We start from the raw sequence: 68578 nt of genomic DNA, 5'->3' as shown, positions 1-68578 counted from the left end.
TTTTACAGATGAGGGAACTGAGGCACAGAGAAGTGAAGTGACTTGCCCACAGTCACACAGCTGACAAGTGGCAGAGCCGAGATTCAAACCCATGACCTCTGACTCCCAAGGCCGTGCTCTTTCCATTTAAGCCAAGCTGCCTCTCTAATGAATGGAGAGAGGAAGCTTAGTCCATGAGAAATGAGAGAAGTTATACAGACAGATGTAGATACAGAGTGAATGCCACTTGCTGCTGCACTATCTGTGTGCTTCTCTGACCCCATTAGAGATTGTAGCCTTGTTCTTGAAATGATCCCAAAAAAGGCCGATGGGGATCAGAGTGGAAGTTCTCCTACTTCCGCCTGCTGGTTCCCTGATCTATTTGTTTTACACTAAGTTCTCCTGCTTTGTCACCTTTTCCAATGTTTGTTTGCAAAGCTCACTCATCCAGAGAAATTGATATAAAATCTGAGTCAGGAAAATATTTTGAATCCCAAATGTCCGGCTCAGAATGACACTGTGGACCAACGCAGAGCCTATTACTTAGATTATGCTGGTTTAGAGGCTGGAAAGGTCTAACGTGGCTGGTAAAAAGGCATAATTGAGTTACTGTATATTAGAAGTGTGGGAGTGATAACTGGGTCTGAGTATGTTAAAAGACAGCTAATGGCCTCATTGAGATAAGGGTCCTGAGTGAGATTTAGGGACAAGGAAGGGGAAGGGGGAGAGATATGCTAAATTAGTTAGACTGGATGGTGAAGCATAGAATGGATAGCACCCTTGTATCCATATCACAAAGCACCCCAATATGCTGGGGTACATTTGCTTGAACCTCCAGGGGACATATAGAACTGTTTAAATTGCTCATCTTTGCACAGCTCATCCATTCTTCATGGAGAATCTGTTTCATCACTGTCGTCCCATTGAATATAAGGGATTAGGCAATGAAACAACTTGGTTTTCTAATGGGTCTGAATAAAGCAATCACAAAACATCACCCAATCACTGAGGCTGAGATTCAGATTTCCTAAGAATCCTCTTTGATCTTTAATACAAAGGTCATACTACCAAAGGGAAACTCAAGGCCCCCTAAACTGTAAGCTTGTTTAAGGTTGTAGGCAGGGATTGTGTCTACCAATTTTATTACACTGTTATATTGTACTCGCCCAAGTAGTTAGTACAATAAATGCAATTGAATGAATGAATACAGTGTTCTGCTTACACTAAATGCTCAATTAATAGGATTGATTGAATTCATCCTGAAGTTCAGTTCTGGGGTCTATCGGGTGAGAAGTTTTCAACTGCTTGCTAGATGAGATTGCTAGATTATTAAATAGACAGACTTGTAGATAGATAATTCCCAGCCCCACAACACTTATGTATATATCTTTAAATTAGATATTATAAATTACTTATTTATTCATATTAATGCCTGTCTCCCCCTCTAGACTATAAGCTCATTATGGGTAGGGAATGTGTCTGCTAATTCTGTTGTATTGTGCTCTCCCAAGCACTTAGTAGTGTTCTGAACACAGACAGATAGAATCAACTATGGTCTCGGGCTGGAGTTTTTGTAAGGGGAAGATCCAGAAAGATAACAAAAGTAATAGCATGGCCTAGTGGAAAGAGCCCAGGTCTGGGAATCGGGGGACCTGGGTCCTATCTGGACCCCACAACTTGTCAGCTGTGTGACCTGGGTCAAGTCACTTCAATTCTCTGGGCCTCAGTTTCCTCTTTTGTAAAATGGCAATTCAATGTCTGTTCTCTCTTCTACTTGCACTGTGAGGCCCTTGACAGGGAAGGGACTGTCTCTCACCTGATTAGTTTGTATTTACCTCAGTGCTTGGCACCAAGTAGAGCTTAAGAAATACCACAGTCTTTATTGTCAGTTCAGAGCCATCCATGAGGCAGCCATGCACATCTCCTTTATACGATCTGTGAAGAAGGAGAGAAGCAAATCCAAACCAATCCCCAGGGCTGGCAACTGTTCCGCTAATCACTCGCTGTCCATTAAATTGGTTTGGGTCCCGAGCAGCCTGGTGGCAGGGGGCTTGGCAGACCAGATGACGGATGTTTCTCAGGCTGTGCCAAAGTGACTTGCTTAAAAACAGTTCAAACCCCGCCCGTCACCTAAAATGAAAGCAGGAGTTTCAGATGGGCAAAGTTTTTGGGGTTTTCCTTTCTTCAAATCACGTTTTCCCCTGAATTGACATTTCTTAAGGCTCAGCAATGGTGATAGATTCCACATCGGTCTACAGAGAGCTCTGGGTCCCTCGCAGCCCCGGGGGAGACGAGGCTCTTGTAGAAAGCTTGGCCTCCACTCGGGAAGCCTGAGGAAATGGAAATAGCCACCAAAGCGGCTCAGCCCAAACCTAGGACATGACCCCAGGATGGCGACCAGATGATTTAGAGGCAGTGGCCACTCCTCGGGGGAGCAAAGATCTAGAAAGCTAGAAGTTCAGCCATTGTGAAAGCAATTTGGAAAGAAGGGCAGGCTAATGTCTGAGAGAGAGAGGCAAGAGAGAGAAAAGAGATACCGACCCATCAACTCTCACAATTTGGCTTGGAACCAGCATTGGAGATGGATCAAATGTTGATCAAAGGATGAGAGGGGGCTCAAAGATTCCTAGCCAACACGTCTGCACTAACGAGCCATTTCATTAGGAGATTTGGTAGCGGGCAATGTGGACAGCAGCTGGCATTTCAGCCCCACTGAAAGATCCTTCGTGTTATTGTAAAACTTGAACCCGTTCCAATACTTCCACCCATGAATTTTCACTAGCCGTGACATAGCCTCGAACAAATCATGCCAGAGCAACTCGATCTCTGAGTTGGGGTTGTTTTTTGGTTTCTTTGTTTTTTTCAAGTAATTACAAAATCAGAAGAAGAAGAATGGATGGTGGTGGTAATGAGACTGGGCTGCAGTGAAACATCTGATACAGTCTCTTCTGAAATCTAAATAGAAATATGGATTCAAACTGATTTGGACATGAGTACTGTGTCATATGGATTGAAAACTGGCAGGAGGACAGAAATAATAACAATAATAATAATAAAATAATGGTATTTGTTTAGTGCTTGCAATGTGCCAAGCATTGCACTAAACTTTGAGGTAGGTTCAAGCTAAATCAAGTCAGATAGTCTCTATTCCACATCCGGCTCACAGTCTAGCACAGACTCTTTTCCAAATCAGGCTCACAGACCAGCAGGAAGGGAGGATAGGTAACAAAACCTCATTTTGCAGATGAGAAAGCTGAGGCTCAAAGCAGTTAAGGGAAGTAGCACAGCCCCATGGAAAGAGCAGGGTCTGGGAGTCAGAGGACCTGGGTTCTAATCACAGCTCTGCTAGGTTCCTGCTGCATAACCTTGAGCAAGTCATTAAACTTGTCTGCGCCTTAGTTTCCTCAGCTGCAAAATGAGAATTCAATACCTAGTTTCCCTCTTTCTTAGACTGTGAGCCCCATGTGGGACCTGATTATCTTGTACCTAAACCAATGCTTAGCACAGTGCTTGGCACATAGTAATTGCTTAACAAATACCATTATTTTTATCATTATTATGATTACTATTAAGTGACTTGCCGGAGATTACATAACAGGCAAGTGGCTGAGCGAGGATTTGAACCCAGGCCCCCGACTCTCAGACTCACACTCTTTTCACTAGGCCATGTTGCTTCTCCTGAGTGAAGAGGCTATTTTAAATTTAAGTGTGAGATAGCGGGACTAACACCAGAGGTGATGACAGTACAGCATAGCAACCAAGAGAGGATGGGGATATAACAGGATAAAAGCAAACAGTAATAATAATAATTGTGATATTTGTTAACCTCCTACTATGTGCCAGGCACTGTTCTAAGCACTGGGGTAGATACAAGATAATCGGGTTGGACACAATCCCCGTCCCACATGGGCCTCACTGTCTTAATCTCAATTTTACAGATGAGGGAACCGGGGCCTACAGAAGTGAAGCGACTTGCCCAGGATCATGCAGCAGACAAATGGTGGAGTGGGGATTAGAACCCAGTCCTTCTGACTCCCAGGCCCGGACTCTAGCCACTAGGCCATGCTACGTGGTAACAGAGGGAATCTCCTGCCGGGAGCCACAGATGAACTCAGAGATTTGAGAAACAAGAGTGTGCACAGAGGAGTGGATTCTAGCGCTAGGGGGTCTTGGGCAGTGCCACATGTCCTCTCTCTCTCTGGTCCCTGCCCATCATCTTCCTGCGGGTGCGGTGCGGTGCGTGGGACGAGAGAGAAGAGGCAGGAAGGGGTGCAGCACATGGTAGAGAACCTGCAGACCCTGGCTCCTTTCTGGACAAGTGCTCATTTTGCGTTTAATAATAATAAAAATAATGTTGGTATTTGTTAAGCGCTTACTATGTGCAGAGCACTGTTCTAAGCACTGGGGTAGATACAGGGTAATCAGGTTGTCCCAAGTGAGGCTCACAGTCTTAATCCCCATTTTACAGATGAGGTAACTGAGGCACAGAGAAGTTAAATAACTTGCCCACAGTCACACAGCTGACAAGTGGCAGATCTGGGATTTGAACCCATGACCTCTGACTCCCAAGCCCAGGCTTGTTCCACTGAGCCATGCTGCTTCTCAAAATGGAACCGTTGCATTGGCTGGGAATCGAACCCAGGCCTCCCGCGTGGCAGGCGAGAATTCTACCACTGAACCACCAATCCCCGCCCCACAGCACTTGTGTATATATGTACATAGTTATAATTATAATTCTATTTATTTTTATTAATGATGAGTATATATGTATAATTCTATTTACTCATAATGATGCTACTGATGCCCGTTCACTTGTCTTGATGTCTGTCCCCCCACTTCTAGACTGTGAGCCCGTTGTGGGCAGGGATTGTCTCTACTTGTTGCTGAACTGTACTTCCCAAGTGCTTAGTTCAGTGCTCTGCATACAGTAAGCGCTCAGTAAATACGAATGAATGAATGAATCCATTTTGGTAGCAAGCAGGGGTGTCCGGAAGCCTGGCTTTACAATCGAAATAACTGAGGGGCAAAGAATCACCATCAATCATCTCCTCAACGCCACCCTTAGCATTTACGTATTTCATTCCTATCTTCAGCACTTATGGACCAGTGTCTATATTTGTGTATCGATGGGTATATTTAATTAGTTACCCAACTACTTCTCCTCACACATCTGTTACTACTTCTCCTCCCATCTGCTCACCATTCCTCAAGGAACTTCAGTGGTTGCCCATCCACCTCCGCAACAACCAGAAAATCCTCGCCATCGGCCTTAAAGCACGGGCCTGGGAGTCGGAGGACCTGGGTTCTAATCCCCATTCTGCCGCTTGTCTGCTGTGTGACCCTGGGCAAGTCATTTCACTTCCCTGTCTCTCGGTTACCTCATCTGTAAAATGGGGATTAAATCTGTGAGCCCCAAGCAGGACACTGTCCAGGGTCCAACGTGATTACCTTGTATCTACCCCAGTGCCTGGCATGTAGTAAGCACTTAACAAATGTTATTTTTAAAAAACAACAAAAAACAGCCTTAGATGGGTGAGAGGAAGAGTTAACGTCCCATGGAGCCAGGTCTCTCCAGGTCCAGGAAGTCACTGAATCAACTCTTGATGCAGCGTCCCCTGGTCAAGCATCAGGGATGAGTTCTGGGTTCCCTCACCTGTGACATGGCTGATGTAGATGCCAGAGACCTCCCACGGCTGCTGGATCAGAATGCCTGCCTCCCTGCGGGAATAACCTCTTCAGAGGTTCAAAGCTTTTCAGTAATATCTCTTCCTTAAAGCATCCCCAAAAGAATCTATCCATCTTGAAAATCAAACAATATCTGGGCAAAGCCCCAGCTTCCTACCTGGATTTTACTGGTGCCGAAGAATCGGTGAATCCCCGCACCAAAAAAGCATCTGAAAGAGGCTCTGAGGAGATAGTTGTAAGCTCACTGTGGGCAGGAAATGTGATTACCAATTCTGTCATGTTGAACTTTCCCAATCGCTTAGTTCAATGCTGTGCACACAGCAAAAACTCAATAAATACCATTAATTGACTGATAGCTCTTTTACGGAATTGAGGAGGATTTTCATGGTTAAAGCCCTATTCAAGAGGCTAGGTTGAGGAGGGGGATTGCGTGTGTGGTGAGTGTGTGCGTGCGTGCATGTGTGTGTGTGTGTGTGTGCCCAGCCCTGCTAAGGTTGTGGTTAGTTTGGGACTGGCCACTGGTTCTGCTCTCTCACTGGACCCAAGCCTAACACTGCAAGCTTCAGGGAGACGGCACTCTTCCCTGTTCCCATCAGTAGGGCCTCTCCACAGCCGCTGGGGCAGAACCAAGAGGCAGGGCCTAGACTTGGAGGCAAGAATGAGAGATAATGTGGGGACACCATGCTGGGGGTGGGAGGGAGGAGACGGCACCCCTCAGGCCATCTGGGCCAGGTGCCATCCCGGGAATGGCAGCAGAGGGGATTCTCGTCAGCTCCTCCATTTCTAGCTTGGATTCTGTAAAGCCCGGTCTCTAATGGAACAGACAGCTCCTCTCCACTAACAGAACTTCCACTGGGCACCAGATTACATTTCACAAACATAACTGAACTGTCAAAAAGCTCTCTTCTTGTCCTGCCTCCACATGGGTGTCCCCACGCTTCTGGAGGCTGGGATGAGCCTCCCTTTCCTGGATCGATAATGAGTCAGGCAACTGGGCTTCTTTTGAAGACAACCTTCTTATGAAGACTCAGGCAGCATAGCAGCAGCAGGCCAAGGGCACCACTATGCCCAGTCCAGAACCCCGACAGCCCACCCCTCTCCTAGCTGACACAATAGCAGCAACAACAGCGGTGAAGAGGAGCACAGGAAGGGAACCACGCTTGGCCCCTCTAAAAGCCACCTGGGTTCCCAGAGGAGGCCGATGCCATGCTTCTGGATGCAGCCCAAGGCTGGGAGAGAGGAAATCTGGGTTCCGGTGCCTCAGCTAGCCCCACCATCATCAGCAGCAGCATCCACAGCCCAATGCCTGTGGGGTAACCTGGGGTAAATCAAGTAATCTCTCTGGGCCTCAGTTTCCTCCGTAAAATGTGGAATGTAATCCCGGCCCCTTCAGGACACAAAGGGATGTTCTGAGGAGACATGAGCTCGCTGAGGTCAAAGCGCCTCAGATCATGAACTCCTTGAAGGCGGAGGACACGTCAGGTACATCCGTATATTCCTTAAGCATCCAATAAGGAGCTCTGCACATGGTAGGTAGTCAGTAAGTCCTGATAACGATGACGATGAAGAAAAAGAGTACTACATCTCCTATTTTAGCCTAAGAATCTTCTCTCCCTTCGTAACTCTGGAGTTGCCTAATCCACATTTCGACCACTACAGAATGTAAGCTCCTCGTGGACAGGGAATATGTCTCAGGGTACTGTTGGGTTTCCCAAGAGCTCATTTGGGTGCCTCATACTCAGAGGCCGCTGCAAAACTACATCGCCACCACCTTCCCCTCAAAGCAATGCATTTTCTGGGGTCTCCTCTTACCATCCTCCCTCTGCTTCACACTGGAGTCAGGTTCCGTGCGTTCCAGCCAGACACAGTTTCAGCCCGGCATCTTAATGAGATTCCAATAAGGGAGCAGCCCTCCCAGACTACAACGATTGGAGCCTCTCCAGGTCGGATAGACGGATTAATCTATTTTAGAGTACAGCAGTGAAAACATAAAGAAAATAAAAAATGTCTGTAACATACACTTGCCAGACATTCAGAATCTTCTCTTATGTCATTGCCTCGTCCCGTTTTCCCGGAAAGGTCCGTCGAGGGCACCGCATGATTGCCAACCAAATGCTGGGCAACCTCCGGCAGGGGCTGGAAAACAAATGAAAGATAACTGCCGCTACGCTACTCCACCTGGGCCCCAAATTGGGTGAGCAGTTCTGGTTGTTGCAATTTAGGGATTTAGGATATTCATTAAGAGTTTTCTATGTGCCAAGCACTGTGCTAGGGACTAGGGCAGAGACAAGACTGTGTCACGTCGGACACAATCCTGCCCCGTCCAGAATCATGACAAGAGAGGTTCGTCAGAGCTCGTTCTCTAGACCCGAGATCCCTTCCTTGATGTGTTCTTCATGACCCTCTTCCAACCATTTCAGGATCACCCGGGAGGATTCTGAACAAGGGAGGCTGCTCTAACTTCCTTCCCTGGGGGCACTGCCAGCCTCCTCTCCACTGCCCTTTGACCCCACTCTGGCGGCATTGGTCTGCCCTTTTTTTTAATGGTATTTGTTAAGCACTTATCATATGCCAGGCACTGTTCTAAGCACTGAGGTATCTACTAGTGAATCAGGTTGGACTCAGTTCCTGTCACACGTGGGGTTCACAGTCTTAATTCCCATTTTACAGATGAGGTAAGTGAGGCATAGAGAATAATAATGATGGTATTATTATGATGGAATAATAATCATGGTACTGTTAAGCGCTTACTAGGTGCCAAGCATTGTTCTAAATGCTGGGATAGATACAAGGTAATCAAGTTAACTCATGTGGGGCTCACAGTCTTAATCCCCATTTTATAGATGAGATAACTGAGGCTCAGAGAAGTGAAGTGACTTGCCCAAAGTCACACAGCTGACAAGTGTTGGAGTCGGGATTAGAACCCACAACCTCTGACTCCCAAGCCTGTGCTCTTTCCACTAAGCAACGCTGACTTGCCCAAGGCCACACAGCCAAGTGGATCTTACAACCCCTCCAAAATTAAAACATCACTTTTCTCAATAGATTTGGACTGACTCCTTCGATTAAGCCCCCCAGGTTCTTCCTTCAGAATGTGTCAGGAAAGCCTTGAACGGCAACGGCATTCCCAAAATGAATTTGCAGATTTCTCATCTCTTCCTTTTCTTTTTTTAAGCCCCAGGAGTTCGGAGAGTCAGGATCCATCCCAAAGCCTCAAGGGACTCCAGTCCTTCTGACCTAGGAAAATCCAGAGTACGGAAAATGCCCTGCTGGGGAGACAGTGTGGCCTAGTAGAAAGAGCCTTGAGCTGGGAGTCAGGCAGGAAACCTGAGTTCCAACCCCAGCTCTGTCGCTGGCTTGCTGTGTGCCCCGAGGCAAGAGAAGCAGCGTGGCTTAGTGGATAGAGTATGGCCCTGGGAGTCAGAAGGATTTGGATTCTAATCCCGACTCCACCCCATGTCTGCTGCGTGACCTTAGACAAGTCACTCAACTTCTCTGGGCCTCAGTTACCTCATCTGTAAAATGGGGATGAAGAGTGTGAGCCCCAAGTTGGGCAGGGACTGTGTCCAACCTGATTAACTGGTACCTACCCCAGCACCTACCTTGGCACATAGTAGGCAACTTAGCAAGCATCAATTATTATTATTCTCCTGTTACCTCATCTGCAAAATGGAGAGAAGGTCAATTGTGTGGTCCAGATGCAGGCACCGGGTCTGATCTCCTAGCCTTGTAAATGGAGTAAATGCAGAAGAGAGGCCATCTTTCTAAAATCACTGTTAATCTGTTCTAACACCAACTAGAAAAGAGTGGGCTAATCAGGCCTTTCATCACCTTGTCTCCAAGACACACGGTCTCTCTTCCTTATTGCAGCAGAGGAGAAATATCTGAGTGGCAAAGATGGACAAGTTTAGGATACAGAAGCGGTTCTGAAAATAACTTGGGCTTGGGCTCTTTCGAAGGGAAGAGATAGAGAAGGCCGACATTTACATTATCTGTCAAGGACGCACGCTGGATGCTGCATGTGACAGTTTATCCAGGACCCAGCCTGCCCTCAGCTTTTAAAAATGTATGCTCTCTCTTGGGCGATTGGTATGTGATTTTGAATAGTTTTCGGCGTATGGGACTGAAATCCTACCAAATCAGTGAGAAGTGGACAACTCCAACAGACTCCCGGTTGGAAAAAGACTCTGTTTGGCAATTCCGCGTTCTATGTAATTAGTAATTTATGGTCTCCATAATTTTCTGAAAGTACTTCTCAGAGGCCAGAGCTGCAAATCATGTTATGTAAAACTCAGACCTCTTAACACAGTATCTGTAGCCTTTTCAAAGACTAAAATTATATATATTTAAGAGGTTTCTTCCTCTAGCGGGTGTTTATTAAGGAAGACTTTCTTGTAAGTAAAGTACCAACATAAATTAGGACACGGTGGATTTAATTATTTATGAAGTTATTTTATTATATCCATTAGATAATCATTATACTATATTTCACCAATTGATATACAGAGTTTTATGCAAGTCATAGCTCTCTTTCTGATTAGGGAGGTATTCAAAATGAGGGCTCTCTCCCCCCAGGGTTAGTAGTCTCCTTGCCACCTAGGGAAATAAGCAAGCCAGAAGAATCTGGCTCAGGATTGACGAAGACTAATGCACTGATATTTATTTATGAAACCATCATATCTTCTGTTCTTCCAGGAACTATCCCAGAAAGTCACACTGCAGCATACATTAGGCTAAATTGAAAAGCCTGGTTGGGCATTTTACTACATGAAAATCTGGTTTCCAAATACTGAGGAAAAGGTACCTGGGATTCAGCTTTCTCTATAGGGAGAAGAGCTTGGAGATGCACTGATCTAGAAAGTCTCCAATTAAAGAGAGGCGATGCTCGTCCTAGAATCAGGGTCCCGGATTGTTAGAGCGTGGAGACTGCTTTTTTTATTTCCCTCCAGAAGAACTGGCTGCGGGTTTATTAGTTTAATCGTGGCTGGGTTGAGCCTGTGCTTAGCACATTCCCCGCGGTTAGAAAGGAAACTTCACCACACTTCACTCTGCTGCTCAAAACATTTTCTTAAAATGTAACTCTGCTCACCTCTCCTGACTACTCAACCACCTCCAAGGTTACGTGCCCCCGGAGTCCTAAATGCCACGACTTATTATTACTACTATGACTTTACCCATTCATCTCGACATCAAAAAACTTCTGACCACTAAGACCACTTAAGGCTCTCAAGTAGCCATCTCCCCCTGATTTATTCACTCCCTTCTCCCATCCCCACAGTTCACAGTTTTCCTTCTTCTCCAGCTCTCTTACCCACAGTGCTGTCGTCTCTTCCACCTCTGACCCCTCGCTCATGAACTTATTCATGTCTGGAACTCTCTCCCTATCCGTGGCTATCAGGCTACAGCTCTCCCCATCTCCAAAGCCTCTCAGAAATCTTACCTCCTCCAAGAAGCCTTCCCTGATTAATATCTCCTCTCTTCCAGTTTCGGCCCCTCCACTACCACAGCAGGCCTTGACAACAGCCACACACTTATATATTCATTTCTACTCATAACCCTTTTGGACATATCCTATTATTTAGGCACTCACTCTCTTTAATTTTCTCAAAAATACTTTTCAGAGGCCAGGGTTGCAAATCATATTAGGTAAAACTCAAGGCGGGATCACGTCTATCTATGGGACTCTCCCAAATGCTTAGTGCAATGCTCTGCAAAACAAGAGGTCCTCAATGAATACTCTTGATTGATGGATTGTTCGAACACTACTAGCAGGGGCCACAGAGGGCAAGTGGCTCCACCCGAGCCCCAAAAGCCCTAGAACAATTCCTCGGCCCGGCCTCCCCAGGACCGGGGGATCCTCCGCCGTTCCTGACAGGAGGCACCATCATCTACCTGTGAAAACAAAAGTACACTCCAATTAATGAGTGTACTCAGCTCCGCCACTTGTCTGCTGTGTGACCTTGGCCAAGTCACTTCAGTTCTCTGAGCCTCAGTTACCTCCTCTGAAGAATGGGGATTAAGACTATGAGCCCCATGTGGGACAGGGGCTGTGTCCAACCTGATTAACTCATATCTACTCCAGTGCTTCCAGAACAGTGCCTGGCAGATTGTAGTACTTAACAAATGCCATAAACAACTTTTCTTGGAGCGAGGTGTATTGGATATTGGTGCAATTTGGGGATCTGACTTACTTTAGTTGTCCAATCGTGCAGCCTTTGGCTCAGTGGGAATCCATTTAGCCGTTGTCCTCAGGTCTGGGCAGCCTAGATCCGGTGATGGGTGGCTCCCGCGTCAGACCCAGCGGACGCTCCCTGGGGCCATCTCACTGCAGACACGCTGTCCGCTGCTCAGGAAGGTCGGCGGTGGAGTGCTCTAGCCAGGCCGAGTGGTACCGAGGGAACTCAAAGGGGCAACTGGCAAGCCTCCAGCTTCTGCCACCCGCAAGCAATCATGTTAATCAGTAGCTTTCGTAGATCCTGACTTCCCTCATGGGTTTTCTAGAGGAGGAGGAGAAGCTGGGCCCACTTCTAGCGGAGGGACCAAAACCGGAAGAGAAGAGATATGAATCAGAGAAGGCTTCTTGGAGGAGGTAAGATTTCTGAAGGGCTTTAGAGATGAGGAGAGCTGTAGCCTAGTAGTTATGGACGGGGAGGGAGTTCCAGACATGAATAAGCATGTGGGTAGTACAAAACAAAGAAGTTGCATGCTGCCTGTCCAGTAGAAGTTTCCAGTCTAGCTTGAGGGATAAACACATTATCAGAACATGTCCACTGCCTTGCCCGCTAAGCAGAAGAGGGGCATCAAAAGAGAGCTCGGGGAAGGCTCAGAAATGGTGGCAGAGGCCAAGCAGAGTCCCTGCCCAAGCCCAGCCTACCAGGAAGTAGAGCTGGTGAGTTAGAACATTATAAGGTAATATGCCCTTAACTCAGCCGTCACGCCACTTTGAGACCTGCAGTAGTCCTTAAAATCATTTCAGCCAAACTCTTCAAGTATGCTAACTGGGGATTCTCTCCATCTCTTGGAAGCTGAAGGACCAAAAAAAAGACAAATGACAAAGGCAGTTGGACCGGTAACTTGATGGTGTCCCGAGCTTAAGGAAGTCATCCGACTGAAAAGTAATCTGGCAAGGCGATGAAGATGTAGGCCCGGAGTGATGACTGACAACTCTGTCCCACCGCGGCAAGAAAATGTGGGTGGCTGCCCAGCCTCACCCCTCTCGGGATCGTACCTGGAGAGTTTCCAGTACTCTACCAGTCTCAGCTATAGGAGGGAGAGTCAAGCAGAAGCATATCCATTCCACTAATAGTGTGGGCAGTGGCTAGTGAGTGAGAGGCAAACTTCCACATGTCAAAACTCACCTGTGCTGGGCAGCAGCAGCATGGAAGATAGTTGAGGGTGGAGACTCGAGTTTACTGTGCTGAAGAAGGCAATTGTAAACCACTTCCTTATTTTTACCAAGAAAATTTTAAGGATACACTAACAGAACAATTGCAGATGGAGGTGGGGCGTTCTGGGAGAGATGTGTCCATTGAGTCGCTATGGGATGGAAACAACTCAACAGCATAAGACAAGTCCAGCCTCAGCTTCGCCTTTTAAGATTTCCCCATTCATTTTTCCAACTTTTTTCTTTTTTCTCCCTTCGGGTGTGTCGTTCCAGTTTCTCTCGTGACCTTTCTGGGACAATCATAGAGACTTTCCGTCTATTGAATCAGCCTCCTATTTTAACAAGTGACTCTATTTTTCCCCCCGAAGTTTTTCAACTCATTTCTATCTTTATTCACCTTGTACATTTGATTATTTAGTGGGCCCACTCTATTAGTAGATAATCGTGTCTGTCTCCTCTGTTAGAATGTAGACTCCTTGAGTGGAGGGAACATGACAATTGCCTCTTATGTACTTGTACCCAATAAATACCATAACTATTACTAATAATAATCATAGTAATACTATTAATAATAATTGTGGTATTTGTTAGGACATACTATCTGTCAAGCACTAAGCATTAGGGTAGATATAATGCAGTGAAATCAGAGTCCCTGTCCCTCACAGTTGAAGGTGGAGGGAGACAAGTAATGAATCTCCATTTTGCAGATGAGGGAACTGAGGCACGGAGTGACTTGCCCAGGATCACTCAGCAGGGAAACATTGGAGCCGAAATTAGAATCCCGGTCTCTGAACTTGCAGACCTGAGCTCTATGCACCAGGCCACGCTGCTACTATACGCAGAACAGGAAGGTGGGGGACTGATTTCCACCCTATCATGTCAGAATCGTAGCAGGAGTCTAACACACCCCAAATCAGATGTTAAAAAGCCAGAATCTATCCTGTTCTTCCCCAGGAGGGGTCCCTGAGATACCCCCTCTCTAAGCTGTGCTTTAAAGTGGGCCTGACAGCTATGAGTTAAGGAAATAATTATACTGAAGGGTGCAGAGGAATATAAACCAAGAAAGAAGCGACATGTAATACCTGTGAATTACAACTTCCTATGGTCAGCAGTTTTTATTTGTGGAAAAAGTCTGACTGTGTATTATCTGGGCATAAATAAATATGGACATAGTACATGTAAAATATTTATAAGGTCTCTGTCTGTGCAAATATTTATTTATATTGCTAATATATATTGCACCTCATTGGAGAACCAGAGAACTTCTTACAGAAATTAAAAACACAAGTTAGAACTGTGTGTATCGAGATCAAATGCAATTTCATAAGAAATACTACGCTAGCATTTTGAACTGAATTTTGGCACATTAGGAAGATTTTTTTTCTCTTCTGTAATGAATTAAAATGACAATACCTAGCCAGTGACAGATTATTCCCATTTATTTTGTACATTCTATTTCCATAGATAAATGAACATTTGGAAAACTAAAGATGAATTTACAGGAAACATAATAAATTTCCAATAAAGGAGCGGTAGGACTTCATGTCAGCTACGTGAAATATGTGAAATATCATATCAGAAGGAACTGTAAGATTAGTCACCTGCAGCAGAGAAACCATTATTCCCTGACCTTGCCTTCGTGAAGTACTGTAAGGAAATTCATAATTGGGGTTTAGTCCCATATCAGCCCAGGCAGTTAAGTAGAATCCATAATGTTGCTCTGCCTTAAAGAATGCTTCTGGATTCCTAGGGATACTGAACGTGCAACCTGTCCTCTTTCTCCTCTCTTTCTCTCACTCCTTCCATGACTCCTTCTTCCTCTCTCCCCTTTTTCTTCCCCTCTTTCTCTATCCACCCACCACTTCACTATATCCAGGGCAGATGAATCCGGGTAAGTAAAACCAAGGGACTAGATAGGGCTTTTCAGCTGTACGACTTGATTGGAAATTAGATTTTTTTTTAATTCCACCCCACCAGGGTACCCCATTGCTCAGGTCTGAGGGGGTCAATCGAGAGGAAGGGCGAGTCGCCGATGCCCGTTCCCCAAACATGCCTACGGCCTCAGATCCGAGGTGCTGGGAGCGGACACTGAGAGGTCCTGGGTGCCCGGTCCTGCGATACCCACAGCCCCACCCTCCAAGGCTAAAGGAACGGACCCTGGCAAGCGGGGCAGTGGCAATCTTGAAGATGACAACACTACAAACCACCCTCTAGACTTCATGCCCTGTGCACCTGATTTTTTCCCTTCCTGCGGTTGGAGTTTGTCTTGTATGGTACCAAATTCTGTTCCAGAACACTCTGCTAATTGAATCGTCCCCTTAAGAAGGCAAAATTCAGAATCTTCCCAGGGGGAGGGGGAAATGAGATCTGGCCAAGGGAGAAATGATACCGTATGTTTTCCTGAGAGATCTGAAAATAGACGGGTGAGTCGACGAGGGAGCCGGATTCAGGCAGGCAGGCCGCTGCGGTGGCAGAAGCTGTGGGAGAAAATGTTCTTGAATTAACAGGAGCAGGACCTGCAGAGGAGAGAGGAAACTGGGCCTGGGTGATGAAGGGCAAGTGGGAGAGAAGCAGAGAGGTGTCCTTCCGTGGCAGCGTGAAGCCCTGTGGATAGAGCACAGGCCGGGGGGTCAAAAGGACCTGGTTTCTAATCTTGGCTCTGCCTCCTGTCCGTTGTGTGACCTCGGGCAAGTACTTAACTTCCCTGTGCCTCAGTTACCTCATCTGTAAGATGAGGATTAAGATTGTGAGCTCAATTTGGGACAGGGACTGTGTCCAACTTGATTACCTTGTATCTACCCCAGGGCTTAGTACACTGTCTGGCGCATAGTAAGTGCTTCACAAAAATAAGGGAACCATTCGACATGTTTGAAATGCGAGTTTTCCTAGGATGGCAGAGATGTCTTCGATGTGGTCTTCAGAAATAGCAAGGATCAGTAACTAGCTTCAGAGCTCCAAGTTATCTACTTCAGCATTTCCCCATCTGCACCCCGTCGGTTCTAATTCCCCATTCGGAGCTGGGGTCCCATGGTTTCTCACAGATCCCAGCCCTGTAGCTGCTACCGATTTTCCCGGAGCACCGGGCAGTGAGAGCGGCTGTTTTTTCCCACTTGCAACCAGCCCTCTCCAGATGACCTGACCTGGGTACCCAAAGGAAAGAGAAAAGGTTTTCAACTCTATTTTCGTCCCCTTTCCCGCCCTCTCCCCCGCCCCCTTTCACTGCCACCTCATTGTTTTACACTTATAATGATGAATGCGATAATGAGAAATGACATCTCTTCACGGAAAATGTGAAAGGAGGATTGAAGTGACAGAGTTTTGCACCAGGAAACTGTTTCTCCAGCCAAGTCAGGTGCGTTGACTTCATCGTCCAAACTCTGAATATTATTTTTTTTTGAAAAATCAGTGCTACTCTTTCTTTTTTTTTTCTTTTCCCCCTGGGTTCCAAATTCACCGGCTACAAGCCTGGATGGTGAAAGTCCATTTTTCAACTCTTATTTTTATCCATTAGAATGCAAATGAAATCCATCCTTCTGATTGCTGAATGTCCCGACTCCATGAAGTTTAAGATGTGCAGGTCTGAGAAAATATATTTTCAAAGGTAAGTAGCTCTGGGGCTCTCTCCAACTTCTCTTTGGTCCTCCCAGAACTGTAAGACATATCAGTCTTCATATGGTATATAGAGAGAAGCAGCATGGCCTAGTGGAAAGAGCCCAGGCCAAGGAGTCAGAAGACCTGGGTTCTACTCCTGGTTCGGCCACTTGTCTGCTCTGTGACCTTGGGCAAGTCACTTAACTTCTTTGGGCCTCAGTTACCTCATCTGTAAAATGGGGATAAAGACATATGGGATATGGACTGAGACCAACCTGATTATTTTGTATCTACTCCAGAGCTAAGTACTGTGCCTGAAACATAGTAAGAGCTTAAAAAATACCATTTTTTCAAAAATGGTCTAGGAGATGGCCAGCAGGCCAGGTGAACAGGGATATTTAGTCAGCTTTCTTCTTTGAACTTCCTTTGGGACCAGCTCACTAATGCTCAGGTGCTTTCCACACAAGCGCTTGGCTCAGAGCTTGGCTCCAACTGAAGACTCGGTAAATACCACTAGTATTGTTGACAACTAACCCAGAACTGCCGCATGACCTCTAGGGGAAGACAAGAACCTGGTGGAAAGAGCACCAGCCTGGAAGTCAGCAGACCTGGGTTCTGGTCCTAGCTCTGCTACTTGTCTGCTGTGTGACCTTGGGCAAGTCGCTTCTCCAGACCTCAGTTTCTTCATCCGCAAAATGGGGATTCAACACCTGTTCTCTCTCCTCCTTAGGCCATGAGCCCCGTGTGGGACAGGGACTGCGTCCAATCGGCACATACTGTATCTGCCCCGGTGCTTGGGACAAAGTGAGTACTGAAAACATACAATTATGATGATGCTCAAGGCCTAAAACGCCTATGTCACTTCTAAAACTTCCCACCCCAAAAGCAATAGTTCCATTAATCTGAACCTTTTCCCTCACTGTCCCTTAACTTGCGATTGATATAAAATTATAGATAAACCTGGGGACATGACTCCACATACGTTTTCACTCCCCCCTCAACTCTGGCAGAGGTGACCAGTTTATCTCTTCTCTCTAAACCTGGAGTCCTAACTGTTCCCATCCCACAGGGAGGGACTCTGTCATTCCCAGGTTTTTTAAGCGGTTTAAAGTAGTTTCAGTGAGTGTCTGAACATCATAATCTTCTTTATGCTTCCTGCAGTGATTCTGATTAACAATACTGCATTGACTTTGCACTTAAATGAACCTTAGCTGTTTTCCCTGTAATCCACCTAAGAGTGTTAGAGTCACTGCTTGCTTACTGACCATCATACTACCATCATGTGATTTGGGGGTGGTTTGTTGTTTTTTTAAGGCATCTCCCCATTAAGAGCATGTAGAGATGCATTTGTGTCTTGCCTGAGACGAATGAAGACAGTGATAAATAAAGATCAGAGCCCAGGTTGTCCAAATTCGAAATTTGAAAGTGCCTCTGAATAAAAAAAAAATAACCTGCTTTTTCAAAACAAAAAAGAGGCCTCTCTCATTGGCGGGTTTGTTCTTCTCTCAAAGAGACTCAGAGGTTAGGTCAGAGCATTCTATTAAGCAGTCCTCCCTTTTAAACTTTGGCAAAGATATGATTTAAGAGAGCGCCCATCTGGATGAGGAGTCTTGGGTGCTGTGGTCTATTCAAATATGAATATATGGCTAATTCTTTGCAGTGGCTCCTCTCTAAATCAAAGGTGCAACACAGGAATGGCCCTTCCCTGGGCCAACTTCTTTTCCGTTTCTGCCTGGAAGGCTGCAGGGGTGCAGGGAGGGTGGAGTTGAGTAGGGAGGTGGCCTCGCCCCTCATTCCGTGGAGAACATTCTCATCTCTTTCCTGTTGGTCTCTTCTCAGACTACTACGTTGAGCCGGTCAGTGCCACAGATTACGGGCCTAGCCAGGGTCTGGGGAGGGTGGAAGGACCTTGGACCGGGCCCTCCCATGCTCCACAGATCCATACCTCCCCAGCCTCCACTGACAAATCTCTCTCTGGCCTCCACAGGCCCACCCTCCCCACAGACGCACTCCTCCGCGGCCTCCAAAGACCCTCCAAGGCCTCCACAGACACACGTTTCCCTGGACTCCACACAGGCCCACACTCCCTGACTTCCATAGGTACGCCTTTGGCCGGCCTCCACAGGCACACACTTCCCTGGCCTTCACAGACACACCTTCTCCGGCCTCCACAAACCCACTTCTCCCGGGCCTCCAGAATACCGTCAACTAGCCCCATTGGTGCTATTTTCTCCCCAACTGCCACAAGAAGCAGCATGGCCTAGTGGAAAGAGCACAGGCTTGGGAGTCAGAGGACCTGAGTTCCAAACCTGGCTCTGTCACTTGCCTGCTGTGTGACTTTAGAGAAGTCACTTCACTTCCCTCTGCCTCAGTTTCCTCAACTGTAAAATGGGGATTCAACATCTGTTCTCCCTCCTACTTGGGCTGTGAGCCTAATGTAGGACAGGGACTGTTGGCCAACCTGATCAACTTGTATCCACCCCAGCACTTAGAACCGTGCTTACACATAGTAAGTGCCTTAAAATATAATACTAATAATAACAGCAATAACAATAGAGGTAAGGTCCAGGGAAGGCGCTATACCGGGATGGCTACAGTGGCCACGTGGGCAGTCCAAGGAGCCCTTACTAGCCCAGAGCAACAAGCGGCATGGGAGACGGACAATCCGAGAGGCGGACTGACTACCTGTTGATCATTCTCAGCTCGTGCAGTGCCCCAGGAACAAAGATGGAATCACCACTATCAGAGAAGCCCAAAGTCGGGCTCTGCAAGCTCTTAAAATATCCATTTGTGGTCCATGGATGGAAATGCAATGAACCAAAATCCGGGTGTCCACACACCCCTCTCACCTGACCCCAGCAAGGATTTTCCTAGTTCCAATGTGTGGTACTGTGAATCGGCCAACAGCCACTTGATCCCTTTGTCGGAAGCAGAGCTAAAGGACTGAGGGAAGGGGACTAGGACTGATCTAGGGGGTCTTCCCTTAAAAGACTACATCTCCCAGAAGGCAGAACACAGTTTCCTAACTCTCAACAAGAACTAGAAATGGAAAAATCTCCTTCGGAGACTATACTTCCGAGGAAGCGAGGGCATTTCCCACTCCTACACAGGAAGGGAAAACCCCAAGCCCTCTCAGAAGGCTTTTCCCTGCACTTTTTGGGGTGAGAACTTTAAAGGTGGCCTCGTTGGCTACTGCCTTCATCTCTGACTTTGACTGGCCCATTCTGCTGCCTTTCTGCCCGGCCTCTCGGCCCTTCCCTTTGTACCTGGCTTATGCCAGCTATAGATCAAGTTCATTTGCGTCTAAGATAGCAGCGTGGCTCAGTGGAAAGAGCCCGGGTTTGGGAGTCAGAGGTCGTGGGTTCTAATCCCGGCTCTGCTACTGATCAGCTGGGTGACTTTGGGCAAGTCACTTCACTTCTCTGTGCCTCAGTTCCCTCATCTGTAAGATGGGGATTGAGACTGAGGCATAATGGGTAGACACAGATATTTACTGAGCACTTGTTGTGTGCAAAGCACTGTACTAAGTGTTTGGGGGAGTACAATATCACAACAGAGAGACACACAGTCTAGCTCACAGTCTAGAGGGGGAGAGAGAAATTAATAGAAATAAGTTAATAATAAATATTGCTTATTTGTACTGTTGTACTCTCCCAGGCACTTAGTACAGTGATCTGTACATAGTAAGTGCTCAATAAATAGAATCGACTGATTGATTTAATATTCGCCCCATTCTAGCCCCATGGCACGTAGGTACATATCTATATATTATATCATTATAATTATATTATTTATTATATTATTATAATAATAATATATCGTATATGTATAATATGTATAGATTATAAAATATTTATTCATATTAATGTCTGTCTCCCCCTCTAGACTTTAAGCTCATTAGGAGCAGGGAATATGTCTGCTAATTCTGTCGTTCAGAACTGTCCCCGGCAGTGCTCTGCACCGAGTAAGCACTCAATAAACACCATTAATTTACGTTAAAGACCCCACTAGAGAAGCTACCAACAGGCGTTCTCGGCCTGTCCATAAAGGCCTTACTTTCCCGACAACGTTCCAGACCGGACAGAGTTTTAGGGGATCGAGTCCGGGAGAGGAGGGTCCACCCTCTAAAGTCTGAGCTCTGTTGAGTTTGGGGTCTTTCTGCCCGCCTGGAGCACTTGCCAGCTTTATAGAAAGGAAACCATTTTTGGTAGGAAAAAGGAGAGAGGGAGAAAAAGAGAGGGAGGGAGGGATGGAGAGAGGGAAAAGGAAAGAGAGAGGGAGAGAGGGCGCCCCACAGTGGACCGCGTCAGCCTCTCACTCACCTACTGACAGGGAAAACCCACTTTTTGCTCTTGAGTCTCTTAGATCCATGAGAGCTGATGAGAGGGGAGGAGAGAGAGGGAGAGAGGTGAGCGGAGACCCAAGGAGGCACGCCTCAATGACCCTCCTGCAATATCCTCCTCCACTGCCTTGGAAGCGGCAATGGGGGAATTTTATGCTCCTCCAGGGACTTGTTAGATCCGTGCCCCTGATTCATCAGGATACTTCCGATTTTCATGTATGATTTAGCATCCTCGGCCCACTCCTGCTAATTCAGCTTTTCTCTCCTCATCTGAAACTCTTTTGGGGTTGCAAATTCCTCTCATATACCTGCCAGCTCTGGGCTAGCCCCTCCTGCTGACAGATTGAGTGTGAATTTCTGCTGCACCACCAGCTATTTTTACTTGGAGGCAGACAGAAAAGTCAAAGTTATTCATGAGGACAAAAGGAGTGTGACATTCCTGAGTGACCGGGAGAAGTCGGTCGGACCCTTCTTCTTTTTGTTTCTATCACATAATGATTCTGATATTTGGGAAGCGCTCACTGCATCAGCTGTGTGACTTTGGGCAAGTCACTTAACTTCTCTATGCCTCAGTGACCTCATCCATAAAATGGCGATGAAGACTGTGAGCGCCACGTGGGACAACCTCATTACCTTGCATCTACCCCAGTGCTTAGAACAGTGCTTGGCACATAGTAAGCACTTGACAAATGCCATCATGATTATTATTATTATTATCATTATTATTATTCCAAGCAGTGTCTTAAATGCTGGGGTAAATACAAGTTCATCACATTGGACACAAACCCTGGCCTACTGTGGAGCTCACAGTCTAAGTGACAGAGAGAACAGGTACTTTATCCCCATTTTACAGATGAGGAAACTGAGGCCCAGATCAGTGAAGTGCCTTGCCCAAGGTCACATAGCAGGCAAGTGGCAGAGCTGGGATTAGAACCCAGGTCTTCTTTTCCTCACCAACCAGAAGGAGAACCAGGCCGGTGTGATAAAGACAACTGTTAGTCTCCCTTCCTGGGGGCAGGGGTGTGGGAGTGGTGTCAGGATAGGACATTTAGCTCACATTTCCCCCTTCACCAAGTCCTTTTTTTTTTAATGTCATTTGTTAAGTGCTTACTCCATGTCAGGCACTAATACAAAGACCTGGAGTAGATACAAGGGAATCGGCTTGGAAATAACAATAACAATAATAACGATGATACTCGTTAAGCGCTTACTATGTGCCAAGCACTGATCTCAGGACTGGGGTAGATACAAGGTAATCAGGTTGTCCCACGTGGGGCTCACTGTCTCAATTCCCATTTTACAGATAAGGTAACTGAGGCACAGAGAAGTTAAGTGATTTGCCCGGGATCACAGAGCGGACAAGTGGCAGAGCCGGAATTAGAACCCACATCCTCTGACTGCCAAGCCCGTGCTCTTGCCACTAGGCCACTCTGCTTCTCTGCTTCAAAACGGGGATTCCAAACATGTATCCCCCTCCCTGGTCAAAAGCCGGAACCGGGTGTAACCGGGTGAGCTAAGTGGCCAGAAAGCCACCTTTTGGGATCTTCTTGGGTGTGAGAGGACACACTCAGGCCCAGTCAGAGTCCTGGGAATAAGCCGAGCCGAGAGGCAGGCTCAGAGAGCTGTGGGGGTTTATCTCGTCCCCTCGTCCCGGGGCAGAGGGCACCTCTGTGTCCTCGTAGTTAGGAAGAAACTCTCACAACCGCTCATTTTACCTAAAACTGGGTCTCCCATCGCCCGGCCCCAACTTTTCCCATCAGACTACAACCCCTCCCTATTTTTAACCCAAGTGCTGATCGCTGCCCTAACTCTCCCTCTAGACCAGAAACTCCTTAAGGGCAAGGAGAGCAACTACTTACTCTCCAGTAGTCTCTGAGTACAGTGTTCTGCAGATAGTAAGCGCACAATAAATACTACCATTGATTGAATGATCGATTACCTGCCAGAGCCCACATCCCCGTTTGAAGCCAGGCTCAGGAGGAATGTGGGAGTGAGCATGGCAATTCTGCAAAATGATAAGCAGATTTTTTCTGCCATTTTGTTTCCACCGCATTCAGAAAACCACCTCTTTCCTCCCCGAGTCCCGTCCTTTTCCACCTTCTCAAACCAAATAAGCCAAGGAAATCTTAAACCAAGAGAAAAGAATCCAAGGAACATCTGCCCCACGGCCCTAGAACAGAAACCTGTAGCGGGAGGAATGGAGTGTCTCTCGCCCACTCACTCGGGCTCCACTGCAGGGGGCTCGGGTCACAGATGTGAACGTGACTTCTACTTCCGCACGAAACCTCCCGATCGACAAGAAAGCTCCCTAACCGAGGCTTCCCGAGATTATTCACGACATCGACAGTCTCGAGCCTAAACTAAGCCCTAACGTCATTACGAAAACTTTCCAAATCATCCATTTCTGAAAAGCAAATGAAATTATGAGAGCAGAGAAGCGTATTAATGTCATCAGTATTCATCTCGCTCTGGTCATTACCTGACACATTTAAAATTGGCCACCCTCTGCTCCGCGGCCGGGTAACCAAAGCCTCGGAAAGGCCCGGGTTTCATTAAATTAAACCAAACGGAGTTGATTAGCTCTCCGGCTGTAATAAATTGGGATGACAGGCAGTGCTGACCGGGGTGCATTTTCTGGTGGCCACTATGCTGGGGGCACCACGGCTTCCCATTACATTAATGAGATGCTGCCACGACCTCTCTGGCCAAAGGTTGTCGGACGTCACCCCTGGGATCCAAGAGGATGCTGGTAGAACTTCCTCTCTGGCTTGATATGCCCCCCTGCCCTGCTCTGCAGGCAGAAAATCCTATTCCCTCCTACTTAGACTTGGAGACCCATGCGGGACAGGGACCATCTGACCTGATTAACCTGTGTCCACTCCGACGCTTAGAACAGTGCTTGGCACATTATAAGCACTTATTATTCTGCTGGAGACAACCCGGCATGGGGTCAGGGCCCTTCGGGAGCCGGTCCCTCGTGTTTCCAACGGAACTCCGGCCAACCCTGTTGGAGTCTGCCGAATGCTAAGTCCCGGGAAATTGTGCAGAATTCTGAGGGCAGAATACCCGCAGCGGGTCCCCACCAGGCTTCTCACATACCAGGCATCCTGGTCCCTCCCCTGTGCCTGGGATGAACTTGGATCTTCACAGGAACAAAAAACAGTGCCTGACAATTAGTTCCCGCTTAATAAATTCTAAAACAAATACAAATCAAAGGGGATTCAGCAGCCCCCAGGGTCTCACCATAGTCTGCTCCTCGGGAGGATGCAGCAGAAGCCAAAAGTCACAACACAGGTTGGGGTCGGCCCCCCCATCTCCATTTGTCCCGGCGGCTGTTAGGACTAAGGGGCTTCTTTTCTTTCGGCTTGCCAGTGGGTGGATAAAGGTTGTGGGTAAAATGTAGCGTAGCAAAACCAACCGGGCTTGCAACCAACCCTCTTTTACAGAAACCCGTAGCATCTCGGCTGCACCCACCTGAAGGTGACCAAAGGGGGCCTGCGGTTTGCTCTCTTTGTTGTCACTTCCCCCGGCCAGCTGGAGTCCATCTGTGTGAGATTAGAAGTCAGCTTTCTGTCTGCTCTGAGATTGTCACCTCGGCACAGTGCCCGATTGGCCAGGGAATCTGCTGCCTCGGAGTCTCCTCGTGCATGTCCCGCCGGCACCTCCAACTTGACATATCCAAAGCTGAATGCCTCATCTCCCCCTAATAACAATAATAATGAAAATAATAATGAGGATGATCACAACTGTGGCATTTGTTAGGCACTTACTAGATGCCAAGCACGGCATTAAGCACTGGAGTAGATATAAGATAATTAGTTCGGGTGCAGTCCCTGTCCCGCAGAGGCCTTGCAGTCTAAGGGGGAGGGGAGAAGTACTGAATCCCCATTTCACTGGTGAGGAAACTGAGTCATAGAGAAGTGAAGTGACTTGTCCAGGATCCTATAGCAGGCAAGTGGCAGAGCTGAGATTCGAAGCCAGATTCCCCAACCCCCCCCTCCTCTCAACCTCTCCTCCTCCACTGCTGAAGCCATCACACTCTCTGAGACTAAAGCCCACAACCTCTATACTTCCCTTGACTCCTCACTCTGACTGTACTCTCAACTTTTCTGCCAAACCCTGCTAATTTCTCCTCAAAAAAATTTCCCAAATCCACCCCTTCCTCTTCCCCCTTCACAGATGCTTCTGCAGCTCAAGCACTCGTCATATCGCCACTGGGCTCTGATATTGGCCTCCTCACCGGTCTCCCTGCCCCCAGCCTCTCCCCCACGTCGGTCCATATTCCACAACCGCTGTCCGGATCACACTCCCGCAATGTCTCCCGGCACCCATCTCCCCTCTCCTCAAGACATTCTGTTGTAGCTCCCGAGGGTTCAGGAAGTACTGTGACTACTACGACGGCCCCAATAATCGATCCATCGATCGATTGACTGATTGATCGGAAAGGGCCTAGCAGTGGAGAGGGCAGCTTTCCCTAGCATCCCCTTTCCCTGGGAATGACTCCTTCCTGAGATCGCCAGGAGAGCCTGCTGCTGGCTGGGGATGGGATCAATTCAATTCAAGAGATAAAATGTTCCAGGACCTGCCCCTCATTCCAGGAACCGCTGCCCTTTCTGCTGCTCTTCATCCTTCTCTTCCTCCTCCTCCTTCTCTTTCAAGGTGTGAGCATTTCCAAAGTGCGCTGCCAGACACTGACACCAAGTGGTCAGCTGTAGTGGGGAGCCAGTAGCCACCACTCTGCCAGCTACGAGCCCGGCCCAAGGAGGTAATGTTCAGATAGAAACCACCGGGCATGAAGAGAAGCGACCCTCCCAGAGTTTAAAATGTAAGCTCATAGTGGTTAGGGAGCATGTCTACCATCTCAGTTGCACTGTACTTTCCCACGCATTTTATATAGTGCTCTACGCATAGCAAGCGTTCAATAAATACCATCGATGACGACGGGGCTTACCATTCCCTTCCATGACTATTTGCAATCATTATCATATTTATTAAGCCCTTATTACTTGAAAGAGCACCGTGGTAAGCGCTAGAGTAATCAGATTGGTCACAGGTCCTGTCCCCCACCAGACTCACAGTCAAGGGGAAGGGAGAGTGGGTATTTTATCCCCATTTTATAGATGATGAAACTGAGTCCTGTAGAAGTGAAGTGACTTGACCAAGGTCACCCAGTACGCCTAAGAAGGAGCTGGGATTTGAACCTGGGGAGGGCCTGACCCCTGGCCCTGTGCTCTTGCTACTAGACTATTCTGCCCAGAGTGACACCCTGTTCTCTGGCTCTGAGGAATTTGTGAGCTTTTCTGTTAGGTATCCGTTCACAGCAATCAAATAATCAATGGTATTTCCTGGCACTTTCTGTGCATGGGGCACTCTACTAAGCGACTGGGAGGATCGAATACAGCTGGTACCACACAGCTTGGGAGAGCACAAGACAGCTCAAGTAGCTCGACCGTCTCCAACTTTTCCAGAGAACTCAGTGCCATTTGAAAGTGAGGCCTGTTAAGACCCTGACGCTGGCTGCCCGAGATGAGGAAATCTCTCCTCAAATGGGCTGGACATCCGCCATTTGGGTGGATTTGCTCATCGCACCGAAGGAGGAAGACGAGGAGGAAGGCGGGGGAAGGGGGTTGCTGGACTAATGACCCCTTGCGGTGTGAGAGTCTGCCTCACTTGGGAGTTGAGAGAATGAATCAGGCTCAAACTAACAGGTTTTGGGGTCAAGGCTGAGTCTCACGCAGCTGTGTGGGGACCACTTAAAAACTCACAGCTGCCCTCACACCCCTCCCACAGCTGATGGGAGGATGAAGATACCGTCTCTACCCCCAGTGCACCCCTGCAGGCTCCCAACAGGGCAAGACACAGTGCCCAGGAGCCCAGAGCGCACACAGACACGGTGCCCAGTTTCAGCCCAATTAGCTTAAATCCATGAGGTGGCTGCAACAGGGCCCCCAGAGCAGGGTCCGGCAGAAATAGCAAGAGGATGGATGACAGATTAGACTGGCACAAATTTACTGACTGGCTGAAATACAGACCCACTTGTCCAATCTTGTTCCTTCCCTGGGCAAGCAAGGAAATCTTCTTCTTCCCCTTCGTGGTACAAATCTGTAAAACGCATCAGAGCAAGGAGATGCTCGTGAGGAAGAGGAAGAACAGTGCTCTGAAAAATTGTTGAGAAACTTAACGGGACGTCTCCAAACCCTGAAGGTTTACAGGAGAGCAAAAATTTATCTCGGGAGGATGACCAAATTGGGGACCTTTTCCTGCCCAGTAGCAGTCATAAATCTCCCTCCGACCTGATGAGTTACAAAGCCAGCCAGAGGTGGCCTTGTCTGCCTCATTAAGTCCATCGGGCACCCTGGGCTGGGCTGGGCCAGAGAAAGGTTGGGTGATTTTCAGCCCAAACGAAACGCCGTTGACATGTGGCTGTTCAGCCCCATGGCCACGAAGGACTGACCACTCGTCTGAGAGGCGGCACAAGAAATAGGGGTCCGGCTGCGTCCCCAACACCACCAGCATTCTGAGAGCAACACCTAGGTGCCCAAACCGTGCTTGTGAGGATATTTTCCTCTCTTCCTAATTGTGCAGTGTCCTGGGTGGGACAGGGAGTGTGTGCAACCAGCTTATCTTCTCTCAATGCTTGGTGACTGTGATATTTACTAAGCTTGGACTTCGGGGTAGAGGAAGGACAAGCAGACCAAGGCAGAGCTCCCATCACACCTGGGCCCTGCAGTCACGGGGAGGGAAGAAGGGAAGGGCAGGTATCAATTCCATTTTACAGATCAGTTCACCGAGGCCCAACCAAGTGAAATGACTTGCCCTAGGTCCCCCAACAGGCCGGTGACAAAGCTGGGACCGGAACAAGGGATTCCTGTCTCCCATGTCTATGCTCCTGGCTCTCCATAGGGCTTGGCAGAGAGGAAGCGCTGAATAAATACCGTAACCAACCGCCTCCTCCTGTTTTCCAGCCGACTCTCTTGTACCCCAGAAGGCTGGTGGCATGGCCTCAGCTGCTCCCGGAGGCCCTGAGGGAATGTGAAACGGTCTACCAGGTGAGCGGCGGGAGGAAAGTTCATTTAGCACATTCCAGGGAATTAGGGCCTTGTTTTTTCCGATTTCTGTTCACCTCTGAACCGGCCGCCCACTTTAGACTCTACCCCTCTTGCACGAGGGCCCTCTTCATCTAGATTACCCGACACGGGATCCAACACCAGCTTCTCAGCCATGGTTTTCAGGCACTCTTCAGCAGGAACGGTCTCCAGTAGGTACGTCACCGTTGACTGAGGACCTACTACGGGTGGAGCACTGTACCGAGCGCTTGGACGAGTGAGATTTAAGTGGGAGACAGTCCCTGCTCAAAGAGCGGGGCAGGAGCGTGACCTTAGGGTACAGGGACAGACTGGAGGCAGAGGAAGGCAGAGTCAGGGTTAGGGCAGGATGGGGGGCTGGGACTGGGCCACTGGGCGGAGGAGGAGACATCCATCTGCATTCCCCCGCCGCCACCGTGAGTCACCCCCTCCTCTCCACCCCTGAGGAGCTGTGCCCAGGAAATGACCGGAGCCGGTAAAATACTGCACTTCACTTTATTTACAAAAATGACCCTTCAGCTTTCTACATACTGTACAACCCTCCCGCCTCCCAGGCCGAGCCCTGCCGGCCCCCGCCCCGCGGGCCCTCCGGCACGTGGGCATCACCAGAGCCCTGGGCGCCTCTGCGTGGGTGGTAAAGGGGAAAGGTAAAAGGGACGGGGGCAGACGGGAAAGGGCAGACCAGCCAAGCGGCTCCAGTCCTCCCTCCCTCCCCCAGGGTAAGGATGTATGGACGGACAGACGGCCAGCTGCCCATCATTCAGGGAGACTTCATCCGGGTCTGGTTGGAGGGATGACTGCTGAAGGCCACGGTGGGAACAGCAAACTCCCCATCCACACACGGGTAAAGGCCTGCTGGGCTCCTGGGAAGCAACCAGTGGAGCCCCCCAACCCTCAGAGCCTGCACCGTTTGGACATAGCAGCTGCGGCTCGGTAGTCAGTCATCTCAGGAGCCCCGTTCCTATCCGGACCACCCCTCCGCCCATCGACCAGTCAGGGACCCGAGTCCGGGTCGCAGCTGGGGAGGGGGACGGGATGGTGAGGGGTATAGGGCCGGGCCCGGACATCCCCTCAGAGCAGGCCGGTCCAGAGGTTGAAACAGGCCGTGTTGATGACGGACTCCAGGTGGTGGTAGGTGGAGACGAGCTGGGGCGGGGGGCTCTCGCTGTTCTGGGGCTGCACGGGGAAGGGCTCCCGGAATACCACCGTCAGGCTCTGGAAGGGAAGGGGTGCATCATGGCCCGCCCTGCCCGGTCACCAATGAGGACCTCAGCTCCATTCGCCTGGCGAACCAAGCCAGCGAGCGTGTGTGGGAGAGTTGCAGGGGGCCCCCCCTCCGCCTTCCCCACCGGCTCGGCCCTCCTCCGGCCCCTCCGCCCCCCCTCGCCTCTCACCGTCTTCCCGGACTGCGAGTCCAGAAACACCAGCACAAAGCAGTCGGTGAACTTCTGATTCAGCACCACCTGTGGGAGACGTACAGTGGAGACTGGGGGACGGTGACCACGGGACCCAGGGAAGAGGACAAGGGGGCCGTGGTGGGGAGAGGATGGTGGGGTTCACTAGTGGGCAGAGGCCTCAGGAAACAAGGCGGTGGGGTCACACCGGGGACAGGACGGTGGTGAGAGGGGAGGGGGCTCCTGTCGGGGAACAGTGATGTGGGTCTCGGCAGATGGGAGCATTTCCTATAGGTGCATACACGACGACACAAACCACCCACCATTTCCCATCCCGGATGTCCTCCCCATCCTCTGCCAGTAAATCACGCCCCTCCCGTCCTTCCAAATTCTACCGAACCAGCCCACCTCATCCAGGAAGTCTTCCCAAACTTGTTGCTGGCCCAGCTCACTCTACACACTGAGTCAAAGCTGGAGGGGTCAATCCACCCTATCTGCTTGGGCTTGAGCCCTCCTTTTTCTCAGGTAGAGAGACATACGTTTATGTTTGGTCAGTGAAGCTTTAGGTCTGCTTTTCTGCATTCACCTAGTCCCCCAACACGCACCCCTCCTCAATGATGAGACGTGTCTTCCAGTTCCTCTGCCGCCCCCGGTACTCTGGACCCCTTGGGCTAGCTAGGGCCTTGGTTTGGATGGCCCGCAGGTGCAGAGTGTCCAGGGAGAGGTCGGGGGACAGCGGGGCCTCTGGGAGGGGGCCTCTCACCAGGTATTGAGTCCCGGAATCGACGCTCTGGAAATGCCGGCAGCTCTGAGGGAAGCGGCTGAGCAGAACTTTGATGAGGCTCTGGTACCAGGAGACGGTCATGGACAGGAAGCAGTCCTGGGGCGGGGCGGGGAGGAGCCGGGATCAGGGGGCTGCAGTCCGGCCCCCCACCGCCCCCACCGCTCCCAGTTGGCCCCCAACCCCTCACCAACTGGGGGTCGATTTCGGCAATGGATTTGGCGTGCACGGCGCTCAACAGCTCCTCCAGCTCCGCCAGGGCCAGCCTCCCACCCAGCCGCAGCCGGTCGGGCCCGGCCGGCTCCAGCAGGAACAGGCGCTTCCAGAGCGTGTCCCGACGACAGTGACCCCCGGCCCGCTGCACCAGACGTCCCAGCAGCTCCCGGGCGGCCGCCACCTCTGCCGCCAGGGGCGGGAACAGCGGGGCCGTGGGCACGGGCCCGGGGCGCGGGGATGGACCAGGCCCCGCTGCCTCCCCGGAGCCGCCCGCCCGTCCCGTGCCCCCGGGCGGCTCCGGTTCCAGGGGAGGGCGTGGCGGCCGGCGGAAACGGCGCATGTCCGCCGTCAGGCGGGGGAACAGCTCCCGCTGACTGGTTAGTACCACAAAGAACCGCAGCCTGCCAGGGGAGAAACGGAGCTGCAGGGGCGGCCACCTTCCCTCCCGCTGCCCATCTTCAGGGTCCCTCCCACTCCCCTGCCCATTGAGCCCAGCCCTCTCAGCCCCTCACCGAAGCACGTGTCTCTCCGCCTCGCCCTGCTCCTCAAACGGGGCGGCACTGTGACACACCAGGAGGGACACATCAAAGTCATCGTGCAGGCGCAGCCCGTCCGAGTCCTGGTATGAGCCCGAGCTAGGGGGTCGGAGGCCACGGTCAGCAGGGAGAGGGAGGCAGGTAGCGGGCAGGAGAGGACGGGCGGCAGCCTGGGGTCCCCGGGACCTCCCACGCCCTCTCCCGGGCCCACCCACCTGTTCCAGACGGACACCAGGGCATATTCGTTCTGCTCAGGGCCCGGCCCCCCTTTCTTGCCGTCTCCCCCGCTGGAAGCCGCGGCCACAGGCCGGGCCATACGCAGGGGCTTCATGGAGTAGGTGCTGGCGTGGTCGGCGATGTAGTTGTAGAGCTGGTGGGCAGCGATCAGCTGGGTGGGCAGCTCCATGGTCCCTGCAGGAGAAGCGGGGTCACAACACGTCCGGGGAGAGGCCCCCCAACCTGGCCCCTAGCCCTCCCCACTAGGGGAGCGGGCCCAGGGGCCCATCACAGAGACACGGGGCCACTCTGGACGCCGATCTGTGGACTAATAGTCCGAAGAGGTCGGGACACGAGGACGAAGGGTCAGAGGAAAGAGCCCGGAGGGACTGTGGGCTGGTCTGGACCCCGCTGCAAAGCCTGGTGGTGCCCTTCGGCGGAGACGGAGTCCTGGGCCGGGAGGGCCGAGGGGGAGAGCAGGCTAGCCGGCAGTGAGAGAGGACTAACTGCTGGGGAGGCCAGCCCCTGATCCCTGGCGAGACCCCAGCCGCAGCCTTAGGACAGGGAGAAAGCAGGCCGGCGGGGGCCAGAGAAGAGGGCAGGCGAGGGATCTCTGTGTCCATCTCCAGGTTAGGCTGTGACCTCACGATGGCACGGATCTTGTCTACTAGATCTACAGACTTCTCCCAAGCGCTCAGTACAGAGTTTGGCCCACAGGAGGTGCTCGAAAAATGAGACGGGCCGATTGCTCGAAAGGACAGAATCCCAGCTGAGACCACAGTAGGGTCACTCACCCCCCCCCGATTTGTTCTCCAGCTCCACCGAGCAAAGAATAAGGTGGAAAGAACGGACAAATTCCAGTTAGGCGGGAGGAAGAACTCTGTGACTTGAGGGCCAAGGGACAGGACGGGATGCCGCCCAGTCTAGAGATCAGGGGAATGGATGGGGTGACCTCTAGAAGACAGATGCCAGTGAAGCAAAAGCCTAGGGTGCGTGGGTTTCTGCTCATCCTCCCGCCCACCAGCCCTCGCCCCGCTCCACCCCCGCTCACCCTGGTAGACGTGGTTGCGGCCGAACTTGGGCCCGTCGGGGTGGTGGGCCAGGAAGTGGCGCAGGAAGCTGGTGAGGTGGTAGCCCTGGCGCAGCGCCATGTGGGAGCCCAGCACGTGCTGGTGGACCAGGCGCAGGTGGAAGTCGTAGCTGAAGGAGTGCACGTGCATGAGGTCGCGAACCTTGTCACACTCCTCCGTGAACAGCATGGACAGCTGGGGGCGGGGCCCGCAGCGGATGGGAGAGGAAAGGTCGGGGGGCCGCTCAGAATTGACTTCCAGCGCGGGTTAGCAATCCCAGCCCGGCCCGAGCTACGCCTCAAGGTTTTAGACCCAAGCCTAGCCCACCGCCCCGCCCAATACCCTCCCCAGCTTCAGAGCCTCGTTGAAGGAGCATCTCCTCCAGGAGGCCTTCCCAGATCGAGCCCCACTTTTCCCATCTCCATTCTCGTCTGTGTCATCCTGACTTGCTCCCTTTGCCCTGCCGCCCGACCCATCTCCACAGCAGTTCTCTGCAATTTTATTTATATTGATGTCTGTTTCCCCATCTCTAGACTATGAGCTCGCTGGGGGAAGGGAATGTATTTTCCCAAGAGCTTAGCACAGCGTTCTGCATGCGGTAAGCGCTTAATAAATACAATTGAATGAATGAATGAATGCCCCATCCAACACCCCAGCCAACACCACACCAGCCCCAAGCTCAGTGCAGATACCACAATGCCCAACTCTTGCCCTCTGCCTCCTTCCCCGCCAGAGAGTGCAACCTCACCGCCCCGGCCCCGCCCAGCTCGCCCCGCCCGGTACCTGGGAGTTGACCGACTGCCCCATGGGGATGCGGGAACACTCCAGCGCGTACTGCTTCACGCACAAGTAACAGCCCTGAGGGGAAGTGTGCCAGTCAGGGGCGCGTGGAGCTGTGCTCCTAGAAGGCAGGGAGGGAGAGGGAGGAAGAGGAGGAGGATGGGGCGAGGGTAAGGTCTGGGTGCCCTTGGGACAGCGGGCTCCAACCTGGAAGGTCAGCTCCATGAGGACGATCCCTCCCGGCAGGGCCCGCTGCAGATGGTACGTGGTCACCTGTGAGCTGGAACCCTGCAAAGGGAAAGCCACGTGGGGTCAAGGAGAAGGACTCAGAGAGGTATGAGGAGGGGGAAACGAAGGCTGGGAGGGGAGAAAGGCAGGTGCAGGGGGGAGGTGGAGAGCACGCGAGACGAGGGCCAGCCACGCGACCGCCCCCCGGCCCCTCGCTCGGCATCGGCTGCCCCTCGGCCTCACCCGCACCCCGGCCCCCGGCCATCCAGCATCCACACTCACCTTGGGGCTGCCGTCAGCCTTGAGCTTGGGGCAGGAGAAGGAGCCCCGGCCCTCGGTGCCCAGCACGGCCAGCGCCCGGAGCCGGCTGCCTCCGCCGCCGCTGCTACATCAACACACGGGCCGGGCTGAGGGCTGGCGGGGGAGGTCACGGGGAGGACGGGGCCCGGGCTGGGGGGCGGGGGGCGGGGGACGACTCCCGAGGGAACCAAGACCGCCCCAGCCCACCCGCTTCCGCCCAGCCGGGACGTTGGGCGGGGGGCTCTGACCTGCGGGGAGGCGAGGGGGGTCGAAGCTGAACGAGGATGAAGCCCATGCTCTGCAGGTACTGCACGTACTGCAGCAGGAAGGCCGAGCTCAGCTCCCGCAGCCAGGGCTCCGTCCCCGCAGCGCGGGCCCCGGGACAGGGGGGCGGGTCCCCCGACTCGCAGCTCTGGCTCCGCTCACGACCGCTCCCTCCACTGCCCGAGTCGTTGGATCGATGACGGCGCTGTGAGAGTTGGGGGGGGCGGGTGGTCGTCGGCCGGTCACGGGTCACACCCCCTCCTCCGTCCTCCCCCTCTCCGGCAGGTTAGGGGTCCCCAGGGCGATGGGGCGGAGGGGAGGACCAGCCCAGGTCTGGCGTCCACGCTTCCCCCACAGCCTCCCCGACACCCCACCCCCACCCCCCGGCGCCACCCCTGCCCACCTTTCCCTCGGGGGGGCCGTGCTGCCGGGCGGCGGAGGGGTCGAAGAGCAGGGCGGTGGCACAGTAGTGCACCAGGCGGGACGACTGCTTCAGCGTCTCCAGCTCCCCGGCCTGTGGCGGACGTCAGAACAGGGAGATGGGTCGTCCCGAGGTGGCCTGCCCACCCCCGCCACCCCCATCCAGCTGAGGTCTGAGGAGAAGCCCGGGCCCCCGGCACCCCCCCGCCCCCGCTCACACTGATGGGCATGTTGGACTGGGCGGAACGCTGCTGCCACGTGACGAACAGGTTCTCCATCTTCATCTGCCGCTCGAGCTCTGCGGGGGCAAGGATGGGGAATCGCATCCCCGCTCAGAGACAAATCCCTGACTCCCAGAGGGCCCCCCCCCCAACATCAGCACCTTCCCTCGACTTCCCTCCCCTCACTACTCCGGGCACCCCCACCAGACCCTCACCTCTGCGCTCGGAGCTCTTGATCTCCAGGAACTGGTTGCCGTGGTGCGTGACGGGGTCGGGGGGCCGGGCCTCGGGGCCGGGGAGAGGGAGACTGGGCCGGGCGGCCGCGATGTCCCTCAGGGCCTCATCGAAGGGTAGCGCGTCCTGGGGGAGCGAGGCAGGCGGGGGCCCCCCGCGGGCGGAGCCGCCGGGCCGACCGGACTCTCGGCTCGGGGGTGGCCCGGCGCTGCGGATCAACGCCTCCGCCTCCAGGGACGGGGTCAGGAACGGGTTCGGCTCCTGGAACGAAGCGAGCCCCCATCTCAGGCCCAGGGTCTGACCCTTGAGGCCGGGGGTGGCGGGCGGCTCAGGCGAGCCGCGTCAGCCTGGGGAAGGCGGAGGGCCCGCTACCTTGTCCTCGTGGCCGGCCGAGTCCAGGTGGCCGTAGTGATGGAAGAGGCCGAGCTTCTGGCTCAGCAGGCAGTGGACGAGGTGGCCACGAGCGTTCTGCCACTGGACCAAGCGGCCCAGGTCCCGGGTCAGCGCCGCGCCCAGGTCCGCTGACCAGTTGTAGGTCAGCAGCTGCAGCTGGCAGGGGCACAGGGAGAAGGGGTCACCCCACCCTGCAGCCAGATGGACAGTCCCCACCGGGCCCCCGCCCGCACTCCTGGGCCAGCCTCGCCCCCGGTACCTTCCTGTCGGTGACCCGCAACAGCAGTAATCTCTGGCGGGGGGTGTCCTGCCCTGGGCCCGCTCCCCACGGCTCGAACCGCTGCATCGCCTTGGGGGCTGTAGGGAGGAGGGTGTCACCAGCCCCGGCGCGCCCCCTCAGCCCTCGGCCGAAAGCGGGTTGCGGGGGAAGCCTCTGGACCCGATTCTGGTGTCCCTCTGGAGCTGCGGGCCAAGGGGTACCCCGCCAGGTGGGGACGAGAAGGCGGAGGACGAGGGACCGACGGCACCCCAGAAACCTCCTCCCGCTGCTTCAGGGGGGCGGGGACAGAGGGCACCCCTCTCCCTACCCGATCCTCCCTCACCCTGCTGCTGCGTCGGGTTGCGCCACTGGGGAAAACTGCGCCCCAGAACGAGGAGTTGCTGCTCTGCCGCGGGCCGGGGCGGTGGGCGCAGCTGCCCCAGGGAGCAGGGGGCAAAGGTCACAGGCTCCTGACTGCTGATGGCGGGGAGGAAGAGGACCAAGGTCAGTGGAGGCCGGAGCAGCAGATTTCAGCCTCCCACCCTGGGCCCCGAGCTCCCCCCACCCCCACAGCCTCCCAGGAAAAGTCTTCTCCAGGCTGGTAGTCAACACACCGCCCCCAACTCACACACACCCAAACTCCCCCAGACCCGAGCCAGCCCCCCCCGGCCGCCCCTCACGGAAGGCACTGGAAAATGCGGACGCTGGTGTCGGGGGCCAGGGAGGTGATCAAGCTGCTGAGCTCCGACAGGACGGATGGGAGAAGGAACCGGGACACCACCTCGGCTGCGCTGCCGAGGACGGAAGGGCAACCTGGGGGGAGGGAGCCGAGTTCAGGGGTCAGGAGGCGGAGGTGGCAGCAGGACTGAGGGACTTAGGGTGCTCAGGGCAGTGGGCCCGAGGAGCAGGGGGGCAGGGGACGGGGCAGGGGCACGGAAGGGCCACCATCACTAAGATTATTTCGCAGTGATACTGCTGTGGCGTGGCTAGCGGACAGAGCCCGGGCCTGAGGGTCAGGAAACCCCGGTTCTAATCCCGGCTCCGCCACTCGTCAGCCGTGTGACCGTGGTCACGTCGCTTGGCTCCTCTACGCCTCAGTTACTTCATCTACAAAATGGGGACTCGATACCTCTTCTCCTGCCATCTTGGACCATGAGCACCATGAGGGACAGAGACAGTGCCTGACCTAATTGTCTCGTGTCTACCACAACGCGTAGCACAGTGCTGGGCCCCTAGAAAATGCTGAACAAATAGCACCACTCTTATCTGTGCACTTATTTTGTGCACCGAGGATGTCCCGGGAGAAGTTCCTGCTCTCTGGGGGGCTTCCAGTACAAGAATCGCAGAAGTTAAAGGTCAGGGATTAAGGGTCCTCACCCAAGCGAGCCTTGAACTCCATCCAGCGCTGGACCGTCTGGGCATATAGGGGATGCAGGGTCCCCACCTCTCCCTCTTCCAGCTGCACAGCCCGGCGCCTGAGGGAACAGGTGGGCAGAAGAGTCGGGCTAGAGGATGCATCTGGGGGCGACAGGTCGGTCATGGGAGAGGGTCTGGTTGCGAGGGCAGGGCACATTCAAGCCAGGCAGGAGGGCAGAGGGCCCGGGAGAGGCCTAGGGGGCCCACTGAAGCACACCTCTGTCCCTGAGCACCCAGGTCCGGGGGGGCTGCCCGCTCCTGTCCCACGGCGGGACGGACATTCTCCGTCTTGTGGCGTCTCCGGCTGCGGCTCTCCTCCGGGCGCTCCAGGATGATGTCGTCGGTCGTCTTGGGGGAGCCGGGGTCCCCAGACTCGGCCTTGCTCTGCGGCAGGGAGCCGGGAGCGAGGGGTGGGGCTGGAGTCGGGGCCGGTGGGAGCCAAAATTGGGGGAGGGGGCAGAGGGCCAAGGACAGGGGACGGGATGAGGGAACCGGGTGCCCTCGCCGCCATCCACCAGCCCGCCGAGCACCCGCCAGGCCTGGGGTCTCCCATCCAGTTTCCGGTAGCCTCCCCACCCCTTACCAGCATGTCCCAGAAGCTCCTCCGTCCCATTCGGCTGGTGGGGGTGACGGGCTCCCCGGGGGGTGGGGCAGGGGGCGGAGTTGCCGGAAAGGGCAGGGGGCCGGGACTGGCTGGGCCAGACCCCTTCGGACCCAGTCCCTGCGTCTCGGGTGCCGCTGGCTTCCTCTGGCTCCCTGCGGGTTTGGTCGACCTGAGCACACTGGCCCCTGCCTCTTCCCACCACCCGCTTCACCTGCCGGACCCAGGGGCCCCTTGCCTTCTCTTCCTTCTCCATCCTCCACGGGGACGAGGATGAGAGGATGACGGGATGGGGGGATCCCGAGCTCAGGTACGATTCCCGGCTGGACCCACAGTGGACTGGGGCCCCCTGGGGGCCGGGGGTTGGCAGGGGCAGAGGGCGGGGAGGAGGGGAGACTGGTACCGTCGATGGCCAGAGGGGTGGGCAGCACCCTGAGCTCAGTCACGGCATCAGCCAGGCCGTGCCTCACGGCACCCCGCAGTCTCTCTGCCAGCTGCAGGGGGCTGATGTGCCCCTTCTCCCAGATGTCCAGCCGCAGCCGTGGGCCGGGGCCTGGGGTGGAGGTGGGAGGAAGGAGAGGGAGGAGGGTCAGTAGGGAAGAGAGGGCGTGAGACAGCTCACCCCCCGACCGCTCCCCAAGCTTCCCCTGGACCAGCCCCTCCCTGGCCTGGGCCCCCGCTGGGTGGATGGGCACTGGACACAGCCAAAGCCCATGCACAGCCAAGTCCCAGGGAGCCAGGACCAGCCAGGAACCCCACCTGCCCTCCATGTCCGCACCCTCTCCCCGAGGTCCATCCCCTACCCTCCAGGCACGTGCTGGGCAGGGCCGGGCTTAGGTCAAGCCGGGCAGGGTCAGGTTGAGCCGGACAGGGCCGGGCTTGGGTGTTGGGGGGGGTGTTTGGTAGAGGCAGGGCGGGGGTGGCCCGGGCAGGGCAGAGCCCCTCAGGCGGCCTCCCCACCCCAGGGCAGTGCCTACCCGCGGCTGGGTCCGAGGGGACAGAGCAGCGGGTGACACTGGTCAGGCTCTCAAACTCGTCCTCCCGCAGCAGGTCCGGAGGGCCGCCCGGAGGAGTCGGGGGGACCCAGAGTGTCAGCGAGATGGGGGCCCCTCCCTCATCCACGAAGGAAAGGGCGATGCAGGCGACTCCTGTGCCCAGGCAGAGAGCCCGGAGTGGCATTGTTAGGCCAGAGTGGCAGCGTGATGCCAGCCTCTTGCCCCAGACACGCTCACCGTTGCCCCCCAGCCTTGGTCTCTTCCTCACCTGTGCCTCATCAGCCTTCCCTCCTGCCATCCCTCGAGACTCCCCGCCCCCTCTTGCTCCCCTGTGAGCCTCATCCATCCACCAGCGCACCCACACGATGAGGTCGTACCTTTCCCCCCGGTGCCCTGGCCCCCCGGCTTGTTGTACAGGTAGATGTCCAGGTCCGGGTGGCTGCTGTGCGTGTGGAAGGGATGCTGGTGGTGCAGGAAGGGAAGGCAGAGAGGGTTGGAGGGAAGAGTCAAAGGGGGTTAGCGGTGGGGGGGGGCAGGGGGTGAGTGAAGAGTGCAGCTGGGGGCATCCCCCAGAGGCCTCTCTCATGTGGCTGGGAGTGCCGAGGGACCCGGTGAGCGAGCCCGGGAAGGCGAGACTGAGCCACCCAGAGAAAGAGGAGCCCGCGGCAAGGAAGGGCTGGGATGAGGAGAGAGGGAGGATGGAGATCAGGGCAATTACGGGGCCCCTACAGGAGAAACCGAGGCACCACCCCTGCCTCAGTCGGCGGGCAGGTCCGGTGAGGGGCTCACCTGGAAGTGGTGCTGGCCGTCGCTGTCCGTGTACTTGGGCGTGTGCAGGAAGCTGAGCAGGTTCTGACGCAGGTAGCAGGCGACGGCGGGGAGCCCGGCCCAGCAGGGGGCCGGCAGCGCCAGGTACAGCACCTCCGAGGGTGGGCTCCCGGGGGGCTGGATGAACTGCCGGGGGCAGGGGGGCGGTCAATCTGGGGAGGGGGCCGGCCCTTCCTGGCTATCCCTCATCCCGTGGACACACCCTCCCCAGCTCGGGCTCCCGGTCCCCGGCCCCGCTCCGAGGGAAGGAGGGAGGGAGGCTGGCTGAGGGGGTCCTTTCCGGCCGGTCTGGGAGGCGGAAGGGGAGAGGCCGGGACCCGCGGGGCCGGCGGCGAGAGGATCCAGGCCCCACCTCGACGTCGGCCGGAGTGAGCTTGCAGTTGCGCACGAGCATGACCGTGATGATGTCCAGGGTGGCCTCATCCAGCCGCCGCCGCAGAGCCCGCACCAGCTCCTCCGTGATCTCGGGACCTGGGCACGGACGGACGACGGGCGGCGTGACGGGGGGCACAGATAGACAAATGTTAGCGGGGCAGAAGGATGGCCGGCACGCCGGGGGTCGCGGGGGCCGTACGGATGGAGGACCGCAAGGAAGGATGGGTGGACGGATGGATGGCGGGGTTGGGGGTGAATGGAGAGGGGAAGAAACACCCGGCAGGGAGGTCCGGGACCCTCCCCTCAGCCCCGCACAACTGCTTTACACGTGAAAGTCCCGGCCGAGGGGAGGCGAGACCCCCGTCCCACACGCTGCTCCCATCCTCCGCTGCTCCCAAGAGTGCCGGCCCTCAAACTCGGGTAGCGAGAGCCCCGGCGTCCAAGGTCTCAGGCTGCCCCATGTCTCCCTACCCAACTCTGCTCGGCAATGTTTAAGTTTCCCAAGCGATGGCTAGCCGGTCCCTCCTCCCTCCCCCCGTCCGTCCCTCCATCCATCCGTGCTCACCGGCCTGCCCCACTCCGTGCACCAGCAGCTGGATGTGTCTGTCCACCTGGCCCACGGGGCGCGTGGCATCGGAACTGCGGGGCGAGGGCCCGTCCGTCACAGAGCGAAAGTCCTGGGAGAGACAGGGGTGGCGGGGGCCGCCGGGAGGGCACCGTCAAGACCCGGGCCTGGAGACACAGGGGGAAGCCTTCTGGGACCCTCGCGCCACTCACTGAGGACACGGGAGGGAGGAAGGGGAAGGAGGGAGGGAAAGAGGGAGAGAGGTTGGGGGGAAAGGAGGGGAGGAACCTCCCCGTCAACCCAGTCTGCTCAGGGCAGGTTTGGGCAGGCATGGCGGGGATGCCCCCGGAAGATGCCCACAGGGCCCAGGGCCCACCCAGATCTGAGCCCTACTGGAAGATGCAGAGGGGTCACACTTGCCAGGGACTCCTCAGGGCAGATGGGCTCCTGGCTACGTGCCAGGGCTAGAGATGGGGCGGGGGCGTCCGGGTCCCAGGGCTTGCCGCTGCACGACGTCTCAGAGAGGCTGGGGGTGGACAGGAGGATCAGAGACGGCCTGGGCTACGGGGTTAGAGGCCACAGAGGGAGTTCCCAACCAGGCCTCAGCCGGTGTGGGACCTGAATTTCCAGAAGCGGCCTCCAGACGGCCATGCCAAGCTTCGGGTTAACTTCCTCCCTGGGCCCTCGGCCCCCCAGCCCCCGACTTTATCCCGAGGCGGGCGGTCTGCCTCGCCACCCTCCCCGCCCCCGCCTTACCCACCGCAGGTAGTAGACGGCCTGGGTGGCCCGCTCCTGATAGACGAACATGTTCTTCCTGTTGACCACCGAGAAGGCGTTGAGCACTGAGCGCAGGGCCTGAATGGCTGCGGGACACGAGGGTCCACGTCACCCGGGGAGGGGGTCACGGGGAAGGAGGGGGGAGACCGTCAGGCCAAGGGTGGGAGGGGAAGGTTCCGGGTCTGTCCCACCACCCCACCAGCCCACATACCCCGTGACACTCCCATGTTGGGTCCCATCTTGAGCCGGGAGTGGACGCGGATCACGGTTGCCCAGACGACAGCGCAGGAGAAGTGGCCCGGGACGAACTGCATGGTGGCGGCCAGGTAGGCCCGGGGTTGGCAGCTCTCGTCCGCTGCGTAGTCTGTGGGCGGGTGGGCGGATGGTCGGGCGCTGGCTTGGACCCCGCCTGGGCCAGAGACCGCCCTCTCCCTCCCTCCCTCCAACCGTCCCTGGGCATGGGACCCACCCCTTTTGGTCTCGGCTCAGGGAGGGGCGGTACTGGGGGGATCCAGTGAGGGGCCGGTGGGGACGGAGAAGGCCGGGCACGGGCCCGCCGGTGAAACAGGAAGTCGGGAAGTGGGGCGGGAGGGGGTTCGGCGGGTGCCCGCACCGTCGCTGGCCAGCAGTGCCCTCTGGCGTGAGTGGAAGGGGGCCTCGCTGCGCCACAGATCCTCTTCGCTCTCAGCTACGAGGAGTGAATTGCACACGTGGCTATCATGCAGGTCCTGCAGAAGCAGGCGCTGTCCGGGTGGAGATGAGATGTGAGGCTGGGGTGGAGGGCCACCTCTCCCTCTCCTGGCCCACCCCCATCAAACCAGCCCCAGCCCAACGCTCCCTCGCCCGCCCTCCCCGACATCCGGGCTCACGCCCCGAGGGGCCGCGGCTCACCTGGTTCACCTCCCGGCAGATCTCCCCGACCTTCCTCACCAGGAGCTGCTGGAGCCGCCGACACTCAGCCCCCGGACCCTCTTCCTCCCGGCTCAGGCTCCTGGCCGGGGGACACGTGGCACTCAGGCAGGGTACGGGTGGGGTATGCGTGGGTTACGGGTGGGTAATGCGCAGGGCATGGGTGGGTTACGGGTGAGGCACAGGCAGATCAGAGAGGCCGGGGGTCCGGGTGGCTTATGGGCAGGGTATGGCCAAGTCTCAGGGAGGGGTCCCACGGAGGGGAATTGGAGAGTTTCAGGAAAGTGTAAGACTCCCCCGCACCTCCCACATAACCCCTAATCTTTCCCAGGTGCCCTCACTAACCCCGTCCTGTGACTCCTCACCGTGCGTGGGCATACAGCTCCACCCGGTCCTGCAGAACCTGGATAATGAGCCAGAACTCGGGCAGGAGCTGCGGCGGGGGATGCTCTTTCAACCTCGGGGGGGTCCTGGGGCTGGGGGTGCCATGAATGGGGGAGCTTGCTCCCGGCTGCGGTCCCGGGGACTCCGGTGCCCTCGACCCCGGGGGGGCCCCCAGGTCCTCCAGGGCTAGTGGTGGCCCTTCGCTTTCTGCGTCACTGCTGCTACCGCCGTCGTATCCTGGCAGAAACCCGGCAGTCAGCTCCCGGCTTCGCCCGCACGCCGGGGCCCGGCCCCTAGCCCCCAGTACCGAATCCCCAGCCTGCCCTGGTCCCCTGCCCCAAATCCCAGCCCCGGCCCCCGACTCCAGCCCCCAGCACCAAACCCCAGTCCCTGGCCCCGAATAATGATAATAATAATAGTAATTATGGCACTTAAGTGCCAATTACGTGCCAACCACTGTTCTAAACGCTAGGGTAGATACAAGGTAATCAGTTCTCATCCCTGATGGGGCTCATAGTCTTTAGCCCTATCTTACAGACGAGGTAACTGAGGCACAGAGGAGTAAAGTGACTTGCCCAAGGTCGCGCAGCAGATATGGGGAGAATCCCAGGCCCGGCCCTGACCCCCAGCCTCCGGCTCACCCAGCTGGTCAGAGTCCACGCTCCCCTGGCTGGACACCAGGCTCGGCCCTCGGCTCAGGCCACGGCTCGGCTGCTGACTTCCTGCAGAGGAGGGGGCGTTAGGGGAAAGCGGCAGACGGGGTCTGGATCCGGGGCAGCCGGGCAGGGCAAGGGCACAGCCAGGAGAGGCCAAGGCAGGGGTAGAGGGAAAGAGGATTCGGGGCAAGGAGGAGGGGCTGGCGAAGGGGCACGGGAGCAGGAAGGGAGGCAGAGCCCAAGGCCCATTCCTCACTGCTCCTCGCTGTCGGGTCCCCCGATGGTCCAACTCCACCCCCGCACTCTGCCTCACCTGCTGCCCTCGGTGCCCCCAGCTTTGGCAGGCTTGGGGGGCTACCAGGGAAGAGGACACGTGCCCCCCTCTGCAGAGGCTCGCTGGTGGGGGCGGTGTCCTCCGGGAAGTCTCGGCGGAGAGGGCCACCTGGCAACAACCCAGGGCTCGGGACTTCAACCACCATCGCTCCCGCTGGTCCTGCTGCCGCCGCCTGCCATCATAACGAGACCTCAGAACCCAGAGGAAGGATGCCGGATGCCTTCCCCTCTGGCCCCCGGGCCCACAAGAAAGGTCCCACTTTGTCCCTTCTACAGCTCCAGAATCCCCTCTGCCCCCAGGAAAGACCCCCAGACTCACCTCGGCAGGGGGCCGCGGGCTGTCCGGGACGGACGGTAACTCCTCTGACTCCACCCCCCCAGGCCCATCCTCCCTGGTGAGCCAGGCCCAGGGCCCGGAGAGCGCCCCTCTGGCGCCGGGAGCGGGGAGGGGCCCGTGCGGTGCCAGCTGCTGGTCGACGACGGTGACAAAAAAGAAGTTACTGCCCACATCTTCCTGCAGCCTATGACCGGGGAGGTGGAGACGCCGGAACTCCTGGGGAGTCGGGGAGGGAGGTAGGGAGGAAAGGAAGGAGGAAGAGAGGGAGGGCAGGCTGATCCTCGGGTGGTGCCACTTCGGCTGGGGGGAATGAAACTAGGGGCTGGTGGGAGGAAGGGCGTGCCTGGTGAAAGCTCAGGGAAATGGCGGGCAGAAAAGGGGGGAGGCCAAGGGGACCATCAGAAGACCGGGGGCAGCGGGGTGCCGCGGCCCGTGACGGGGCGGGGGCACACCTCTTTGAAGCGGGCGAGGGAGCGCTCCGGGCCAAAGACGAAGCTGAGAGGCAGGGCCTGGCGGAGGCAGCTGGGCCGCCCGGGCGAGTTGTAGACATGGACGGCCACGCGCTGCAGGGAGGTGCTGTCCACCCCTCCGGCCGCCCGCCGCAGGGCCCCGACCATCTCATCCTCCAGCAGCCAGCCAATCTGGGGAGATGTGAGAAAAGCCGGGTCACGGGGTGGGGGGGCGTTCCCACAGGGTTGGGATGATGCCGGGAGGTGGGGGTGAGGGGGGAATCTCAGGATGTTAGGAGGAGGGGAGGAGGAGGCCTCACTTCGCTCATTGTCGTCTCGATTGCTTGTCTGTGCGGCCCCGGCAGATCACACAGTCCTGGGTGCCTGGCAGGGAAAAGGAGGGAAAAGGGGAGGAAGGTAGAGAAGGAGAAGGAGGAGGAGTGTCAATACCCATTTTGAGCACTTGGTATTCACCCACAGCACTTACATTCAGGCACGACCATGATATATTCATTTATAATAACCTGGGTCTCCCTTGCTAAACTGTAAGTTTCTTATGGGTGGGGAACAGGTCTAGCAATTCTGTTGTACTGTGCTCCCTCGAGGGCTTAGTAGAGTACTCTGCACACAGTAAGCGCTCAATAAATAACATCAACTGAAGGACGAGGAGGAGGGAGACAAGAAGAGAAGCCATGTGGGAGACCGAGATTGGTTGTGGGAAGGAGCGTAATAACCCGGAAAACAAAGGGTGAGGGCAGAGGAGCCACCCTTGATTTGGGAGGGTCGGGGGAGAGTTCGGGGTCGCACGGAAGTCCTCACCTCTCTTCTCCGGGGGGCGGCAGTGGGGGACCCAGGTCATCATCCGAGCGCAGGGAGGATGGCTGCCCGGGGGAGCGGGGGAAGGAGGCGCTGCTCTCCGAGGCGGATCTGTGGTGGGGTCGGCCAGGCCCCAGTGGGGAGAGGAGATGCCGGGAGTGTTCCTGACTGGGAGGGCCCTGGCGAGACCCCATGACCCCAATACCTGTGCCTTCAGTTTGGGGGTTCAGGCTCAGGAAAGCTGGATCTGGATCCCACAGGCACCGGAGGGCTGGACAAGGGGCCCACTGGGATCAAAGCCTCCAGCCAGGAAATGTGGGGAGTGTGACTACTGGGGGAAAAGCAGGGGGGAGTACGCGTGTGTACGCACACATAAACGGGTGCTGGTGGTAGGGGAGGTGGATGACACACTTGGACCCTGGCAAATTCCAAACTCCTGAAGCTCTTGGTCCCAGGGTGAACTTCAGGCTCCCCTCCTGACCGACCTCACCACCCAGGTCCCCTCCCACCCACCCCCAACACTTTCTCTCCTCCCACCACAGCCTTACCTTCCCCACCTTTCCCAGGGCCGACCCTCCCTCTCTTCCCACTTCTCTCCCGGGCAGAGGCCTCTGGGCCATAACCTGAGCCAATCAGGCCCAGGCCGAGTCCTGGGAGTCTGGTTGTGGACGGACGGATGAACTCCGCACCTGTGGTGTTGCGGGTCAGCTGGGGGGGCGACCTCCACCTCCAAGGGCAGTGTGAGGATGAAGAAGTCCAGGGTGACGCTGAGATCCTGCAGGGGAACGCGGTCGCCGAGCGGGGGGCTCTCCAGACACGACAGGACCTGGCCTGGGAGCGGGTCAATGAGGGCAGGGGTGGTAGAGGAGCAGATGGGTACAGAGCTGTGCTGTCCCTGGAAGCGTCCCCCTGCCCCCTCCCCGCAGAGAGACCACACGGGCTTGCTTGCCCGCATTCTCTCTCTCTCTCTCTCTCTCACTCACTCACCAAGGCAGGTGGGCAGGGAGCAGACGGGAACCGAGCTGTGCTGGCCCTGGAGCCGCACGGAGCAAGTGAGGTGCAGGAAGAGGGGAGGCAGGTCAGGGGCCGGGGCCTCGGGTCCCGTGGGCGAGTCGCCCCCCAGGATGCTGAAAGAGTCCTCCTCGTCGGGGTTCACCGTTTCCCCGTCCGACAGGGACTCCGAGTCAGGTCGCTCCGGCCCCGCGTCCGGCTGCTCCTGGCATTCCCGGTACTCCCGGCATTCGCGGTACTCCACCTCGAGCTCGGGGTCGCTCTCCGTAGCGATGCAGCAGCCGGACACGTTCCCTGCACGGGTGGCAGATGGGCCCCTGCTGCTTGGAGGATCAGCCAGCCCCTTCCTTCTCCTCGGCCCCCGCCTCTCCTCAGCCCGCCCCCAGCCCCATCCCTGCCCAACTTCCAGGCCAAGTCCCGCTTCCCTTTATTCCCCGCCTCCCAGCCTCTACCACCCACCGAGCCTGGTCACCCACCTTCCTCGCCCGCCAGCTCTGCCTCCGACAGCTCCAGGTCATCGCTGACCTTCCTGCCCGACGGCTCTTGGGAGCCCTCGTCCTGGGGCAGGGGAAGGGGTGAACGGGTCAAGAGGGAGGGAGGACGGAGACTGGGGCGCACATTTGGGGGACAGGGAAGGGTAGAGGCGGGGCCGGGGCCGGGGAGGGAGGCCTCACCTCCCGCTTGATGGACGGAGGGCAGTAGAAGAAGTAGTGCGGATTGGACGGCACCGTTCGGAAGTGCAGGTGGCTGATTTCCAGGAACTTCTCCTGGAGATGGCCAGAGCGTTTCCGCCGGTACGCCCCCGCCCACAGTGCTCACGCAGTCCCCGGACCCCACAGCTTCCTCCTCGGACACAACCCCCACTCCTCTCCAACCGCCGCCCCCAATTCTGGTCGTCCCCAACAACCCCCGGACTCTGCCCTTCCTCCACACCGCCGCCCCCAGCCACGGCCCCCCGCCTACCCACCTGGATGACCCGGTGCAGGTCCACGTGGCCCCGCTGAGAGGGCCGGCCAGCATCCGACGGCGGAACCTCGGGACCGGAGGGCCGGGGGAACCTTGGGGATTTGGGTTCTCTGCCAGGCGCTGCCTCCACACTGACCGATGAGAGGGTAAACAAAGTCCGAGAGGGAATAGGGGTAGGGGAGGGGAATAGTTAGAAGGTAGCAAAACCGTAGGCAGGAATGGCAGGGGACCGGGAGCTGGATGCTCACCTGGATTCGGAGTCTCGGACGACTTCGCCGGGAGGCCCCGGCCATTTCCCGCCCTCAGGGTCCGGGGGGGCGCCCCCCTCGAAGCGGAGGGCCAGCAGGAAGGGCGTAATGTCCATCTCCTGCAGCAGCTCCTCGCAGGCATCCACGGCCATCAGCAGGTCCGAGGAGCTGACGTCCAGGCCCTGCTGCAGGGTCCGGAACAGCCCTGGGCATGGGGGACAACGTGGGGCTCAGGGGGCCACGCCCAGACCATGCTACCACCAGTGCCCAACCCTATCGCCGGGCGCGACGACTTCCCAGCCCTCGCTCCAGGCCCCGGCCAGCGCGCCGGCCCCAAGGAGGCCCACGGGATGGGCCCAGAGCTCGGAGGACCCCAAAGCTCCACAGGTCCTTTGGCCTGAAGCCCGCGGGGCCAGCCCCCTCCCTGCCCAACTTGGTGCCCCCACCCACTCCCGCAGAGGCCCCCACGCCCGGGCCCTCACCACGGACGTAGCAACGCTGGGAGTGCTCCTGCAGCAAGGCACAGTGGTGAGCCACATCCTTGTGCTTGGGGTCTAGCCACACGGCATCGGGAGACGGGCACTCGGGGAACTGGCACCTGGGCGAGGTCGGGGGAGATGTCCCAACAGCTTAAATCTATGCTGGACTCCCCAAGCCCTACCACCAATCCCGCTCAACCCTGACCGCCCCCGTCACCTCAACAATTCCCACTGGCCGCCCACCATCCAATCGACCAAACCGGGGGGAGAGAGAGGCGCTGGTGGGAAACCAGAGGGGGGATCTCCAAGGGGAGACCAAGAAATGGGGGACGTTGGGGACATTTGGGGACAGGGAGGGAGCAATGGTTTTGGTCCAATGCTCCCCACGGGCCCCGAGGGCCGTCGAAGACTGGGCAGGGAGCGCAGGCGATGGAGACGGGACGAGGACGCCGGCCGGGGTGGGGAGAGAAATGGGGTGAAGGCAGCTGGGAGAAGAATCAGGGGAAAAGCGGCAGGGTTGGCAGCAGCGGTGGGGGGGGGGGGGGGTGGCGTCCTGCCTCAGCCCCTCACATCCTTCCCTTCCGGTGCCCCCTGAAAACTCACGGGAAAACGAGGTCTCGCGGCAGCCGGGGGGGCTGGGCACTGACCGCCTGCTCCCTCAGGGCGTCCAGGGAGCAGCTGTAGACGTAGGCAGGGCAGCGGGGACGGGAGCCCTCGATCCCCTCCACCTGGGACCACTGCCTGCCAAACCAGGCCTGGGGGGCCCTGCGCGCTGGCTCCTGGGCCCCGTCTGTGACAGGGAGAGTCTCAAGGGGCTTGGCTCTGGCAGGACCCACGCCCCGAAGCCCTCCACAGCCCTCCACGACCCCCTGCCCTCATCCAACCGCCCTCCCCCTTCGAGTGTCCGTGGCCCTCGTTACCGTAGGCGGGGGTGACGCTCAGGGTGGGGAGGGGGCTCTGGACCGCCTCTGCCCCATCCGGGGTCTCCAGCTCCTCCTCGTTTGGGGCTGCCCCGCCAGGCCTCTCCAGCTGGGCCTGCCCGAGCTCAGCTTCGCTCTGAAGCAGCTGCTCCGTACCAGAGAGCACCAGGCACTGCACGTCTGCCACGGGGATGGAGGGGAAGAACCCAATCACTCCCTTCGGGTGCCCCGAGCAGGGAGTAAGAGAACCCCCACCCTGAGACGACCAAGCGCAGTCCGGGGACCAGGGCTGGCTGGGAAAGCGCTCGTGGGAGCTGGAGAGGTGGACGGGGGGCCTTGTCTTACCTGAAAGGGTGGCTGGGAGGAATGTGAGGATCAGGTGCTGGGGACTCACCAGACGGGCATAGCACCGCCACTGGGGAGGGGGGTCTTCGGAGGGCTCCGGGGCTCCCAAGACCTGCATGGAACAGGAGTCCACCTTCCCACACGTCCACCTGTCAGGCTCTCTCCCCTGGCGACTCATGGTCTGATCCCTCTAGCCAATCACCCCTTCACCCAGCTAGAGCTGACGGGATGGAGATCTTGGAGACTCCACTGCAGGCAGGGAGATAGCAGGACCGCGTCTGGGGCGGGGGGGGGGGGGTTCAGAAACAAAACTGGGCAGCTGCCGTACAAACAGGGGGCTGAGGGCAGATGTGGGGTCAGGCATCTGAGGCAAAGGGTTAGGTGGGGCGGAATCCTGAATGACAGATGGGAGAGGGGGCCACTTAGAGTAAAAGGTAGGGCTGAGAGAATGGGGTGTCAGGGCAGAGATGGGGAGCAGGGAAGAGGAGGAGAGGAGGAAGAAGAGGACGAAGGATAAAGGGGAGAAAGAGGGTAGTTAAGAATTGAAGGAGGGATGACCGTGATTCACCATCCATGAAAGGGGGATCACAAAGGAGGATCACAAAGGATCACTGGGGCTAGTCCACAACCAGACCAGGATGGGGATGGGGAGGCCCAGGGGGTCAGTGCTGACCGGCGGGGTCTGGAGGTTATCTCTGCTGCCGGGTGCCCTGTTGCCGTCTGCCTGGTCTTGGTCCTGAGAATCTGGGGGCAAAGGGGCCGTAGTCAGAGGGGGCGACTCCGGAACCAGAGAGCCGGGGAGAGGTAGTATGAAAGCTGCCTGTCGATCACTTACTGGGTGTCAAGAACTGTTCTAAGTGCCGGGATAGATAAAAGTTAATCCGGTTGGATCGAGTCCCCGTCCCCTAGGGGGCATAGAATCGAAGGAGAAGGGAGAACGAGAATCGGATCCCCGTTTTACAGATGGGAAAACTACGGCACGGAGAAGTTAAGGGACCTGCCCAAGATCACACAGCAGACTAAGGGCAGAGACAGGATTAGAATCCACGTCCTGACTCCCAGGCCTGTGTCCATTCTATTAGGCCACGCTGCAGGAGACAGTTAGGGTTACAGAGCTCCACAGCACAGAGACATCTCTCCCCGACCCTGACCCTAAGGGACAGGCCTGAGGCTCCGCTTCTCAGGGACAACCCAGGGCCAGGAGACTGAGGGAACCCAGGGGGAAACCAAAAGGGGGTCGGGGAGACCCAGGGTTGTTGAGGGAGCTGAGGAGGGCTGAGGGGGGTCGAAGGGGCTGAAGGAGTCCAAGGGGGCCGAGGGAGACTGAGGCGGGTTGGGAGGAGCTAAGGAGTTCAGGAAGGCTGAGGGGAAACCAAGGGGGCTCACCTGGGCCCTGGTGTGGGCGCTGCAGCACCTGGTGGAGGAAGGCGGCGTGGTCAAGGCTGGTAAGCGGCACCTCCCGGTCACTGAGCTCCTGCCCCAGGCAGCTGTGCAGCAGACCGAGCAGCATCTCGTTGGGGGGAGACGGCAGCCCCTCCGGGGAATGGCCCTCTGGCTCTAGGCAGCGTGTACACAGTATACACACGCATGTCAGAAATCTTCCAGAACCAATACGGCAAGTTATCATCCCCACTCCCTTCACCAGTCCCGCTCCTCCCCGGCGTCCCCCTGGGACAAGATGGGCAGAAAGGGACAATTCACCATGATGGAGATGGAAAGGCCCGGGAGGAATGGGGCGGGGAGCCCGGGGAGGAGGGGCGTGCCCCACTGGGAGGGATTGGAGCGAGAGGGGCCAGGGGGAATTTGGGAATGTTAGAAAGGCCGGGAGAATCTACGGAAGAGGTCTGGGGAGAGAGTAAGTCTTCGGAAACGATGCAAACGTGGAGACTGTGCGAGGGGCTGGGCCTGTGGGATTCTGAGATGTGGGGCAGTCACCTCTGGAGAGCAGGAGGAAGAACATCTGGATCTGCTGGCACCGGAGCAACAGCTGCATCAGGTCAAAACGGAATGGGATCTCTTGCACACAAGGGCCCCCAACTCGGTCTGACCCTGAAACTGGGAGGTGGAGAGTCAGGCGCTCTGAGCTGCCCGGCCCGCCCCCACCCCGCCTCGCTGCGGGCCCCTCACCATCAGGTCCCCGGGGCTCTGGGCCCGGTGGGCTCCAGTCCTTGTTCTGGCACAGCTGACTCAGATATTCGAAGCTCAGCATGGAGCTGATGCAGGCGCCGTCCCGGGGGAAGAGCTGGAAGCACAGTGGGCGGCTGTGGCCAAGAGGCCTGGCCCCTTCCCGCGTCACCGCCCCCATCTCCACGCGTCCCCCCAACCCTGCCACCGCCCTCCAGCCTCGCCCAACTCACCGCCCAGGGAATCTCGGGGTAGAGCAGGCCCTGCAGATGCCTCCAGCTCTCAGGCCCGGAGGCCACGTGACCGCACTGCGGTTCCACCCAGCACTCGGTCACCAGGCTCAGCTCCGCGTCGCCCTCCAGAGCCTCCACCTCCGGATCGTTGTCATCATCTGTGGAGAAGCTGACGGCGAGGCCGGGGTGGCCTACCGTGAGACGCGACCACCGACGGAGGGGCCGAGGAGGAGGGAGAGGAGGCTGGGAGAGGGGAGAGGCGGGGAAGGGAAAGGAGGGCAGGGGGAGCGGCAGAGGAGGGGACAGAAGGAGGAAGCAGCTCACCTGTCCTTGGTGGAAGTGGAATGTGGAGGGAAGAGGATGTACTGCACCAGGCACGTGTGCTTCTCCCTGCTGGCCCCTTCCAGGGATTCGCTCTGGGCCCAGAGGGACGAGCCTGTGAGACCGAGAGCCCGCCGGCCCTCCCGCCGGCCCCCGGCTCCATCCGTCCCCATCCCTCGCCCTCGGCAGACACGCGGCCCCCTCCAGCCGGGCCTGGGGAACCCGTCCCGGGATGGGGCGACATGGGGTGGACCAGACATTAGGGAAGGGAAAGGCCTGGAGCAGAGGGAGGGGGAAGGTATCTAAGAGGGCAGCGCAAGTGGGAGTGCCTTGACGGCGGGACCCTGGGCGGGTGGGCGAGGGATAAACCACGGGCGCTGGCAGCGGCGACCTGAGAAAGGGGGATGGATGACTACCTGGATGGGCAGCTCCAGCACCATGTTAATTATGCCTTCCCCACTGGAAGCAAAATGGAAACCCTCCGAGAGACGGATCCTGGAGAGACAGAGAGACCCAGAGAGACGATGAAGCTCCTCCCCCTCCCCATCTGCCCCTCCACTTTGCAGCCCCGTTGGAGCTCCCCCGGGCCATGGGCCCAAGTCAGACCAAGCCCCGGGTTTCAGCCCAGCCCGCAGCCCCTTCCCCACGGGGCTCCCGGGCCCTGCCCTTACTCTGCGAGGGTGGAGAGGAGCTGGGCCACGGAGCTGAGGGGCAGGGCAGGGACCAGGGTGGTCGGCACGGTCCAGATCCAGCGCTGGTGGTAGAGGTAGCGGGAGAGGGATGCCAGGCTGGATGAGGCCGAACGGCCCGACACCAGGGGTGGCGGCGGCCCCGGGGCTTCCAGCGTCAAGATGAAGGGGGCCCGGTAGTCCAGGGGGAGCTTCTCGTACCTGCGGGACGGAGGGAGGGATTGGTGGAGGAAGGAGGGGTCCCTGCTCCCAGCCTCTTCCGCCCTGACCCCGGCCGACCCTCCAAAACCGGGTCGGCCCCGCTCAGCCCCGCTCAGGCCTGCTCCGCCTGGCCCCCTCACCGGTCACCCTCTACCAGCACCCTCGCCGGCCAGGCCACCTGATGAGCAACTTGTCCAGGGGCTTATGCAGCACGACGAGGCAGGGCCGGTCCGACAGGGTGGGCTGGGGCCCCAGGAGCGGGGGCGACTTGGAGGGGGAGCTGCCTCCTCCCGGCCCCCCCAGCCCCTTGCGCTTCACCTTGGGTGTGACCTCCTTGCTCTGCACCCGGTGGGGGAAGCGCAGGCGCAGGATCTCCTCTCGCAGCCCGGCCACAATCTGGGGATGCGGAGAGCCGAGGAGGGAGCGTCGGTGGGGGCCCCCCGGCCGCCCCACCCCGGCCCTCGCGGGCCCTCCGCCCGCCACCGCCAGGCTCCTCACCTCATTGCGGGCTCGGGCCGGGGTCCCGATGGGAAAGCCCAGTCGCAGCACCATGCAGGGGGCTTTGGAGATGATGCGGACCAGGTAGAAAGAGGAGGGCGGCGGGTCCGGGTCGCCGCCACTCCTGCCGCTGCTGCTACTGCTGCTGCAGAGAGATGCGGGACAGAAGGTCGGGATGAGGAGGCAGGGGCGGAGAGGGGCAACTCCAAGCGGACACCAGGTGGGTCCGGACAGACTGAGGGAGTGGGGCCGGGGGACGGGCTGGGCCGCAGCCCCAGCGAGGCAGGAAAGCCCCGCTCGGGCTCAGGGAGGGGCCGGCTGGGCCTGGGGAGCCGGTGGAGCCAGCGGAGTTGGGTGCCGGGTAGGCGGGAGACCGCGGGCCCCCGGCCGGCTCTTTTGGCCTTCACACACAATTGGAAGCTCCCCGGCCCCCGCGGCCCCCTCTCGCCGCTGGTCCGATCTCCCAGGCCCGGTACCTGGGCAGCAGCTTGACGTAGGAGTAGCCCTCCACCAACACGAAGCTGCTCCAGTCCCGGAGCAGAGAGGTGAGGGCCGAGTGTGAGATGCGACACTGGATGGTGCTGTAACGCCCGTTGCTGCCCGCCGTGTGCAGGTGCTTGGGGATCGGGCTGCAGCCAAGCGAGAGGGGAGAGGCTTGGGGTCACTGCCCAGGGGTGGGAGGGCTGACCCATCCACGGACCACCCAGTGCCCCTCCCTCCTTCCTCTGCGCCTTGCCATTCCTAAACCTTGTGCAACACAAGTATCCCGAGGCCCTTATCTAGACCGTTACCAGGTCTCGGGGAGCCACCCGACGTTCTGGGCCCCGTGCTCTGTTCCCCATCTGTGGCCCCGGCCTCGTGCACTCCACCCCAGGGCCCGAGGGGGCAGCCCCCTGTGCTGGTCCTCTAAGAGCTCGGCATCTCGGGCCTCTCCTCCCACGTCAGGGGCTCCGCGCTCTGCCCCAACATTCTGGCCGCCCCATCTGCTGTGCCCTGCTTCCTCGAGCTAAGCCCTAAGTCCGGCTTTCTGTATGTTATATGCGGAGACGCTCTGGGCCCCACACCCCATGCGCCATCCAAGACCTAACACCCAACTCACTTCCTCTGGCCCCTCCATCCCAGAACCCCGCTGAGCCACGCTCCGTGCCCTTTCCCCCCGGGTGACCGAATCCTCTGGCTGCGCCCTACGGTGAGCACCCGGGACACCAGCTCGGGTCCCACCCTGCCATTCTGGACCCCAGAGGCTGCCCTCCCCGGGGCGTCCCCCGCTTTCCGCCATACGTGTCGTGCTCCAGGATGAGAACCAGCCGGTGCATGTGAAGCCAGCGCTGCCAGGAGTTGGCATCCATGGACAGGATAGGCTTCCAGTAGGCAGCAAACTGGGCATGACTGGAGTCTGAGCCACTGTGCTGCAGGGACAGGACCTGGGGGCGGGGGGAGAGAAAAAGCCGACGATGGGCAACGGGAGGCCGGGGAGCGCGGGGTCGCGAGGGGAGGGACGGAACTGAAGAAGCGAAGACGGGTCAGGGTCCGTACCGGGGTGCTGGAGCCCGGCGGGATGTAGAAGAGGGGCACGCCGCTCTTGGTGCTGTCAGGAAGCGTGAAGTGCTCGGGGACGGAGGAGAACGCCTGGAGGTGGGCCAGCATCTGGTCCGTCTGGTTAATGCTGCGACAGGTGGGGGTCGGCTGATGAGGACCCCGGGAGCCAGGGAAAGACGCAGCACGCATGTGGCGGGAGAGCGTCCTGAGGAACGAGTGACATTCCCGGAGGGAGTGGCGCATCTCGGGGGGGGAGCCCAGGGGGTGGGGGACCCCAACCTCTGCAGCGTGTTCCAGAAGCGGCGGATGACGTGGGTGCGGTACAGGGAGCGGATGGGCTGCCGCAGGGCGCAGGAGACATCGTGCAGGATATCGTAGCCGCCCTCCATCGTCACCTCCACCCGTGTCCCCCGGGTGGCCCCGGGCCCGGCCGGCTCCAGGGGCCAGGGCGCCAGGGCCGCGTACTCGATCCGCATGTTGTGCTTCCACAGCAGCACCAGCTTCACCTCCAGCTGGGACCCGCCTGGGGCAGCAGAGGAGGGCGGGGGCGAGGGAGCGGAGGAAGAGTGAGGCCGGGGTTCAGGGAAGGAGGCAGCCGGGCGCGGCACGGAGGGGGGACCGGTCAGCCGCCCCCATCCCGCGGCCCTCCCCCTCGACCCGCGGCCCTCCCCCTCGGCCGGCCCTCACCTTTGGCCAGCCCGACCTCGCGGACGCCGTAGCCCTCCCGCAGCCGCACGGACACCGTGCTGACCAGGTCGGCGGCCACCTCCTTCTCCGTGTGCTTCTTACGTCGCAGCGCCAGAGCGGGATTGCTGCTGGCTGACACCAGGTGTTCGTTGAACAGGCGGTGCTGGGACCCTGGGGGAGACGGCTGGTCGGGCCGGACCCCCGAGAATGCCGAGGCCCGGGACCAGGATCGAAGGTCAGGGCCTGGTGCTGCTGCCGGGGGTGGGCCCGGGGTTGGGAATGAGGTCACGGTCGCCCCTGGCTCAGGGGCGTGGAGGGGTGGATCCCAGACCGGGCTTCCTGGGGTGGGGAGCTCACCACAGTAGTAGTCGGGGTTCAGGGCCTCCCCACTGCGCTGGAAGGAGTAGAGGAGGAAGGCCCGGTGGTAGACCGTCAGCCCTGGCCCGCCGGGCTCCGGCTCGGGGCAGGTGGACAGGTAGGAGCCAAACGTGGCCGTGGCGATGAACTTCATCAATTCCACGTTGGGCACGTGGCCGAAACTGCAGTCATAGGAGTAGACCCCTCCCACCTGGGGACACGCGGTGGGGACAGAGGGGGACAGGGTGCTGACCACCGAGGTGCCGTCGGGCAGCGCTGAGAGCCCCGGCTGGGGCCGGCAGCGGGGGCCCCTCCGCCCACCGGGGGAGGCCCCCCCAACTCCTCCAGCATCACCCACGCTGCACCTGCACAAAGGAGCAAGCCACGGTGCCTCCCCGCAGCTGGTTGAGCAGGGTCTCACACACGGCCACGTCAGGGACACTGGTCACGCCGTCTGTGATCACGATGATACCTGGGCAGGGGTGGAGGGGGACGTGCCCAGGGCAGATGAGACTCCAGCTCACGGTCCCCGGTGAGACTCTGCTCAATCACTCAGGGCTCTCTTGACTCTCCCCTCACCTTGCGCTCGGGGCCCCACCAAGCCCAGACCCACGGCCTTTGTGCCCACACCCCCAGTTTCCCTTGGGGGTCCACGTGCCCTCCCCCTGGTTCTCCCCTCCCCACACCCCCTGCTGCGCTCCAGGTGACCTCATCCCCTCCCCCATCCACCCTGCCCACCTGCACTGGAGTTGCAGGGCAGCAACTGTAGGGCCAAGACGCCCTGCCGGATCATACTGACCAGACCGACGTCAGCCGTCACCATGGAGACCCCCACCTTCCTGCCCGGGGGATCCCCAGCATCCAAAAGCCGGTCCTGGCTCGGAGGGGACATATCCACCTGGCCCCAAGAGAAGGGCAGACGTGGGTCTGAGGCCAGGGGGCGGAGAAAGTGCCCGATGGGCGGGGGGCGCCAGGGGTGGAGGGAGAGGCAGAGATGAGCCACTGGAACGGTAGTGAGGGCGGAGACGGAGATCCGGACCCCCGCTCCTCCACAAACCGATAAGTCTTCCCCATACCTGGGCCTGGGGCTCATACTGCTGTTGCAGCATGGCGGCCACCTTGTCCTCAAAGACACACAGCTGCGCGTACACTCGCTGCAGGAAGGCCTCCCGCCGCGCCGGCTCCAGCAGGCAGCCCTGCACCAGTACCTGCGATGGGGGGGAGAGGCGGGACAGGGAGGGGGAGAGGTCTGAGAACCAGGGGGCAGGAGATCCCGGGGGCCCGGCAGATGTGGGAGGGCAGCGATGGAGATCCCGGGTGGCTGGGGGGGATCCAAGGACATCAGGAGAGGCACCGGGAGAAATGGGAGCTCTGAGGGAGAGTGGACCCGGAGGGAAAGAGGGGGAAGATGGTACCTGGTGGGACTGCAAGCCGATGATGGAGGAGTAGGCCTGGATGGTGACATAGATCTCGGGCTGGAAGACCACATCTGAGCCAGGGACACGCAGTGGCTGGAGCAGCCCTCCCAGGCAGCGCGACAGGGCGTGGAACACTTGGTCAAACAGGATCTCCCCCGTGGAGTCGTCCTGGAGACGGATGGGGTCAGAGACGGGGAGGGCGGCGGGGGCGGGCTCCAGGATGCCCCAGGGGAGGGGCAGAGTAGTTGGGGAGGCAGTAAACAGTGGGGAGAGATGGGGAGAGACGGGGAGCCCAAGGAAGAGTGGGGAGAGGGGAGCCCCTGGAAGGAGGTGAGGGTTGAGCCCCAATCCATCCGTCCACGCCAGTGGTGGTGGTCAGACTGAGATCCCCCAGGTCCCAGGTCCCTCACCACGATGCCAGTGGATGGGCTGAGGTCCAGTTCAATGACGAAGCGGTACTGCCAGGCCAGGAAGGTGACCCGGGTGGAAGGCACCAGGAGAAACGGCCGGGGCAACACAGGCTCGTCTGGCTGCCACCCGGGAGGCAGGACGCTCAGCACCACCAGCTCCCGCTCTGACTGCAGCTGCCCGTCCGGGAGGAAAGAAAGAGTCGTCAGCTCCGATCCCGCTCGCCACCACTACTCACAAATCCTCCCCGCATCACTGGCAGGGGCTTCCCAAGTCCAACCTCTTCCCGCCCGCCCACCTTGCCCACATCGTTCATGCTTATCGAGGGCCACGCAGGACGCTGCATTTGACTCCGGCGAACATACGACGGCCCTGCACTCATGGGGCTTACAATCGAGTGGGAGAACTCAACTTTGATTCTACCTTGAATTGAACCAATATAGGGCTTTTATTATTCCCAAGGGCTTTGATTTCTTTTTAATCCCACTCTATTTTCCTCAGATTTTTGGGAGGGAGAGGCAGACGTGATTATCCCCGTTCTACAGAGGAAGAAACCGAAACTCTCGGAGGGGTGAAGCGACTCGTCCAAGATCATCCAGCAGCCCGGTGGAGGCTCCGGGCTGGAGCCCGGGTCCCCTGACTCCGAGCTCCATTTCCCACCACCCAGGCACCGGGTTGTCCTCCCAGCCTCTCCTTCCCAAATGGGCAAGAGGTGCCCACCGGCCGTCTCCCTCACCAGCTCCTCCTGGGGTAAGGCCCGCACGGTCTGATGCAGGTGGCTGAGGAACCAGGCCAGGCGCACGTTGCGGGAGATGCGGTAGTCCTTTCTCATCAGCAGGTAGACATGGCCGGCCTCCTCCACCTGAAAGAAAGGGGAGAAGTAGTCACGCTCCCGGCCCGGGAAGCGGGGACCGGGCAGTAGGGCAGCCCGGCTCAAGGCGGACTGAGGCCATACGGGCCCGCAGAGCCCCCAACCGGGGAGGACCGCTTGCCCTTGGGTAGCCCCAACTCGCTTCGCCGCCACATCTGTCCAAAGCTCCAACTCCGAGATACAGTTGAGGAGGGAACGGGTGGAATGCAGGACAGAGCGAGGAAGAATTGGTATGATAAAGCAAGAAGTGAGCAGGTGGTGGGAAATGGCCGATGTTGTCTTGTTTTGTTCTGCTTTGTTGTCTCCCCTGTTTGGACTGTGAGTCCGTTATTGGGCAGGACTAGTCTCTATCTGTCGCTGGATTGTTCATTCCAAGCACTTAGTACAGTGCTCTGCACATAATAAAAGCTCAATAAATACTACTGAATGAATAAATGATTATTATTCGCTTCACAGATACCATCATGACCACTACTACTATTCGCTTCACAGATACCATCATTACTAGTGAGCCCATCATTGGGTCGGGACAGTCCCTATCTGTTGCCAAATTGTCCATTCTAAGCACTTAGTACAGTGCTCTGCACATAGTAAGTGCTCAATAAATACTACTGAATGAATTAATGATTATTAAATGCTTCACAGCTACCATCATAACCATCATTACTATTTGCTTCACAGATACCATCATTACCAGTGAGCCCTTCATGGGGCCGGGACAGTCCCTATCTGTTGCCGAATTGTCCATTCCAAGTGCTTAGTCCAGTGCTCTGCACGTAGTCAGCGCTCAATAAATACTACTGAATGAATGAATAAATGATTATTACTTGCTTCACAGATACCATCACAACCATTATTACTATTCACTTCACAGATACCATCATTACCAGTGAGCCTGTCGTTGGGCTGGGACGGTCCCTATCTGTGCCCAAACTGTCCATTCTAAGCGCTTAGTCCAGTGCACTGCACATAGTCAGCGCTCAATAAATACTACAAAATGAATAAATGATTATTATTCGCCTCACAGGTACCATCATGACCACTAATACTATTCTCTTCACAGATACCATCATTACCAGTGAGCCCGTCATGGGGCTGGGGCGGTCCCTATCTGTTGCCGAATTGTCCATTCCAAGTGCTTAGTACAGTGCTCTGCACGTAGTAAATGCTCCCTAAATACTACTGAATGAATAAATGATTATTATTTGCTTCACAGATACCATCCTGACCACTACTACAATTCGCTTCGCAGATATCATCATTACCAGTGAGCCCATCATTGGGTCGGGATGGTCCCTATCAGTGGCAGAAATGTCCATTCCAAGCGCTTAGTTCAGTGCTCTGCACATAGTCGGCGCTCAATAAATACTATGGAATGAATAAATGATTATTTGCTTCACAGGTACCATCCTGACCACTCTTACTATTCTCTTCACAGATACCATCATTACTAGTGAGCCCGTCATGGGGCCGGGACGGTTCCTATCTGTTGCCGAACTATCCATTCCAAGCGCTTAGTCCGGTGCTCTGCACATAGTAAACGCTCAATAGATACTATGAAATGAATAAATGATTATTATTTGCTTCACAGGAACCATCGTGACCACTATGACTATTCTCTTCACAGATACCATCATTACCAGTGAGCCCGTCACTGGGCCGGGACGGTCCCTATCTGGGGCCGAACTGTCCATTCCAAGCGCTTAGTCCGGTGCTCTGCACATAGTCAGCGCTCAATAAATACTACTGAATGAATAAATGATTATTATTTGCTTCACAGATACCATCCTGACCACTATGACTATTCTCTTCACAGACACCATCATTACTAGTGAGCCCATCATTGGGCCGGGACTGTCTCTGTGGCCGAATTTTCCATTCCAAGCGCTTAGTCCGGTACACTGCACATAATCAGCGCTCAATAAATACTATGGAATGAATGGATTATTCTTATTCACCTCACAGATACCATCCTGACCACTATTACTATTCTCTTCACAGATACCATCATTACCAGGGAGCCCGTCGTGGGGCCGGGACGGTCCCTATCTATTGCCGAACTGTCCATTCCAAGCGCTTAGTCCGGAGCTCTGCACGTAGTAAGTGCTCAATAAATACTACTGGATGAATAGATTACTATTTGCTTCACAGATACCATCCTGACCCTTATGACTACTTTCTTCACAGAAACCATCATTACCAGTGAGCCCGTCACGGGGCCGGGACGGTCCCTATCTGGGGCCGAACTGTCCATTCCAAGCGCTGAGTCCGGTGCTCTGCACATAGTCGGCGCTCAATACTATGGAATGAATGAACGAATGTCCCCCTGTCAGTCAATCACTAATCAATCCCGGCTGGCCTCCCCCTCGGCCGGTCCTTCCTGTCGATCACTGCCGGCGGGCCCGCGCCCTCCCCCTCAGCCGGTCCCTGTCCCTCGCCTGCCCTCAGCCCGTCCTCCTGTCAATCGATCGCGGGCGGCGGGGGCGCGCCTCCCCTCGGCCGCGGGTGTCTGTCCGGGTGTCTGTCTGGGTGTGCGGGTGTCTGTCCGGGTGTGTGTCCGGGTGTGTGTCCGGGTGTGTGGGTCCCCGTCCCCGTCCCCGTCGGGCTACCTCGGCGTCGGGCCTGTCGGCGGCCATGTCCGGGCAACGGCTCCTTCTCCCCCTCCCGCTGCCCTCTGACCCGGATGTGAAACCTCCCGCACCGGACGTGGGCTGGGGCCCGCCGCGGGACCGGCCGCCGCCATGCAGGTGAGGCCGCCGCCCGCCGAGGAGTGGCGTGGACGGAGCGGAGCCCTGCGCCCAATGCTCTGCACAGAGCCGGGCCGCTCGGTGGGGGGAGCGGCGGAAAGAGCCCTCCTCCTCCGAGAAGCCTTCCCAGCCTCAGCCCCCTCACCTCCTCCCTCCTCCCCCCCCCCTCCCCCCCGGCACTCTGCTCGTAAGAGAAGCAGGCGGTGGGGCTCCGCGGAAAGAGCCCGGCCTGGGGAGTCGGAGGTCAGGGGTTCGAATCCCGCCCCGGCCACTTGTCAGCTGGGATTCCGTTGTATCTCGATTCTGTTTATTGCCCTTGTTCTTGTCCGTCCGTCTCCCCCGGTGAGACTGGGAGCCCGTCAAAGGGCAGGGGCTGTCTCTGTCTCTTACCGGTTTGTCCATTCCAAGCGCTTAGTACAGTGCTCTGCACATAGTAAGCGCTCAATAAATACTATTGAATGAATGAACTGAGGCCCAAAGAAGTTAAATGAGTTGCCCAAGATCACACAGCAGACCAGGGGCAGAGCTGGGATTAAAACCCATGTTCTCTGACTCCCAGGCCTGGGTTCTTTCCATGCTGCTTACATATATATATGTGTATATACACATGTATGTTATTTACTTATATCTGTGGCTATTTATGTGTATTGATGATTGTCACACACACCCCTCCCCCCAGACTGGGAGCTTGTCTTGGGCAGGGATTATAACTCTTTGTTGCTGTATTGTACTTTCCCAAGCGCTTAATACAGTGCTCTGCACAAGGTAAGCGCTCACTAAACACGATTGAATCAATGTGAATGGTGGCCCTTCCACCCCAAACCAGATCGGGGGCTGTGAGGGGGCAGGCCATCTCAAGGGCTTTTCCTTTCCCCGTGTGAAGGGTGGGGGGACAGCAGCCGCTCCCTGCGCCCCTCACTCTGTACGACCCCGGGGACAGGCCTGGCCCCTCCTGACCACACGCGTGTGCAGGCAAACCACCCACACATATGTGTGCCCGCGGGTAAACGTGCCCACACACGCCCGTGACAGCCCGATCCCTGTGTGTGCAGAGGGAGGAGAAGCAGCTGGAGGCATCGGTGGATGCCCTGCTGAATCAAGTGGCCGACCTGAAGACCTCCCTGGGGAGCTTCATCTACAAGTTGGAGAACGAGTACGACCGGCTCACCTGGTAAGAACCCGCCGAGCCAACCGAGGCAGTTCCCGGGCCGCTGGGGCCGCTCCTCCTCCAAATCTCCGAGACCAGCTGCCCGCTGATGTAACCGGGTTCCTGACTTTCACGTTTCTGGGAGTTTGGAAAGCACCCCGTGTCCCAGCCCGCCAGCAGCGGGGTCAAAATCGGGGCTTCGGAGTAGGAAAGGCGAAACGGCAACCCGCCCGGGCTCACCGGGACTGGCGCCGGACCAGGTCCTGACGCCACATGGGGCTCGGTGCCACTTCGGGGACAGAGGGGAGGGTCAGAGTAGCTGCTGACATCCAAATGAGGCTGTGTGCGTCCTGCCCCGGGACTTGAGGTCGGTGGAGGTGGTTACCCACTTTTCGGGGGCCCCCCTCTCCTCTCCCCTTCCCACTCCCGTCACAAGCAACAAGTCCAGATGTCAGCGCCCTACCTCTGTTTAGGACGGTGAGCAGGCGGTGGGGACTAAGGGGGCTCTAAACCCACCTCTGGGAGGCTTTGCCCCCACCCTCTTGTCGGATGACCCTGGCGAAGACTCGCCGTGGGCTGCCCTCGGGGGTCGGCTGGTGACAGCCGGGTAGAAGCCCTCAAACTTTCTCTGCTGAGAAGGCGGGGCGGCAGGAGAGCGGGTGAGGTGGCCTCTCTCTGCCTCCTCCCAGTCCTGTTGAAAGGCCTGGGGCAGTCAGGCTCCCGGGGCTTCTCAGAACAATCCGTGGTGGGGGGGCATTTATTTGGCGCTCACTCTGAGCCAAGCACCACAGAAAGCACCAGAGTGGGTCGGAGATCATCGGGGTGGACGTGGATCCGGGCCCACCTGGACCTCACGGTCTGAACCCCGGGTCGCCCCACCGGCCCCCCTGATTCCCACAGCAGTGTTGGATTTCTCTCCACTGATGCCCCGCAGGCCCTCGGTCCTGGACAGCTTTGCCTTGCTCTCCGGACAGCTGAACACCTTGAACAAGGTGCTGAAACATGAGAAGACACCGCCGCTTCGCAACCAGGTCATCATCCCCCTCGTACTGTCCCCGGACCGGGATGAGGACCTCATGGTGAGCGGGGAGACTAGAGATGGGGCGGGAGGGACGTCCAGGGGCCTCTGGACCTTGCCGGGATGTGGAGAAAGAGAGTTCGAGGGGTGGTTGGAACGAAATCACACCCTTTTCAGGATGACCCACCACCCTTCTGCACGGTGGGAGGGGGGTTTCCAGGTTCCCTCCAACAGGACGTGGAGGTGGGAGAGCGGGTATTAGCCCGCAGGGGAGGGAGGGACCAGAGTTCTTTTTTCGAAACCCAGGAGACTCCTTTGTAGGTGGTGGGGAAGAGCAGAGGGGAGAGGGATTGGAAAGTGCTGTGAGAAAGGTAGGGGAGGGTGTGGCCCTCCCGAGCTAAGGGATGGTCCCCCGAGAGCCAGTGGAGGAGGAAGGCGGTGGGCGTGGAAGCGGAGGTGTCGTCAGGGAGCAGACTTGGTTGCAAGGCCACACATGGGGAGATGGGAAGAGAAGAGGTGGCGGGTAGCCCCCCAGAAGCTGGGCGCCCGCAGACGTGATCCGGCGGGGGGGGGGGGCCTGCGTGTGTTTCAGCGGCAGACCGAAGGCCGGGTCCCGGTGTTCAGCCACGAGGTGGTTCCCGATCACCTGCGAACCAAGCCTGACCCAGAGGTGGAAGAGCAGGAGAAGCAGCTGACCTCAGACGCGGCCCGGATCGGGGCAGACGCAGCCCAGGTAGGCCCCTCTACCGCAGCCACGGCGGTTGGGGGGTGAGGGGTGGCTGCGGTTTCTCACTGGGTGGCCCTGGGAAAATGGTGCCAGGGAACACTCAAGCCTGTCACTGGTGGGGTTCATTCATTTCAGTTTCCGCCTGCTCTCGTCCCTCCCAATCCCGTGAAGGCTCCAACACCCCCTGACCATGCCCAGAGACCTGGCTAGACACCAGCAGTGGGAAGGTGGCCGGAGCCAGAGGGAGGCGTGCGGGAGGGCCACTCTGCTGCCCCTGCTCCGCTCACCGGCACCTGCCCGCATGTCTTTCAGAAGCAGATCCAGAGTCTGAACAAAATGTGCTCGAACCTCTTGGAGAAGATCAGCAAAGAGGAGCGAGAATCCGAAAGTGGAGGTGCGGGGCAGGGGCCGAGGAGGAGTGAGGCCTGGGGAGGACGGTCCCACTGCGGGGGTGGGGGTGTCCATGGGACCAGCGTGGAGGCTGAGGATTTCCAGGGGCCTGCACGGCGGCGGGCACTTTGGGAATCTCGGCCAGGCCCCGTCTCTATAGGAGGATTCCTTTGTTCACCCAAACTGGTAAGGGGCCAATGCAGAGTTTCTTGGCCAGTGCCAGGCGGGCACGTTTTCCAGGGCGGGCTCAGAGGAGAGAGGCGGCACCCTGGTGACACCCCCTCCCCTTGATTGACACAGCGCCAGCTGTTCCTTTGTTCAGTCATATTTATTGAGTGCTTACCATGTGCAGATCACCGTACTAAGCACTTGGGAGAATACAATACAGCAAGAAGCGGACACATTCCCTGCCCATAGCGGGAAGACAGTTTAGGATGGGGGCGGTCCCGGGAGCCAGTCAGGCCAGCATTGGAGCGTGTGGGCTACAGAGTCGCCAGCAACCGGGCCTGCTGCTAGGCAAGCAAGAGGGCAGATTGTTGGACGACTTCACCCTAGCGTTTCCTACCTGCCGAGTGGTGAGAAGAGGAGCCCGGTTGATGCCCATCCTCGGGCCCCTAGCCAGCAGACAAGTGGAGATATCATTGGGGCTGTTGCCGGGGGCGGGGAAAGGAGGGCGAGATGACACGGCTCCCACCCCCAAACCGCAGACTGGGCCGCCGACCCCTTGCGGCTTCTTTCCCGCAGGTCTCCGGCAGAACAAGCAAACGTTCAACCCAGCCGACACCAACGCACTCGTCGCAGCTGTGGCTTTCGGGAAGGGGCTGTCTAACTGGAGGCCCGCGGTGGCCGGCGGCCCCGGTCAGCCCGGCCAGCCCGGCACCGGGGGCATGATGGCGGGAGGCTCGGGCCTGCAGCAGCAGCAGCAGCAGGTCCCCATGGCGGGGGCCCCCGGCCAGCAGCAGCAGCAGCAGGCCCTGCTCGCCGGGGTGCAGATGGCTCAGGCGGGCCAGCCGGGTAAGAGGGCAGCAGCTGTGGGGTGGGCGGAAGGCCCCGGAAGAGAGAGGCCCACTGGCAGGGCCAGAGCAGGCGGTCCGGGGCCAATGGGGCGATCTCACCAACTGAGGTTCGCCTCTCTGCCGGTCCCAGCACAGGCAAGAAGTCTGGTCTCCCCACCTTTTTCTTGTCCTGAGGGGGCCCCGGGCAGCCAAGGAAAGGGACGGGTCTTTAGGTCCCTGGCTCTGCTCTCCGAGCGAGGTGGGAGAGTCCCGACTGGGGGGAACGTCCGGGTGCTTCTTGGCATTTGGGTCCAGCCAGGGATGGGGCGGCAACTCTGGGGCTCGGGCCTGAGCCTGCCTTCCCCTTTGACTCTTCAGGGAAGATGCCAAGTGGCATAAAAACCAACATCAAGTCAGCATCGATGCACCCTTACCAGCGGTGAGGGAGCGTGGGAGGAGCCAGGCCTGACGCTACTCCTCCGACCAGGACGCGGCCCTACAGCGGCACCTGGGATCCTGGATCTCTGGGGATGGGAGTGCTACGGACGGCCTGGTGTCCACCCTCCCGGGACCGCTGCTGCCGGCCTGCCTGGGACGCGAAACCGCCCTTCTCTGCACCTCGGGCAGGCCGACGATTTCCCTACCCCGGCCAGGTTTGTCTGTGACTGCCTCCAGGGGCTCTCCCACCCAGAGCGTCCACGGTGGGGCTGGAGGTGGGCCTGGCTCTGGGGGCCCTGGGGACGGGACCTGCCTCCCGGGGCCGACAGAGGAGATTTCCTCGGATATTGAGGTGGGAAGATGGCACCGACTTAGGGCCCCTGCAAGATCTCACCCCAAAGCTAACCTCCTCTTTCTCCCTCCTCCCTCACCCCCTTGCCATCCTCCTCCTCTTCCTCCTCCTCCTGAGTCTTTCCATTCTGGCTGTCATGGGGCAGAGTCCAGAGCACGCCGGCAGCAGCCAGCAGAGAGCAGCAGAGCCCGGCCTCTCCCGCCGGTGCCACCCACCCGTGGCATGCCGAGCCAATCTGGCTGCCAGAGGGTGGGAGGAAATCCTGCCTCTCAGGAAATCCCGGAGGCAGAGCGAGGGTTTATTTATCTCCGCTAACCTGGCTGGCCGAGGGGCGGGTGGGCAGGCCGACCCTCACCTGTGGCTCTGACCGGGATCCTACGGTTCGGGCGTCCGGCCTAAACAAGTGTCTTTCCAGGCCCAAGCCCGGAAGGTCTGGCCGCCCTCGCACGGATCTGGGCAGGCCCCTAGCCGAGGTGGCAGATGGGAGCCAAGGGACAAACCTCGGTATTTGGGGGGTCTGGCCGAGCCGGGGGCTCCCTGGTGTTGGAGTAACCAACGGGGCTCAATGTCTCGGGGCTAGTCCCGCCTCCTCCAGTTGGTCTTGGGCAAGGGGGGCGGGGGGCAGCGAGCCTCCTTCCTCCTCGCCCCCCCGGGTCCTCCCCTCTACCCTCCCCATCACCTGGCCGACCAGGCCCCATCGCTCTTTCCTAATCTGAGCTTGCCAACTTCTGGGACAGAGGGCAGGGTGTGAGGCAGGAAAGAATCTGGGGTGGGGGGGCTGCCTTTCCTGGGATCCAGAGCGCAAGAAAGCGGGCTTTGTGACACAAGTAGAACCAAGAGGCAGGCTCACTGCATTCCAAGGTGTGGGCAGTGCCCCGAGACAGCCCCTGCCTGTCTGTCCACCCGCCCGAGAGCCGAGGGCTGGCAGGGTCCGCCCTTAGGTCTGGCCTGCCTGGGCCCGGGCAGGTCCAGTCAAGGACAGAGTGAGAGCCCCCTCCTGAGCGTTGGGCACCCGCTAGCCTGGTTGGGGGCAGCAGCGTGGACGTGGCCCCGAGTGTCCGGCCAACTCTCCTGCTTGGCCTCGCCTCCGTGGTGATCTCACCTGCTCACGGCTCAAGAGCTCAGCCAGATCTCTTTCCCCAGTTGGACAGGAAAGCCATTTCTCAATGGCCAGGGGCTATGACTCACTCCCAGCCGGGTCCCTCCCTCCCACTCCCCACCCCCCCCAGTGAAGAAGTCCCTGAAGCTCCCATCCAGACCAGGTGGGAGGGGACTGTGCTCCAGGCAAGGGAGGGGAGAAAGGTGTCCTTAGCAGAGCACTTGCCCTGCTGAGGGCGAGGGTGAGGGCAGGTGAGGGCTCCCTTTTCCCCACCTGCTTAGACCTGCCAGGTGGAGTCTGCACACGCCGCCCAGCTCTGCCCATCTTTATGGCCCACCGTCTCTTGCACTCCATCATCCCCCCCACCCCCTTCCGGGTTCTGGCCTGGTCTCTCCCGTCGGGTACCTTCAAGGCCTCCGCCAGAGCTTCACTGGCCCAAGTGGCCACCACCCTTCCCCCCAGCCAATCGCCGCGGCATGCGGAATTGAACTCCCCAGGCCGGGCCACGGGGGCATCGGTAATTGCTGGTGCTGGCTTCATGGGTGATAAATGAGCGTGGATTTAAGGCGGGGGTGGTGGTGGGGAGTGGAGGGGGTGATGCTTCCCCACTACTTCCCCTTTCCCTCTTCCTTGGGTATCCATCCACGCATCCCTCCTTCCAGCTCTGTTTCCCTGCCCCTCCTTTTCCATCGTAAATGTCCAATAACAGGCCAACCACTTGTTAAGTTGTGAAACACTAACACAGCTGTCCTCGTCTGCCCTCCCCCACCCAAAAAAACAAAAAACTGCTCTTGTTTGGTTGGTTGTGCCATCCCCACACATGACGTTTTTCTTGAAAATAAAGCAAATTTCACATGCACCTGTTTAATTCGACCTCGTCTATCTCGCCACCGATCTCTCGCCCACGTCCCGCCTCTGGCCTGGCACACCCTCCTCATATCTGACCGTCACTCTTCTTCCCCTTCCCTCTGCCGCCCCCCCCCCCCAGTTCTTATTGAAGGCCCCTCTCCAAGAGGCTTTCCCCGATTAAGCCCCCCACCTTTCCTCTTCTCCCGCTCCCCTCGGCATCACCTTGACCAGCTCCCTTTATTCATCCCCCTCCCAGCCCCACAGCATGTCTGTATCTGTAATTTATATTAATGTCCATCTCCCCCTCTAGACTCTCAACTCGTTGTGGGCAGGGAATATGTCGGTTTATTGTTGTACTCTCCCAAGGGCTTAGGACAATGCTCAATAAATACGATCGATTGACAACGGCATCGAGAAGAGAAGCAACAGTGATGTTTCTCCAAACTGTCGGCTGATTGCACAGCTATCAGATGCCAGCTCCTGCCCCTGTCCTTTGCCCTCTGCCTCACCACTGCATTCTGGCTCTTGTTTCTGGCCCTGCTCCAGCCTCTACTCCCACCTGAACCCTGGAGGAAGACAAAAAGAGCATACAGGCCTCCCACCATCTGAGGGTCCAGGATGGCAGGCAGTGTCCACTCCCAAGTTGCCAGTTTGCCTGGCCTTCTGAACCCCGATCTTCCGG

The 68578-nt window shown here is 57.5% G+C and overlaps 2 protein-coding genes and 1 non-coding gene across 7 annotated transcripts; 1 reads left to right on the top strand and 2 right to left on the bottom strand.

Annotated features, from left to right (window-relative positions):
• Positions 1-4596: 4596 nt before the first annotated feature.
• TRNAG-GCC lies at positions 4597-4667 on the bottom strand. Its single transcript has one exon. It is a non-coding gene; the product is annotated as a tRNA-Gly (tRNA).
• A 23878-nt stretch (positions 4668-28545) lies between these two features.
• SZT2 (SZT2 subunit of KICSTOR complex) lies at positions 28546-60799 on the bottom strand. Of its 5 annotated transcripts, none has more exons than XM_029082014.1 (72): positions 60744-60799; positions 58000-58125; positions 57266-57439; positions 56853-57023; positions 56514-56645; positions 56176-56335; positions 55803-55909; positions 55438-55648; positions 55081-55251; positions 54673-54916; positions 54391-54520; positions 54136-54278; positions 53331-53483; positions 52855-52999; positions 52535-52752; positions 52138-52356; positions 51883-51961; positions 51470-51561; positions 51146-51314; positions 50916-51030; positions 50724-50843; positions 50175-50345; positions 49462-49532; positions 48789-48900; positions 48444-48623; positions 48127-48313; positions 47527-47642; positions 47045-47249; positions 46798-46927; positions 46505-46597; positions 46307-46388; positions 45807-46124; positions 45509-45650; positions 44823-44930; positions 44324-44387; positions 44007-44195; positions 43537-43770; positions 43198-43390; positions 42870-42950; positions 42210-42465; positions 41827-41926; positions 41549-41678; positions 41147-41299; positions 40919-41021; positions 40579-40684; positions 40159-40270; positions 39571-39689; positions 39180-39344; positions 38768-38852; positions 38373-38543; positions 37799-37948; positions 37378-37550; positions 37012-37178; positions 36756-36853; positions 36059-36191; positions 35722-35855; positions 35379-35476; positions 35099-35275; positions 34708-34987; positions 34490-34569; positions 34255-34365; positions 33836-34056; positions 33570-33672; positions 33267-33347; positions 33063-33137; positions 32261-32474; positions 31209-31404; positions 30970-31092; positions 30432-30858; positions 30224-30340; positions 29461-29529; positions 28546-29281 (listed from the first exon to the last, which is right to left on the bottom strand). In XM_029082014.1, the coding sequence occupies exons 1-72, from the start codon at positions 60768-60770 to the stop codon at positions 29138-29140; spliced, it is 10653 nt and encodes a 3550-aa protein (XP_028937847.1). In that variant the 5' UTR covers positions 60771-60799; the 3' UTR covers positions 28546-29137. The 5 variants fall into 5 exon arrangements, with proteins under 5 accessions (XP_028937847.1, XP_028937848.1, XP_028937850.1 ...); XM_029082015.1 differs by having other exon boundaries at positions 35722-35852; XM_029082017.1 differs by having other exon boundaries at positions 50724-50837.
• A 39-nt stretch (positions 60800-60838) lies between these two features.
• On the top strand, positions 60839-67906 carry MED8 (mediator complex subunit 8). Its single transcript, XM_029082563.1, has 7 exons — positions 60839-60881; positions 61934-62052; positions 62963-63107; positions 63639-63779; positions 64086-64167; positions 64908-65177; positions 65537-67906. The coding sequence occupies exons 1-7, from the start codon at positions 60876-60878 to the stop codon at positions 65599-65601; spliced, it is 828 nt and encodes a 275-aa protein (XP_028938396.1). The 5' UTR covers positions 60839-60875; the 3' UTR covers positions 65602-67906.
• Positions 67907-68578: the final 672 nt, after the last annotated feature.

This window comes from Ornithorhynchus anatinus, chromosome 17 (genome assembly GCF_004115215.2).
Source record: "Ornithorhynchus anatinus isolate Pmale09 chromosome 17, mOrnAna1.pri.v4, whole genome shotgun sequence".
Classification (NCBI taxonomy): Eukaryota; Metazoa; Chordata; class Mammalia; order Monotremata; family Ornithorhynchidae; genus Ornithorhynchus; species Ornithorhynchus anatinus.
The sequence above is the reverse complement of the archived record's forward strand: the minus strand, read 5'-3'. Positions and strand labels throughout refer to the sequence as shown.

Excerpts from the sequence above, each read along its gene's own strand:
- SZT2 (XM_029082014.1), bottom strand. The coding sequence starts at position 60,770 with ATGGCCGCCGACAGGCCCGACGCCGAG. Across the intron at positions 40,685-40,918 it reads CAGGCCGTCTACTACCTGCG|CCTCTCTGAGACGTCGTGCA; the intron begins GTGGGTAAGGCG and ends GTCCACCCCCAG. Across the intron at positions 30,341-30,431 it reads CCGAAATCGACCCCCAGTTG|GACTGCTTCCTGTCCATGAC; the intron begins GTGAGGGGTTGG and ends GCCCCGCCCCAG.
- MED8 (XM_029082563.1), top strand. Across the intron at positions 63,780-64,085 it reads TCGGGGCAGACGCAGCCCAG|AAGCAGATCCAGAGTCTGAA; the intron begins GTAGGCCCCTCT and ends CATGTCTTTCAG. Across the intron at positions 65,178-65,536 it reads GGCTCAGGCGGGCCAGCCGG|GGAAGATGCCAAGTGGCATA; the intron begins GTAAGAGGGCAG and ends TTGACTCTTCAG.